The sequence below is a fragment of the Poecile atricapillus genome, chromosome 32 (genome assembly GCF_030490865.1).
Source record: "Poecile atricapillus isolate bPoeAtr1 chromosome 32, bPoeAtr1.hap1, whole genome shotgun sequence".
NCBI lineage: Eukaryota > Metazoa > Chordata > Aves > Passeriformes > Paridae > Poecile > Poecile atricapillus.
The window spans coordinates 2,650,927-2,722,022 of NC_081280.1; the positions used below are offsets into that span (position 1 = coordinate 2,650,927).

The 71,096-nt window shown below is 49.6% G+C and overlaps 1 protein-coding gene across 2 annotated transcripts; it reads right to left on the reverse strand.

Moving 5' to 3' along the window:
- Positions 1-21,890: 21,890 nt before the first annotated feature.
- Positions 21,891-26,107, reverse strand: LOC131590207 (olfactory receptor 14J1-like). 2 transcript variants are annotated; one of them, XM_058860153.1, is made up of 2 exons: positions 25,986-26,107; positions 21,891-22,848 (listed from the first exon to the last, which is right to left on the reverse strand). In XM_058860153.1, the coding sequence occupies exon 2, from the start codon at positions 22,823-22,825 to the stop codon at positions 21,893-21,895; it is 933 nt and encodes a 310-aa protein (XP_058716136.1). In that variant the 5' UTR covers positions 22,826-22,848; positions 25,986-26,107; the 3' UTR covers positions 21,891-21,892. The 2 variants fall into 2 exon arrangements, with proteins under 2 accessions (XP_058716136.1, XP_058716135.1); XM_058860152.1 differs by lacking the exon at positions 25,986-26,107 and adding an exon at positions 24,070-24,680.
- Positions 26,108-71,096: the final 44,989 nt, after the last annotated feature.

The following is a 71,096-nucleotide window of genomic DNA, read 5'->3' on the forward strand; positions in this document are numbered from 1 at the left end:
CCATTCACAAAGGTGAAGTTACTTTGCAGTGGTGCAGAATGCTGTCAGTTGTCAGAACTGGCCAGCTATTGGCTTGATCTCAAGCACAGAAGGTACTCCCCACAGCCTCTCTCAGAGGAATCACTTCTGTGGCTGTTTCCCACTTCTTTTCCTAAATGCTAAACTACCACACCCTTTGACCATAACATAATTCTCATAACTCACAGCTCTCAAGGCCTTATTTAAAACCAAGTAACTTCCTCCAATATCAACCAAAAATTCCACTTCTTTTCTTTTTCCCAGTTTCATTTTTATAACCAGGGGGTCTGTTGGGGTGGACTCCCTGGGTCCTCCTCAGTCTTCTTGTGGATGTGTGACTGCAACCACCCCTCCTTTCCCTTCTTTCTTTTGGCCATCTCACTTCCACTTTGGACACTCATTTTTCCAGTGGCCAAATTCTCCACAGTTCGCACATTGGTCTCTACCTATTCAAGACAGGCCTTGTTTGGGTGGTTCTTGTCCGTGCTTTCCTTTCCCTTTTCCTTTCTCCTGTACCACTGCTACTAGCTTCTTCATTTCTTGCTTATATCCCTCTTCTCAATTGCTGAAAACTCTCCATGCTTCTTCCAATAAGGCTTCTAAGTTTCACCCATCTGCACCCCAAAGCTTTTGGAGTTTACACCTCATGTCCCCCATGGATTGTTCCAGAAATAGATGAACTAGCTGCTGTATTCCTACTTCAGATCCCAGCTCCAGTGGTGTGTGTCTGCGCATCGCGTCCTTCCAAGGATCTGGGAATTCCGAGGGAGATCCCGAGGGACCTTGTTTGATTGCATATAAGGCTGCCCAGTTCATGGTTTTAGGTCCAGCCCTCTCCACTCCCTTCACTCTCCACTCCTGGGAGCTTTCTGACTTTCTCCTTCCACTCAACTGATTTGGATCCCATTGTGGGTCCTGTAAAGTATTCTTTTCCATCCATTTGTAATGTTTTATAATGGTCCTTTGCCAGGTCCCCTGCTGGTTTTGGAACCAATTGTTTCTCAGTTTTGGTTAATGCATCTAATAACAATTGTGTGTCACTTCAATCTGGGTTATGTTGTTTGACTATATATCGTAAACATTTGGCAGTGTTTACTGGGTCACTTTGATAATTCTTTGCGACCTTTTCTCACACCTCTGAGTTGAGAGGAGAAAAGGGTTCCTTAACTACCATTGTCCCTTCTGGTCCTATTGCTTCCCACAAGGGTGCCTGTAGTACCTGCTTTCTGCTCCGGGATGCAATCGGGCTACCTGGGGGTGTTGGGGCTGATGCCCCCTTAAAGCTGTTGGGAGGAGGTGGAGGGGAAATGGAGCTTCCAGGTGTGGAGGGGGCAGAGGGGCAAATGGAGCTTCCAAGTGCACCTCTTCCTCCTCCTGCCTCCTAAAGGGAGGGCTGATTAAATTAGTACAGTTCTGTTCTTGCTGGGCTGCTGCTGGATAGGCCTTACTCAGCCTGATGCACCTCTGGCCGAGGCTGCAGCTCCAACAGCACCGTTTGAGCTTCCCTTTGTTGGCCTGATTTTCTTTCTCAAGGGCCAACACCAAAGGACCAGAGGGAGCTTTGATCCCACAGTCCCTCTGCCATTCAGGGTTATTCCACAGGGAGAAAAACATACCACAGCCCGAAAGCTCATCCCACTTCCCCTGGTGTCTAAGGAAAAGCATGAACTGCAGCAGGGTGTTGTACTCTGCTGTGCTACTGGGGGCCACCTTGCACCGTCATCCAGGCGATCCAACGGCCACCAGTGAGAACAATATTTTATTGAATCCTTTTTGTTCTCAGCGCCCCCAGTGCTTGGAATTTCTTTCCAATGTGATAAGAAACATCCCAGTGGGCTGGCTCTCGGTACCTCTTTGCTGTGTCCTGCCCCCATTATCTTCTCCTTCTTGTCTTATCCCATTTCCACCTAAATTTTTCCTCCCAATTTCTCACAGTCTTTTCCCACTCTTCTTTGTGCACAGCCCAAGTCTGAGGCACAAAATGGGTCCTTCCACACACAGGCTTTAAGATCTCAGGCTCATGACCAACCTGTCCTCGCTCACACTGCGGGCACCCCCTCGGCTGTTGGGCAGAAGAGCAGTGCCAGCGTGGTGCACAAACCTTACACTGGAATAATACCCACACAAAATGTTGTCCCTGTTGTGAGTGAAACACCCCAATAGCACAAATACACACTATTCCTGGCATCCCTTCTGTCCCTTCTGGGATTTCCAGGTCTTTAGGAGAGGGCTGTTTCCAATCCAAAGCTGTGATCTTTCCAGCAGAAGTTTGATAAACTCCCTCTAATAACACTCACTCGTTCCCTCTATCTGTCCAGTGGTGCCCTGGGTTTACAAACTCCCAAGTGTCCAGGCCAAACCTCTGGAGCAGAGGTAGTCCTTTAATTTGCCTTGCCAGGCTTGTAGCGTTCTTTCAGCTCTTCCACTACTTGTTATAAGATTGAACAACCAACATATGCAATACAGAAAGTGAAGGAAAGTTACCACTGTGCTGGGATTATAAGTTTTGACACAAGAGAGCAGTGTTGCTGCAGAAATACACACTAATCACAAAAAACTCTGCAAAATGCATCATGACTTCTAAAGCTATTGCAACCAAGGAGAAAAAGCCAAAACTACACTCTTAACATCATGAACTACTCTTCTAGTATTCCTAACCATGTCTCAGCTACAGTCTCAGTCACTCACACACAACCAAAAGTCTGGACATAACACACTTTACCAAATAGCAGCATTAACACAGGGGTTTGTTCCAGCCACCCCCAGAATTGCCAGTGGCCAATCCCTTTGGTCAATGAACCCCCCTTTGCTGGCCCCAGCCGGTACCCTCGTGCCGGCCCCGCAATCAGCCCAAGCGGTCCCTGCACCGCTCACTGACCCATGGTCACTTGCAAGCCCACCTTACCCCAGCAGGGACGAGGCTACGCGCAGGGACGTCTCCCTGCGGCTCAGCAGCAGCCCTTTAGTCCAGACCCCCCGAGGCTGGATTATAATACAAACCGTTTGATCCACGGGCAGCAGGTTCCTCGTCTATCCCTGCGGTGAGCGCACGAGTTGAGGAGTACCCCGAGAAGATCCCGGGGCGCGCCTTGGGGAGTCCATCCCCCGTGTGCTCCCACAGGGGGATAGAGAGGACTCCTGCCTGGCTCCCCAAAACTGACACATGGAAAGACTCTAAAACTGCAGTAGTTTTAAAGTAGCTTTGATTATTTATTATTGACAGATGCCCGGGCACACGAGGGATTGATCCTCCAAAGACGTGTGCAAACGTCACAAGGTGAACATTCTCTATTTATCCTCCAAGATATTACATATGCATTGGATTGCACAATTTGCCTCATGCATATTCATTTCTTGGCTCCTCCCATCCCCATTCCATATGGTAATGAGCTCCACACCCCTCTAGGCATGCCCAGTTCACTCTGGTGGTCACTGAGGGGTCTTCAGGGATGAAGGCTCGGAACTGTCCAAACCCCTGGGTCAGCTCTGTCCAGCTCAGGAGCCTGAGGGCCTCTTTCATCTCAGTGTTTTTTCTTTCCTAGAGCACTATATTAAAATAGATGTTATAGCCACTATACAGTGGAGTAAACAATTCTGATTAAGACCTTTATGTCAAGTCATGATCCTAATCAATTTTATCTATATGTATATGAATACTTCTGCTTTGCTCTTCTTCATGTTGAGGGACAAAGTTGTACAAAGGCTCAATTCCACCTCTATAATACTTTACACTGAAATCCTTGACAAAATCTGGGGCTGGGATTAGATCCAGCCACTCCCAGGCTCCTCTCACAGAAGGAGTTTAGAAATCCTGGGGGGCCTAGCTTGGGGGATCTTGGGGTGTAACTGGGGTGTTGTGGGTCCTTTCTGCACCTGGTGACCCAACAAGAGCTTCTCTAATAACCTTTGCCTGAAGCTCCCACTGTGCCCATGACAGGAGCCCCTGGCAGTGTCTGTGACATCCCGGCTCTTTGGCAGCCTGGGCACTGCTGGGATGTCACCCTGGAGCCCCTGGCAGTGTCGGTGACCTCACTGTTCTTTAGCAGCACAGGGATGTCACCACTGGACTCCTGTCACTGCCTGTGACAAATTAGCTCCTTGGCAGCGTGGAGTCACCTCTGTTGTCACCCTGGAGCCCTGGGACTGTCACCTCACGACCCTTAGGAAGATGAAGGAGCCCTGGGATGCCACCAAGGAGCCCCTGGGACTGCACATGAGCTCACAGCTCTTCAGCAGCCTGGAAAGCCTGGGATCTGTTCATTCCTGCTCTGCTGAGGATGGATCCTCAGGAACTTGGAGGGAGGTTCCCTGATGAGTTTTACTTCTCCAGAGGCTTGTTCAGTCTTCAGCTCTTCAGCCCAGGAATTCAGTCCCAAAAACTCATTAACATTTCAAATTGCTCAAACAAGACAAGTCCCTGGGAATAATTTAATGTTAAGTCCTCAATTCTTCTATCGTTAATTATACAGATTTCAGAAGAGTTTTCAAAGAGAATATACTATCATTTTAAAATGTGAAAGGCTTTTTTTTTGTCCTACTTAGTTTTGTTCTCCTGTTTACTGATTGAAACCAGCAATCTCCAGTTGATACTGATCCTGAGCACCTCTTAAATCACTCTGAACAGATCTGCAAATCAAGTCCCTTGATGGCTGACAATCCATCAGACTTTGTCCCTAAAGCCCCCCCATCTCAGGGCTGGGGTCTCATCCAAGCCTTGGCCCCCAGAGCAGCTGAGGAATGGAGCCACATCCAGGGGTGTCCCCAGGGCTCAGGACTGGGGCCAGCTCAGTTCAATCTCTTTATTGCTGCTCTGGAGCAGGGCACCCAGGGCCCCCTCAGGCAGCTGCCAGGGGAGCCCAAGCTGGGTGGGAGTGTGGCTGTGCTGGAGGGCAGGAAGCTCTGCAGAGGGATCTGGGCAGGCTGGAGCCATGGGCCCAGGACAATTGGATGAGGTTCAGCAAGGCCAAGGGCCGCGTCCTGCCCTGGCCTCACAACCACCCCAAATCCCTGGCCGTGCCCTGGCCCTGATCCCCACAGCCTGTCCTGTTCCCTTCATCCCTGCACTGCCAGGGACTCTGTGGGACACGGGAGCTCTGCTGTGCCTATGGAGGGAGCTCCAAGTGCCACCACTGCACTGGGAACCACAACTCATCGGCTTTGTGTCCTTTGGGGCTCAGCAACTGGGGACACTCAGAGGCACAGCAAGTTTCTCTTCATGGCCAACAGAAAAAATGGAAACATGATCCAATTTGAAAAACATCAAAACTCTTCCCTCTCAATGTGAGACAACCCAGCAGCATCTGATGTGCCCACTATCCACCAGGGATATCCATACAGGAACAATTTTAGATAAAGACAAAGGTAATTGTAAGAGCCATAAACACAATTAAGATGTTTCATGATGAGTTATTTGAAGTTCTTAAAGACTGGGCAACTCCCTGAAGCTTCAAGTGTGAAGCCACTCAGTTGAGAGCCATTGGAATGCCCAGAGTGCAGCTAGAGGAGGAAGTCTGGGAGCAATGGGAAGGACACAGATGCAGCTGCTCTCGTTAAGAGATGTCCTTAGACACGGCCATTTAAACAGGAGAGGTGGAAACTCGTGAATGAAGAAGGACATAAAATAAGAGACAGAATATTGATGACACAAATAGAAGGGAAGATTAGTATTCCTTTTCCTGACATTGTACAATTCCAGGATATTCCTGCTTCCTCCTGGTGGGGAAAACATTGACATTATTTAAAAGTACTCAACTGACCCAGCTGATGAGATGTGCTCGTGCACCTCACAAGCTGCAGGTCCCCTACAGCCCTGGAGGGCTCCTGTCCCATCTGCTCTGCTCCAGTCTAAAACAGGGACCAGCATTGTCCCAGGATCATCAGAGAGCTGAATGGGAAAGGATCTCAGCAAGTCTGCAGCCCAAGGTGTCAGCAACAGGCCCAGAGCAGGTGGTTCAAGGCTTGATTTGGTCTGGATTGGCAAATGCCAAAGAACAGGGAGGGGGCAGCATGTCTGCAGCTGGCTGAGCCCATGGGAACAAAGGTTTCCTCCTGTGCTGGCTGATGTCCCCTCTTTCCCCTTGCCCCCATTGTCTTTTGCCTCCCCCCAGCCCCCGGTGAAGAGCCTGGCTCTGTGTTCTCCATCAGCTCCTCGGTGGCACTGCCAGGCTGGGATGAGGAGCCCCTGAGCCTTCCCTGCTCCGGGCTGGACAAGCCCAGCTCCCTCAGCCTCTCCTCAGAGCCCAAGGGCTGCAGCCCCAGCTTGGAGGCCCTTGCGTGACCCTGCTCCAGCTGCCAGACATCTTTCCTGCCCTGGGGAAGCCAAGGCAGGCCCCAGGGACCGGGATAATGCATGTCCTTGATGTCCTGCTCACACAGCCCCGGCCCCTTGTCCCCGTGCCAGGCTCTGGGCTGGATCCTGTGCAACATCCTTAGGCTGTGGCTCCAGGAGCAGCGGGGGGATAGCGGGGGACAGGGGACCCCACTGGGCATGAACAGTGTTGGACTTCTCTGGGGGGGTCAGTGTGACGGGGGGCTGGGGCAGAGTGACCAACGCAGTGACCTCACACAGCCCCCTCTGATGTCACAGCCTGCTCTGTGACGTCACACAACTGCTCTGTGATGTCACAAACCACTCTGTGATGTCACACAGCCACATTGTAATGTCACAGCCTCATCTGTGATGTCACACAACGGGTATCTGATGTCACAAACCACTCTATGATGTCACAGCCAACTCTGAGATGTCACAGCCATCTCTGTGATGTCACAGCCTGCTCTATGACGTCACACAACTGGTCTCTGATGTCACAAACCACTCTGTGATGTCACACAGCCACACTGTAATTTCACAGCCTGCTTTGTGATGTCTCAGTCTTTTCTGTGATGTCACAGCCTGTTCTGTGATGTCATAGAATGCTCTATGATGTCAGACCTGCACTCTGTGATGTCACAGCCTACTCTGTGATGTCACATAACTGATCTCTGATGTCATAAACCACTCTGTGATGTCACACAGCCACACTGTAATGTCACAGAAAATTCTGTGATGTCACAGCCTGATCTATGATGTCAGACCGCCACCCTTTGATGTCACAGCCAGCTCTGTGACGTCACACAACTGGTCTGTGATGTTACAAACCACTCTGTGATATCACACAGCCACACTGTAATGTCACAGCCTGCTCTGTGATGTCACAGCCTGCTCTATGATTTCACATCCAAATCTGTGATGTCACAGTCAGTTCTGTGATGTCATATGTCCAGCCTGTGATGTCACAGCCTGGCCTGTGACCTCACACAACTGGTCTCTGATGTCACAAACCACTCTGTGATGTCACAAAGCCACATTGTTATGTCACAGCGAATTCGCTGATGTCACAGTCAGCTCTGTGATTTCAAAGACAACTCTGTGATGTCACAGCCTGCTCTGTGATGTCACACAACTTGTCTCTCATGTCACAAACCATTCTGTGATGTCACACAGCCACATTGTAATGTCACACCCTGCTCTGTGATGTCACACAACTGGACTATGATGTCACAGAGCATTCTGTGATGTAACAGCCGGATATGTGATGTCAGAGCCTGCTCTGTGATGTCACAACCATCTCTGTGATGTCACAGCCTGCTCTGTGACATCACACAACTGGTCTCTGATGTCACAAACCACTCTGTGATGTCACACAGACACATTGTAATGTCACAGCTTTCTCTGTGATGTCACATCCTGCTCTGTGATTACACAGCCTGTTCTGTGATGTCATAGAATGCTTATTGATGTCACACCTGAACCCTGTGATGTCACACAACTGATCTTTGCTGTCACAAACCACTCTGTGATGTCACACAGCCCCATTGTAATGTCACAGTGCATTCTGTGATGTCACAACCTGCTCTGTGATGTCACAGCGCATTCTTTGATGTCACAGCCTGATCCGTGACATAAAAGCCTTCTCTGTGATGTCACTGCCTGCTCTATGATGTCAGACCCCCACCCTGTGATGTCACAGCCAGATCTGTGATGTCACAGAGACATCCCATGATGTCATAGCAGCTCAGTGACCTCACAGAACGCACTCTGTGATGTCACAGCCCACTCTGTCACCTCATGTCACCAGATGATAAATTGTCTACCCCAGGTGAGCACACACTGCTCCTTCTCCAAACCCACTGGCCCATGGACACCACACAATGCCCATTGTGGAAGGAGGGGAACTGGAAGTTCTCCAGCCTCAGTGTCCTGCCAGCTCAGCCAGGCCCACTGGAACATTGGGCTCCAGCACCAGCAGGGACCAGCAGAGAGACCCCAGCACAGAAGAATGCATGTGGAAAGGGGAGGGGAAATATGTTCATCATTTTGGGCTCATGATTACCATATGTCTGTTTAGTCTGGGACAATCAATTAATGGCTGTGTGCAAAATACAGAATAGAAACAGAAACTTCCCTGTGCTCAGCATGCCCGGCTTTGGGAGGAGCTGTCCCCCCGAGCATCCGGCCACATAAAGAATGCTGCTTCTCAATGCTGCATTGCTGCTGAGGAGTTTTTATTTTAGGGAATTTTGGGCACACTCCCAGTGCCAAGGAAAGCTGTGTCTGCTGCTGTTCACAAACAGAGAAGGGCTGCTGGGAGATGTGGTGGTCAGAGGCTGCCTGGGATACAGTGACCATGGAATAATCGAGTTTTCAATATTCTGGGACAGAAGGAGGGGCAGCAACAAAACTTCTACACTGGAATTATGGAGGGCAGACTTTGGCCAATTCAGGATGCAGATTTGGGGAGAACTGAATCAGGTACTGATTTTTGTAAGGGAAACAGCCCTTAAAAACAAAGGGGTCCAGGAAAGATGGACACACCTCAAGAAAGTAAACTTAAGGGGGAAGGAGCAGCCTGTCCCTGTGTGCCAAAAGATGAATCAGTGAGGAAAATGCCTGGCCTGGCTGGACATGGAGCTTTTTCCAGGAACTCAAGGAAAAATGAGGGTACATCACCTTTGGACAGGGGGGCAGGAATCTCAGGAAATATTCAGGGATGTCTTTAGGTCATGCAGAAAGGAAATGAGAGAGGTGAAAGCTCAGTTAGGACTTAACCTGGCTGCTTCTGTGAAGGAAAATAAAAATAATGTTATTAATACATTAACGGCAAAGGAGGTTAAGTAAGGACAGCCCCCATTCCTTATTGGGGGGGATAAGGTTCCCAAAGATGAGGAAAAGGACTATTGGGATCAGAGCACACAGGGCCAACTGAGTGATGTTAGAAAAGGTATTTAATTGCATAGTCCATCAGTCTCAGGGAAGGGTGAGACACTTAAGGTGTTACATTCAACACCATCACCTCAGAAGCCACCTAAATTTTAGTTTCAATGTCTTTTATAAACTTTTAACCAATCAATAAGTTAGACAAACCTCAGCACATTTTCATAAACCAATCATCAATTGCTTCATCTCACACGATGCTGCTGCAATGTGTCTTTTCTTATCCAACCATAGAACACTACAGAAACTTACATTGCTGTATCTGTAATTTCTTACTGACTTTAGAACAGGTTATTTGTGAAACTTCAAAATCTCTATTATCTTACTTAACATATTTATTCACTTACAGAAAGCATATTTCTACTTGCTGAAAGCATGTTTCAAACATATTTTAACTTAAACAACAAGCTTCTATTCTTACTTCACGTTTGTACAGCTTCATTGTTGTAAAGCCCTAAGCCTTCCCCAAGGTCTCAGGTCAAACTCTGTGTCCATCTCTGTCTCTGGGCCTGGATGCTCAAGGCCCTGAGAGCTCTCTGTGCCTGCATTTCCCACCCAGCCCAGCTTGGGCTCCCCTGGCAGCTGCCTGAGGGTGCCCTGGGTGCCCTGGGCCAGAGCAGCAATAAAGAGATTGAACTGAGCTGGCCCCAGTCCTGAGCCCTGGGGACACCCCTGGATGTGGCTCCATTCCCCAGCACTCCTCGGGCCTGCCCATCCAGCCAGATTTTGAGCCGGGGAACAGATGCTGCAGAGGCTGTTGGATCAAGTTCCTGGGAGAAATCCCACAAGTTTGGGATTAGTGCAGCTGTGGCTCTGCACAAGAGAGCTCTTCAGCCACTTTCTCTCTTTTCCTCCCTCTGGCCATGGAGGCAGCTCGTGACTTCAGCGTGTGCCTCGTGTGTGCAAAGAGCAAATCTGTGCAGAATCGGGGCACAGAGGCTTTGGGGCACCTTGGCACCTGTGCTGGGCACAGAAGGTGTTTTCCATTGCACTGAGACTGTCTGCTGGGGAAAGTGGATTGAATACCCAGCAGAGGAATGACTTTTGTTTGGATGGAGCTGTGCCTTCCCTTGCTTTGTTTGCTGACAAGGAATGAACATCCCTCTGTGTCTGGGGCAGCTCCTTCTGCAAGGAAAGCAGGTGGGAGTTGGAGCCAAGGAGCTGAAAGCTGCAGGCACAGCCTGGAGGGGAGGGAGCTCAGATTTGCACAAGGCTGCTCTGAGTGCCAGGGCTTGGATGAGGGAATTGGTGGGGTGGGGGTAGGGACAAAGTCTGATGGATTGTCAGCCATGAAGGGTCTTGATTTTCAGATCTATTCAGAGTGCAGGAGGAGGTGCTGGGGATCAATATCACCTGGGGATTGCTGATATCAGTGTATAAACAGGAAAAGAATAAATGGGAAAAAAAGTCTTCTTTCTTTGTATTTTTTGTAATGAAATATGTTGTTTTAAATGGAGTGAACACTTAACCAAGTCCTGCCTTATGCTCAGGTTTGTAGCAGTAGCTCTGTTTCAGGCCACCTGCACCCCAAATTGCTTTTGCTCCCAAGTTCTTTAGAATGGCCCAGTAGGTCGAATAGAAAATGAATTCTTTACTGAATGGACTCAAGATTAACAGACAAGAGACTTTAAACAGACTGCTTCCTCCACAGGATAACCCAAAGAAGTGCTAGTGGATACAAACACAGTGCACAATCAAGTTACCTGTATTACAGCTCGTGAAGAGCTGGCACAGATTAGGAGTCAATGGAACTCAGCACCCAATTGATGGTGGAGCACACATGGAGCCCTTTCTTTCCCTCAGCTTCCAGAAAGGAACCACCAAGATGCATCCAGGCTTGGGACAGAAGCCCTGCCCGTTTCCAGGGACTATGCAGAAGAGTTGTGCTTTGTGCAAGTTTTGTGTAGCTTTTCTAGTTTGTCAAGTGAAGTGTGTGTCAGTCCAGAATCCAAGGCTCATCTCCCTTCAGGCTGCTCTCAAGGCAAGATGTTTCTGGCCAGCTGGGAACTGCAGCTCCCTGGCAGCAGAGAGAAGTCAGGACAGGACAGATGTCCGGCCTGGGTTATCTGCCCAGTTCCTGTGAGGGGGAGATGCCCTGAGTTCTGGCCCCAGCTGCTGGACAGAGCAGAGGAGCCCTTCTGTGGCCCAGGGGAAGTCCTGCTCCAGGAACCTCCTGGAACCAAGGGGCCCTTGTGACATTGGGATGCCTGATGGAGCCAAGGGACCATGGTGACACCAATGAACCTCCTGGAACCAAGGGGCCCTTGTGACATTGGGATGCCTGATGGAGCCAAGGGACCATGGTGACACCAATGAACCTCCTGGAACCAAGGGGCCCTTGTGACACTTTGGAACTACAGAGACCATTGCTGAGTACGGAACCTCCTGGAACCAAAAGCCCATTGTGACAGATCAGGGCCTGCTGGAACCAAAAAGAGCATTGTGACCCCGTGGGGCTCCATGGAGCCAAATATCCACTGGGACAGTGCAGAACCTCATGGAACCCAGGGGCCTCTGTGACACTGCAGGGCCTCAGTCAAGGAGTGCAAAGGTCTGTCGTGGTTTTGAACCAGTAATTAACAAACAAGGGGGAAAAAAGAATTATTATTTTTCTGCTGTGAGATATGGATTAAAATAAGAGCAAACTAGGCATAAAACTTAAAAGGAATAAAGAGAAGTTTATTGACAAACTACAAGAATAAGAACACCAGAATAAACTTTTAGAAAAACTTTTTTATTTCTTACTGCTCACTATTCTTTTGTTCACATGACAACAGAGACAAAAACTTTATAATTTTGATGGTTTAAACAGTTTTAATTCTTTTTATAGTCTTTTCCTCAGTTTCTGTAGAGAAACAGAAGTTCCTTTCTGTTAATTTATGGAGTTTTTTACAAGAAAACTATTTTGTTGTAGTTTCTCGTTCTTCTGATATCAGCTGCTCAGAGCTGTTATTATCAGAGCTCACTCCTCCTATTCCACATCACTCTGAAATGTTATAGGTCATTAGTTTGGGGATAGTATTTTTAAGGATAAGTGAGTCAAAGGCAAAAAGGTATTCTTCATCTGCTCCTGTGAGCTTCACTAGAAAAACAGTTTTCTCATTGCCTCTCAAGGCTTCAAATCTCCCAGCACTTCACTATACCACAATTACTCCACTTTTTACTCAAATTTACACTTTGAACACTTTATTCCTCCCCATACTCTATTATGAATTAAAGGAGTTCTTTTCAGGACTTCATTGTCTATTTCTATAGTTTTAACAGAAAGATATTTCAGCTTAATTAAAGCATCTTCTTAATTCTCTACCTTTCTTGAAGTTTTCTTTTCTTTTTTACCACTAGTAGTTTATAAAGTCTCTTTTCATGTGGATCACTCTCTTTTTCTCTTTCTGGACGAAAAGATTAATCCGCAAGTCTCATCTGGATAAGAAAGAGTTAAAATCTTGCCCAGGCTTTTGTAGATGGTTCTGTGATCTCTGCCGGAGCAGCAGCTGAAGCTGTCTTTGATAGAAGATTCTTCATGGCTGCTCTGCAGTGTGGTTGCTGTCTCAGCCTGCCGCAGGTCCAGAGCTTTTCTTCTTTACTCGGCAGTTTCCTAGTAAATTCTATTACAGCAAAACCTGCAGCTAAGCCAGGAACCGGCCTGGCCCGGCTCAGCCCGGGGCAAGCCCCCGCTGGCCCCCATCTCCCGGCCGGGAGAACGGCAGGCTCAGCCCGGCTCCCCACCCAGGCCGCATGGCCTGGGCAGAGAACGGGAGGCCTGGAGCTCCGCCACCCTTCACAGCCAGGAAACAAAAAAGCTCTACAGACTTCTGGGTGTACACTTTAAGGTGAGGTTCACAAGTTGATTCTACTTTTCAATGGCTAAAACTGCTGTCAATTCTCAGCAATGACCGATAATTGGTCAAGAGAAAAGACTCTCAGGAGACCCCAGCAACTTTAACTTTCTTAAAGGTAAAGGAACTCTATGACAGGTCTCAAACATTCCTTGCAGGGTTCTGCCTTGGGGAAGGGGAACCTCTTTGGTGGCACCTTGGGCTGGCACACACTTGAGGAGTGCGTCTGTTTTCAACAATGGAACTTAGGAGTTTCAGATTGCTTCAAAATAAAAAGGGAAAAACCTCTCTTTCCTGAGTGCAGGCAGCTCTCCAAGCAAAGCAGGTCCCAGGTGAGGGAGGACACAGAGGATGGGGTTGGGGAATGTGGAGCAAGGTTGTCCACACTGGCTCACACCTCAAGGCACAGCTTCTCTGAGCAGGCCAGACCTCCTGAGGAGAGACCCTGGGTCAATATCAATCACAGAATGCTGCAATCACCTCTGCTGCAAAGAGAGCAGGAATAAAATACATCCTTTATAACAGGAATGTGCATTTCCTAGAAGCTGTTATAAATACATATTATAATATTGGCTTTTCACAAGGATGAAGATGAATGCTCTATGTATCACGTTCCAATGGCTTTGCTGTAACAGTCGATAGAGGATGTTTGAACTGTCTGCTCAGTTGGGATAACTCCAGTGAACAGATGATGGGGACCCTGCTGCTATCAACACTCAGCGGCTGTGGAAAGAAGGAGCCAAGGCCCAAATTCAAAGGTGGGAAGAAGAGGATTAAAACCACAAGCCAAGACACAGGCATGCTGTAAAAAGGCAGACCCAAGGAGTGGCCATGCTAAACAGTTCCTGGGAAATGTAAAGTAGTTAATGGAAAAGTCTGAATATGCATAAAGTCTATGAATGTGCATCAGGTGATGCAATAGAAATGGGATATAAAGGGTGTTTCCAAAACACCAGGGGTGCTCTTGGCAGAGGGCCAAGCCCCCAGCCCTTTTAACCCTTTGCTTTATTGTCTTTGTCTCCTTCTGACTTTCTTATTAAACCTTTCAGAATTGAAAAGGAAAGTGAATGTCATTTTTCACAGGTGCCCAGATGGGAAATTGGGACTGAAAAAGCGGAATTTGTCTGGAAAAGGAACATTTTGGCCCAAAACTGGGGGTTTGCGCAACAAAAGGAGCAGTTTCAATGCAAAATGAGATTTCAGATTAAAACGAATGGGAGTCTGATGCTAAAAGGTCAACCCAGGCGAGCCAATGTCAGCCAGAGGGGAAATTTGCAGTAAGAAAGGGAGATCTGGGATGAAAAAGCGGAGTTTGGGCCAGAATAAAGGGAGCTTGGGCCCAAAAATGGAGAATTTGGGGCCAAAAAAGAGGAATTTGTGTGCCCAGATGTTTTGGCTGTGTCTGGAGGTCTCTCCGTCCCCCAGCTCTGCCACAACAAATCCCAGAGAGACGTCCCGGGAAGGAGCCGCCGCCCGGGGTTTCCAGGCAGTTGCCAGGCAGGGGGAACCCTCAGGAGCACGGGCAGAGGCTTCAGGTGATCTTTCAGCTCTTTGAGAAGCCATTTCTGCTCTGTGATCAGCTCTGTTCAGCCCAGCCAGCTCCCTTCAGGGGTTCCCCTGCCGACGCAGAGCAGAGACGCGAGACCATGTGGCGTTCCACAGAGTGTCTTTAATGCAGGCTCCAGCCAAGGGGGCCGTGATGGGCCGAGCTGAGCTGGGCAAAAGCCGGGGTTTTGATAGGGAAGGGGGGAATCGGGAAGGGCACCAAGGGTCTGGGAGCGGGATGAGATGGCCAGGAGTTAACAGGGAGATAACATGGGCTCCTGAGGCAGGAGGGGCTCCACAGCTCAGTCACCGTCACTCGGCGCTTTTGTCTCATCTTAGGGGACAGATCTCCAGGGCGGGAGCCTGGCAGAGGACTGGGCTTCCTCCACTGCCAGGTGGGAACTTTGGACCACAAAGAGGGAGTTTTGGTGCTGAAAGGGAGAATTTGGGCTTAAAAAGGGGGAATTTGGGCACTCAGGAGGGAAATGTGGACCCAAAAACTAGGCATTTGAGGCTAAAAAATAGGAATTTGGGTGACCAGATGGGAAATGTGGACCCAAAAAGGGGAGTTTGGATTCAGGAAGAGAGGCTTTGGGTGAGAAAAAAAGAAATTTGGGCCCCAAAAAAAGGTAATTTAGGCCTAAAAAAAGGAGAATTTAGGCACCCAGATGTGAAATTTGGAGCCAGAAGGGGAAATTTGGTGTTAAAAGGGAGAATTTTGGCCTAAAAAAAAGGAATTTGGGCGCCCAGATGGGAAATTTGGGCCCAGAAAGGGACTTTGCAACCAAAAAAGGGGAATTTGGACACAAAAAGCAGAATATGGGTCACTTTATTCACCAAAACCAGAAATTTTGGGTGAAAAAAGGAGAATTGGGGTGTCCAAAAAAAATGGAAGTTTGGATCCCAGAAGGCGGAGTTTTTGCGCTGAAAGACAGAATTTGGGCACAGAAAACCAGAATTTAGGTGCTCAGGTGGGAAATTTGGAAGCCAAAAGGGGAATTTGAGTCCAAAATAATGGAAATCAGAACCAAAAAAAGGGAAATTTGGGTGCCCAGATGGGAAATGTGGACCCTGAAGGGGGAATTTGGCTCCCAAAAGGAACATTTTGGCCCAAAACTGGGGGTTTGAGTCACAAAAAGGGGCAGTTTAGATGTAAAAATGGGAGTTTAGATTAAAATAAATGGGAGTCTGATGCTAAAAGGTCAACCCAGGTGAACCAATGGCAGCCAGGGGGGAATTTTGGGGCAAGAAAGGGAGATTTGGGATGAAAAAGAGAAGTTTGGGCCAGAAAAAGGGGTAGATTGTGTCCAAAACAAGGACAGTTTGGTCCCAAAAGTAGGAATTTGGGTCCTCAGGTGGGAAGTTTATACCTGAAATGGGGACTTCTGGCCCAGGAAGGGAGAATTTTGGCCTAAAAAAAGGGGAATTTGCTTGCTCAGATGAGAAATTCGAACCCCAAATGGGAGTTTTGGGGCTGAAAGGCAGAATTTCGGCCTAAAAGGGGGAAATTTGGGATGAAAAAGGGGAGTTTAGGCCAGGAAAAAGGAGTTTGGGTGCAAAAAAGAGAATTTTGGCCTAAAAAAAGGAAAATTTGGGCGCCCCAAATGGGAAGTTTGGACCAAACCAGGAAAATTTGGGATCTAGTGGGAAACTTGGACACAAAAAGCAGAATATGGGTCCAAAAACCAGAAAGTTGGGCTGAAAGGAGGAGAATTGGGGTGCCCATAAAAAGGGAAGTTTGGACCAAGAAGGGGGAGTATTGGCACTGAAAGGCAGAATTTGGGCCTAAAAAAGCAGAATTGGAGTGCTCAGGTGGGAAATTTGGACCCCAAAATGGGGACTCTGGGTCCAAAAACGGAAATCTGGGCTCAAAAAAAGGGGAATTTTGGTGCCCAGATGGGAAATGTGGAGCCAGAAAGGGGAATTTGGCTCCCAAAAGGAACAGTTTGGCCCAAAACTGGGAGTTTGAGCAACAAAAAGGGGCAGTTTAGATGTAAAAATGAGAGTATGGATTAAAACAATGGGAGTCTGACACTAAAAGGTCAACCCAGGTGAGCCAATGGCAGTAATTTGTGGCAAAAGGGGGAGATTTGGGATGAAAAAGAGAAATTTGGGCCAGGAAAAAGAGTGTTTTTGTCCAAAAAGTAGAATTTAGGCCAAAAAAGGGCAAAATTGGGCACTCAGGTGAGAAATTTGGGCCCAGAAAGAGGAGTTTGTGTCCAGGAAAGGAGAATTTGGACCCAAAAAAGGGGAATTTGGGCAGCAAAATGCGACAATTGGACCTGAAAAAGGGGGATTTTGGCTCCAAAAGGAACAGTTTGGCCCAAAATGTGGCGTCTGAGCAGCAAAAAGGGGCAGTTTAGATGTAAAAATGAGAGTTTAGATTAAAAGAAATGGGAGTCTAATTCTAAATGGTCAACCTAGGTGAGCCAACAGCAGCCAGGGGGGAAATTTGGGGCAAGAAAGGGAGATTTGGAATGAAAAAGGGGATTTGGGGCCAGAATAAAAGGGAGTTTCTGTCCAAAAAGAGAGAATTTGGGGCTAAAAAGGGAGAATTTGGGTGCCCAGATAGGAAATTTGGACCAAAAAGGGGTAATTTGGAACAAAAAGGGGTAATTTGGAACAAAAAGGTGGAATTTGGGCACTCAGGTGAGAAAATTGGACCGAAAAAGTGGAATTAAAATGAGAAAAAATAGGTATTTGAGTGCCCAGATGGGAAATTTGGACCCAGAAGGGGGAATGTGGTTCCAAAATGGACAGGTCGGCCCAAAACTGGGGGTTTGAGCATCAAAAAGTGTTAGTTTAGACCCAAAAATGAGAGTCTGGATTAAAAAAACAATGGGAGTCTGACATTAAAAGATCAACCCAGGTGAGCCAATGGCAGCCAGGGGGGAAATCTGTGGCAAAAAGGGGAGATTTGGGATGAAAAAGGGGAGTTTGGGGCAGGAAAAAGGAGTTTGGGTCCAAAAAGGGGAATTTTGGCCTAAAAAAGGAAAATTTGTGTGCCCAAATGGGAAGTTTGGACCAAACCAGGGAAATTTGGGATCTAGTGGGAAACTTGGACAAAAAAAGCAGAATATGGGTCCAAAACCCAGAAAGTTGGGCTGAAAATAGGACAATTGGCGTGCCCATAAAAAGGGAAGTTTGGACCCTAAAGGGAGAGTATTGGCACTGAAAGGCAGAATTTGGGCCTAAAAAAGCAGAATTGGAGTGCTCAGGTGAGAAATTTGGACCCAAAAAGGGCAATCTGGGTCCAAAAAATGGAAATTTGGGCTCAAAGAAGGTGAATTTGCGTGCCCAGATGGGAAATGTGGACCCAGAAGGGGAAATTTGGCTCCCAAAAGGAACAGTTTGGCCCAAAACTGGGGGTTTGAGCAACAAAAAGGGGCAGTTTAGATGTTAAAAATGAGAGTTTGGATTAAAACAATGGGAGTCTGATGCTAAAAGATCAACTCAGGTGAGCCAACGGCAGCCAGGGGGGAAATCTGTGGCAAGAAATGGAGATTTGGGATGAAAAAGGGGATTTGGGGACAGAATAAAAGGGAGTTTTTGTCTAAAAAGGGAGAATTTGGGCCTAAAAAGGCCCAAAAAATTTGGGTGCCCAGATGGGAAATTTAGACCAAAAAGGGGTAATTTAGAACAAAAAGGTGGAATTTGGGCACTCTGGTGAGAAATTTGGACCCAAAAAGTGGAATTAAAATGAGAAAAAATAGGTATTTGAGTGCCCAGATGGGAAATTTGGACCGAGAAGGGGAAATTTGCTGTTAAAAGGGAGAGTTTTAGCCTAAAAAAGAGGAATTTGGGTGCCCAAATGGGAAGTTTGGATCAAAACAGGGCAATTTGGGATCTAGTGGGAAACATGGACACAAAAAGCGGAATATGGGTTCAGTACTCAGAAATATGGACCAAAAAAGGAGAATTGGGGTGCCCAAGAAAGGGAAGTTTAGACCCAGAAGAGGGAGTTTCGGCACTGAAAGGCAGAATTTGGGCCAAGAAAAGGTTGACTTGAAGCTCCCGGAGTGGCCTGGCTGGCTCAGTGATGAGGTTTCTCTTCACTCTGGTTTCCAGCCAGCACATGTTTGTGGGGTTCACTGATTTTCTTCAGGAATTCGAGCCTTAGCAAGCGAGTAAATAAATCAGGGGGGGACTCTCTCCCTGGTTTGCATTCCACAGTTTATTTCTGTGAAGGGGAATCCAAAGGGCGAAAGACAAAGGATTTGGGGTCTGGGGGTCTCTTTTAACAGGGTTTCTCGGAGGGAGGGAACATCAGAGAGAGAAACTATTCTTTTTCTCAGCTGGTACATCTTACAAACATTCTACAAATCAAGGTTACACACACCAAGATAAGAAATAACAGACAGCAACTTCTTCAAATGGCCACAAAGTTGTAGGAGTATTCTCCAGAGAGGGGCAGAGGGGGAGAGAGGGGGGCTTGGTTTCCTGGCAGCACAGGGGGGAAAGAAAGGGAAGGTAAGAATGCCCTCTCAGCTTCCACAGCTCAGAGGCATTCTGGGACAGGAAAAACAGAGTTACAAACTCCCGGGTTGGAAAGAAGGGTCTTTCTGCTGTCACCCCCGCGCTTTCCCGGCCTAGCGAAACTTCCAGCAGCTGGAAATGCCAGCAGGGTCTTCTCTTTACTCTATCCGGCCTCTCGCCCTGGAGCTGAGGAGAAAAACTTCAGTGACCATGGGAACCTGACTTCAGGTAAGCAATAGGAGAAAGAGAAGTGTGGGGGGGAATCACAACAAAAATAGGGGAAAAGATCCATTTCAAGCTATCAACTACTAACAGAAACTAACTTAACAACATTCTAACAACTTTACCACAACAAAAGGTGAATTTGGGTGCCCAGATGGGAAATGTGGACCCAAAAGGGAAAATTTGGCTCCTAAAAGGAACAGTTTGGCCCAAAACTGGGGGTTTGAGTGGCAAAAAGGAGCAGTTTAGATGTAAAAATGAGAGTTTGGATTAAAACAATGGGAGTCTGATGCTAAAAGGTCAACCCAGGTGAGCCAACGGCAGCCAGGGGGAAATTTGGGGCAAAAAGGGGAGATTTAGGATGAAAAAGGGGATTTGGGGCCAGAATAAAAGGGAGTTTGTGTCCAAAAGTGTGAATTTTGAGCCCCAAAAATAGGAATTTGGGTCCTCAGGTGGAAAGTTTGTACCTGAACTGAGGACTTTTGGGACAGGAAGAGAGAATTTGGGCCTAAAATTGGGGAATTTGGGCACTCAGGTAGGGTATTTGGACTGAAAAAGAAGAATTTGGGGCCAAAAATGGGGACTTGGGTCCAAATAAAGGGGAATTTGTGTGCCCAGATGGGAAATTTGGAGCCAGAAGGGGGAATTTGCCTCCCAAAATGGACAGTTTAGCCCAAAACTGGGGGTTTGAGCCACAAAAAGTGTTCGTTTAGACCCAAAAAGGAGATTTTGTTTTAAAAATATATTACAGTCTGATTCTAAAAGGTCAACTCCGGTGAGCCAATGGCAGCCAGGGGGAAAATTTGTGGCAAAAAGCGGAGGTTTGGGATGAAAATGGGATTTTGGGCCCAGAAAAAAGGGGGAAATCAGGTCCAAAAGTGAGAATTTGGGCTCAAAAGTGGGAATTTGGGGCCAAAAAAGAATATTTTCGGCACTCAAGTGGGACATTTGGACCCAAAAAGGAGAATTTGAGCACTCAGGTGGAAAATTTGGATGCCAAAAGGGGACTGGGTACAAAACCCAGAAATTTGGACCAAAAAAAAGGGAATTTGGGTGCCCCGATGGGAAATGTGGACTCAGAAGGGGGAATTTGGCTCCCAAATGGAACAGTTTGGCCCAAAACTGGGGGTTTGAACAACAAAAAGTGGCAATTTGGACCTTAAAGTGAGAGTTTGGATTAAAACAAAGGGGAGTCTCCTGCCTAAAAGGGGAGTTAGGCAAAAAATAAAAGAACAGTTTGGTCCCAAAAGAGGGATTTGGAGCCAAAAAGGTTCATTTTGTGTCGAAGAAAAAGGGAATTTGGGGCCAAAATGGGGAGTAATGAAACCAGGAGCTTGTCATTAACTCATGCTGATGAAAGTGAGGACATGATTCTAACTTGAATCAGCCCCAGGCTGGATTTGGGGCTGAGCCCAGGAGCCTCAGGCACTGAGAGAAGGGTGAAGAAGCTGCTCCAGGAGTCCAAAGGCAAAGTCCAAGTCCCTTGGAGCATCAGTGGCCCCAGTGAGGGCAGGGAGTGGCAAAGGCTCCCCAGGGAGTGGGGAGAGCAGATCCTGGAGGCCAGGACTGCAGGGAGCCAAAGGCTGTGAGCAGGAACTGCAATGCTGAGCAAGCCCTGGCTGGCTGGAGGCAGCAGAAAGGCCAAGCCCTGAGCCCAGGCCTGGCACAGCAGGGCCTGTCCCTCACGGGGGGCTCGGGGCTGTTTGTGGGGCAGGGGGATGTGAGGGGCAGCAAGGACAAATGCCATCAACCTGTGGGACCCTGCAGATCCTCATGGAACCAAGGGCCAGCGGGAGCCAGCAGGGCCTGACGGAAACAAGAGGCCACTGGGAGCCTGCGGGGCTGCAACAGCCACAACACTCCAATGATGGCGGCAACCAAAGGCTCCTTGACTTGCCTTTGGTGCACGGGACAAACCCCCAGCAGATATTCTCAAGGGACACAGAGGCAAAGAATATTCTTAGTTGCAAGGGACCCCCAAGGACCAGCAATTCCAGCTGTCAAGTGAATGGCCCACACAGGCATTGAAGCCACAGCCTCGCTGATATCAGCACCATGCTCTGACCAACGGAGCTCAGAGGTGAAAACCACACAGAATTTTACTGGCAAAGTACAGAGAACCAAGGAACTTGGGAAAAGCATTTAATACAACATCCAGTTGAACATAAAACACTTCCCACAGCAGTGACTGCATTAAGTTAGCCCATTTAACCTGGAAACCTTTAACCCTTGAGGTGTTAAGGTACCCAAAATCATTCACTGCAGAGCCAGAGAAGCACTGAGGAATGATCCTGGACACACAGGTCAGGGCAGGCACTTGTTTTTATTTAAATGCACAGGGAACAGACCTCTTGCAGGTCTTTGTGTTTCAAAAAAAAGGTAGATATTCATGTAGAAATACAAAAAGTAATACTACAGTATCTGTAAATCACACAACAACAGTAGAAAAAGTTACCAATGAATAAATGCACAAATAGGGAAAACTAAGGCTGAGATTCAAAAGAGTTACATTCAAAAGTCTCTGCAACAGAAATGAGAGAGTTTAATACTTCTGAAAATACAGAGTCATCAATTTTCTCAGGGCAGCCTTGAGCTCCTGGTTCCTCAGGCTGTAGATGAGGGGGTTCAGGGCTGGAGACACCACCGAGTACAGAACTGACACTGCCAGATCCAGGGATGGGGAGGAGATGGAGGGAGGCTTCAGGTAGGCAAAGACTGCAGTGCTGAGGAACAGGGAGAGCACGGCCAGGTGAGGGAGGCAGGTGGAAAAGGCTTTGTGCCGTCCCTGCTCAGAGGGGATCCTCAGCACAGCCCTGAAGATCTGCACATAGGAGAAAACTATGAACACAAAACAACCAAAATGTAGAAAAGCACTTAGCATAATGAGCCCAAGTTCCCTGAGGTAGGATTTGGAGCAGGAGAGCTTGAGGATGTGTGGGATTTCACAGAAGAACTGGCCCAGGGCATTGCCCTGGCACAGGGGCAGGGAAAATGTATTGGCTGTGTGCATGAGAGCATAGAGAAAGCCACTGACCCAGGCAGCTGCTGCCATGTGGGCACAAGCTCTGCTGCCCAGGAGGGTCCCGTAGTGCAGGGGTTTGCAGATGGACACGTAGCGGTCATAGCACATGATGGTCAGGAGACAATACTCTGATGACATGAAAAAGACAAACAGAAACACCTGTGCAGCACATCCTGAGTAGGAGATTTCTCTGGTGTCCCAGAGGGAATTGTGCATGGCTTTGGGCACAGTGGTGCAGATGCAGCCCAGGTCAGTGAGGGCCAGGTTGAGCAGGAAGAAGAACATGGGGCTGTGCAGGTGGTGGCTGCAGGCTATGGCACTGATGATGAGGGTGTTGCCCAGGAGGGCAGCCAGGGAGATGCCCAGGAAGAGGCAGAAGTGCAGGAGCTGCAGCTGCCGCGTGTCTGCCAGTGCCAGCAGGAGGAAGTGGCTGAAGGAGCTGCTGTTGGGCATTTCTTCACTCTGGACATGGTGGACTGTTGAAAGAAGACATTGAAAAGCTTGGAGAGATTTTCTTGAGTGAATTCTATGCTATTTTCTTACAAATTTACTCAAAATTACTTCTCTTTCTTTGGGGAAATTTCATTCACTTTTTTTTTTTTTCATTTTTGAGCTTGAGTTTTTCTGCTAAGTTACTGTTCCTTTCTGTGAATGGGCAGAAATCCTCTTTCAGCATTGCTCTCAGCCTGAGCACTGGGGAGCCCAGAGGGAAATCAGGGCTCCCTGTGCCCCAGGGCACTCAGACCTGCTGGTCCCACACAGGAGCCCTTTGATCATTACACCTCCCTCTGTTTCAGGTTGGCTAAACATAAAACATGCTTGAAAAATAAAGCAGCCCCTTTTAAGGCTCCGATTTGAAAATAATTTTCCCTAGACATCTTTTTGTCTCTGTGCAGCTGGACAGGGAGGGATACCCAGGGCTGGGCTGGCTCTCTGCCTGGAGTTGTGCCTATTGGGAGCTGTTTCTCTCTATCCAAGCCTTGTCCCTGCCAGTGCTCCCGAGCCCAGCCCAGCCCTGGGGGCTCAGCTCTGCCCTGCACACCCCTCCCAGCACAGGCACTGCCCAGGGCCATCTCCCTGCCAGCAGGGCCTTAAGGGCAGCTCAGACAAACAGAGATGCTGCAAGCCAAGGTGCTGCTGCTGCTGGCTGTGGCCAGAGGAGGCTGAGGAGGCACTTTGGGAGGGAGAGCTGAGGCAGCTCTGCTGATGCCCAGGGTGACAGTGCAGGAGTCTCAGTGACACAGACAAAGCTGACAGCCCCTTGCCCTTTCCTTTAGGAGAAAGCCGAGAGCAGCCCTGGCCATGCAGCACCATCTCCACGGCAGGAGGAATCTGCCCTGATGGGGGTCGCTCCTTCCCCCTCCAACTTCTCCCCACCGCCCACGGGGAGCTCCCAGGCAGGCTGAGAGCTGCCCCTGGCAGGTGGCAGATGCCCTGGCCTGGCAAAGAGCCCTCAGGGCTGCAGGAGCTGCTCTGAAGGACAGCCCTGGGCAGCCCTGGCTGCAGCCCCAGCTTTAGCCCCTGCAGCCGTCCCTGGCAGCAGGAGCCGTCCTGCCCTGTCCCTCTGAGGGTGCCCAGGGCAGCCCCGCTCTGCAGCACATCCTCCCCAAACCACAAACGGCAGCAGAGCCATCCCTACAGTCATGTCAGTGCTGTCATGGGGCAGCTTTAGGAGATCCCCGCAGCCAGAGACTTACTGTGCCAGCAGTTGGGAGCATTTCTCCATGAAGAAGCTCAGACTTGTCCTTCCAGTTGCTTTAAGGCACCCAGGTAGCTGCAGGCAGTGCCCTCAGCCCTGCTGGGCTGGGAGAAAAGCTGCTCATCAGGAGAAATGTCTTTTTGAAGCTCTTCTTGGTTGCCAGGAGCTGCCTCTGTGCCAGGAGCTTGGCCCAGCTCAGCAACAGCACCAGGATTTTAATGACCCTCTCAGGGCTTTGGTGTTGTTTCCACCAGACTCAGTCCCTGAGAGAGTGTTCAAAAAACTTCTCAAGAAGTTTAACTCAAAGTTAAATTGGCACTCCAATTTAAAGTTTCAATTCAAAGTTTCTTGAAGTTTTAATGGGTCCCACTGAGGAACATGACTGGGAAAGTGTCCCCAGGTTCCAGGGAGAGCAGAACACTGCAGGCACTGATGACAGGTGGGGACAAGCAAGGGAAAGGTGTCTCTGGTGCTGAGCAAAGCTGGATGTGTTTCAGGAGTGCCAAGGGCCAAGGGCTGAGCCCCAGCCCCTGGCAAGGCAGATGCTGTCCCTCCCTCATTGCTCAGGGCTCTTCCTGGGCCACTGGCATGTGGGGATGTGCAATGCCAAGGGCAGCACCATGGGGCAGCCCCTGCCAGGCTGCTGAGCAGGGACAAGGAGGCAATGAGGCCCCAGGGCTGCCAGGGTCACTTGTCTCCTCCTCATGGCTCAGGCCCAGGGCCAGCAGCCATGGCCAAAGGGCTGCACAAGTTGCCTCTGGCAGGGCCTTGCAGCTGCTGCCCATCCCTGTGCCCTCTCCAGCCCAGGCTGCCCTATGGTGTCCATGCCCTGCGCCTCTGGCCCTGCAGGCTGTCGTCATCCCCCGGCTGCCCCAGCTCGCTGGCCCCTTCCTTTGCTGACAGCTCTGCGTCCTGCCTGCCTCTGCCTGGCCACACAAAGCCTTGGCCTTGATACCAAAAGGGTTAACTCAATTTTTACCGTGCCTGTCAACTTCTAGCACAGGAACAAGGCATGCAGGGCCTGCCTTCCCAGCAAGGATGGTTGGGAGACGAGAAGAAGACATCTGGCTCAAGGGTGCAGTGATGGGAAAAACAAGGACTGAATCTGGGAACTCGGGGTTTGGTTTTATGGAAGTGGGTAAATTGTAATATGCATTTAGCCACTGTATAAAAGCAACACACTGGGAGAATCACATGTCCATGTCAGGTTAGGAGTTATCCCATGTTGGACCTCAGGCCTGAATAAATGATGCCCTCTTAAACACAAAATTAGTGTTAAGGAGACTTACTCTGATGTTTCAGAGCCTTGCTGATGGCGGGGCCTCACAGAACCAAGGAGTCAGCTGTGACACTGGGCAAACTCATGGAACAAAGGGTCCATTTTGACACAGCAGAACCCCACGGAACCAAAATCCATTTTGGCACATTGGGGCCACATTGAACCAATGGTCCATGGTGACACTGAGGAACCTCTTGGAACCAAGGGGCCCTTCTGACACAGCAAGGCCTTGTGGAACCCTGGTCCATGGTGACACCATGGAACCGCACGGAACCAAGGTGACCATGTTCTACTACAGAACCTCATGGAACAAAGGGCCCATGGTGACACTGCAGAACCAAGGAGACCATGGTGACACTATGGGGCATCATGGAACCAAGGGTCCATTGTGACTCTGCTACCAAAAATGGGAAAAAATAAAAGAAACTGCTTCACAGCAAGGGAGCAGTGAGAAGCAGCATTCTTTATTCAGCCAGATGCACAAGGGGGAATAGCTCTTCCCAAAGGTGTGCGTGCTGGGTACAGGAAAGTTCCTGCTCACGGACTGTATTTTACATCCATATCCACTGACTGTCACAGAATAAACATACATATGATAATCATTTCTCTGAAATCATTAACATATTTTCTCTTACCTTCACAGCTGTGTACTTCTGTCCTGGGGGTCTCTTTGGTGGTCCCTGGTGCTTGGTGATGCCAGAGTCAGACCTGACTACACGGTGAACTGGTAAAAGTTGGCACAACTGGAGCTGGTCGCTTTCCAATTCTCCTTCTTACACAATGGGCATGGTGCAGTTCCATGGGCCAGTGGGTTTTGAAGAACAAGAACTGTGTGTGCTCACCAGCATGAGATGGTTTTTCATCTGGTAACATCCCCCCTTGGAGGCTTGTGAAGCTTCTCTTCTCTTCAAGCCTTGCTAAGCCTCCCATCTGTGGTGTCTGCTGGAATTCAATGCCCTCCCCATCCCACAACAGCCCTGCCTTTCCCTCCTGCAGCCTTGGTCTCCAGCACAGCCGTGGAGGCTCTTTGGGCTCTGGACTTTTCCTGCAGCCACCAAGGGCAGCTGAGCTCTGCCCTTGCCACAGCCAGCCCTGGCCAGCACAGGCCATGCTCAGCAATTCCTTGTCTGTGCCTGGCCTTGCTGCCAGCCCCGGCAGCGGCTCCGTGGCCCCTTTGTGCCCCGCTGGCCCAGCCATGGTGCCCCAGCCCCTGGGCAGGCCCAGCCCAGGGCAGGAGCATTGCGGGTGGGCACGGCCCCTGTGCCGTGGTGCCCACAGCAGCCCTGGGGCTCTGTGCCCCATGGCCTCCCTGCTGGGCAGCCTCTCCCAGCTCCTGCAGAGCCCGTGGCACCTGTGGGCCTGCACACACAGCCCTGCCCCGGGCTCTGCCGGGCTCTGGGCCAGCACAGAGGCCGGGCAGGGCTGGCCATGGCCAGCAACAGGCCCTGAGCCCTGCAGGAGGATGGAGCTGGGCCACAGCCAAACTCAGCCCAGGCCAAACCTGGGTTCAGCAGCCAGGGCTGGCAGCACCTGGGGACAGAGCCTGGTGGTGACAAATGTCCTGGGCCCCCTCCCTGCCCTGCTCATGCCACCAAGGGCACAGAGCAGCCTCCTCTCTCGGCCACTTGCCTGTTTTCAATCCCTTGCCCTGTAGGCGCTGGCCCTGCCCCACAAGGCCTGGGCTGAGTCCTGTCCCTGCACGCTCACCCAGGCTGAGATGGACACTGCTGGTTTCTCTGGCAGGCTCTCTGAGCCCAGCCCAGCTCCCTCCAAGCTGTCCCAGCTGCCCTGAGCTCTCGGCAGCAGCCAGGGCCTCTCCCCAGCACAGCCCAGCCGGCTCTGGCCCCACAGCTCTGCTCAGGGCAGGCTGCTCTGGGCACTGCCCCACGGCCTCAGCCCCTCTGCAGGGCACAGCAGCAGCTGCAGCTCAGAGAGGCCTCAGCCCCAGCCATGGGGGAAAGTGCCTGGCCAAAGGAAAAGGAGGCTCCCTGGGTGCCCTGCTCCCCTCTCCAGGAGATCCTGGCAGCTCTGCAGCCCCTCCTGCCATCCCATCTGCCCAGGCCAGCACCACAGCCCCGGCCTTGGGGCCCTCAAGAGCTGCTCCTGCTCCAGGCCCAGGGCCCATCCCAAAGCTGGGGCAGCCACAAAGCTGTGCCCATTGCTGGTCATTCCTGCTCTCATGAGGATGGATCCTCAGCCACTTGGAGGTTGCTGATGAATTTTACTTTTCCACAGGCCTCTTCTTTCTTGAACTCTTCAGATGGGGAATTCAGTGACAAAGGCTCATTAACATTTGTTCAAATCACCCAAACAAGATAAGCCCATGGGAAAAATTCAAGTCGTCAGTTCTTCCGTGGTTAATTAGACAAATTTCAGAAGCGTATTCAAAGTGAATCTACTGTATTGAAAACAATTGAGATATAATTGTTTGGTCCTGTTTAGTTTTCTTTTTCTGTTTCTAATCCCCAGTTGATATTAATCCCCAGCACCCCCTCAGGCAGCCTGAATAGATCTGAAAATAAACACCCCTTCTGGCTGATGATCAATCAGACTTTGTCCCTACCCCCACCCCACCATTTCCCCCATCCAGCCCCTGGGACTCAGAGCAGCCTTGTGCAAATCTGACAAACCATGGCTGTGCCTTCATTTCCCTCTGCTCCTGTGCAGCTCATTTAAGTTTTCCCACTAAAGTTATGGAGAAATGTTAAAAAGAGCTTCTAAGAAATGCACATTCCTGTTATAAAGGATGTATTTTATTCCTGCTCTCTTTGGAGCAGAGGTGATTGCAGCATTCTGTGATTGATATTGACCCAGGGTCTCTCTCAGGAGGTCTGGCCTGCTCAGAGAAGCTGTGCCTTGAGGTGTGAGCCAGTGTGGACAACCTTGCTCCACATTCCCCAACCCCATCCTCTGTGTCCTCCCTCACCTGGGACCTGCTTTGCTTGGAGAGCTGCCTGCACTCAGGAAAGAGGGGATTTTCCTTTCTCTTTTCTTTTTTTTCTTTTTTTTTTTTTTTATGCAATCTAAAACTCCCAAGTTTCATTGTTGAAAACAGACCCACTCCTCAAGTGTGTGCCAGCCCAAGGTGCCACCAAAAGCACTCCAGACCTGCCCTGGGCCAGCTGTGAGGGTGGATCATCATCCCAACCTGCACTGGGCTGTAAGAAACAATTTCGAGAACCCGGATGCAAGTGTTAAACCTTGGTTAGTGCTTTGTTGTAAACCAGTTCAATTGTTTCGTTGTTTATCCCAAGTTCAGGTTATTAACTCTTCTCTTGTTATGTATTAGCTGTACTTACCCTTTGCTCTCATGTCCCTGTCCCGTCGGGAGATCACCGCCACTGCTCCCCAAAATGGCGTCCCCGGCCCTGAGGAGGAGGATGACATAAGGGCCTGTACGTAAATGAGAGAGACCAGAGACACACAGGACACACACAGAGCGATAAGAACCCGGAAACAGCGAGCTGCACTGAAAAGAAGAAATCAAGACAGCACCACCAAACGAGGAAGACTCAGAGGAGGCCCCTGACTTCCTCCCAAAAGCTGACATCACCAAGGGGGAACTCGACCAGGGTGACATCCTAGACTCTGAGCCAAAGAAGACGAGCATTCCTGCGGACTCCTGTGAGTACGGAAGCTCCGACTCTGCCGTGTGGCAAAGTCAACTTCCTCCTTCACTGCGTGGAATCTGGGAGCAGTGGCGGTGTGTGCGACCCCTTGGGCCCCCACCCAAGCTGATTCTTGTATTAAAAGCATTAAAAGAGGAACTCTAGTCCTGCCCAATTTATTTCAGTACCTAGGCAGGTGTTGAGAACAGACCAGTGTTTTGGCTACTGCCTGGCAGTGCTGTCCCTCTGACATTTGTTCCCCCATCAAAGGGCATGGGAGTGGGCAAGATCCTGGGAGAGGACACAACCAAGCCAACTGAGCCAAGTTAGCCAAAGGGATATTCCATACCTCATGACAACAGCTCAGAGAGCTAAGCTCAAGGAGAGAGGAGGAAAGGTGGGGGCATTTGTGAGTTTTCAGTGTTTGCCTTCTGGAAGAACCATTATGTGTGCTGAAGCCTTTCTTTTCAGAAAATGTCCAAACATCAGATGGGAAGTAGAGAGTGACTTTTTTTCTCTTCAGCCCAGGCAGGCCCAGATCTCTGTTTAGTTCTTTATTTTACTGTAATAGAACTGCCTTATCTCACCCTGCTGGCTGTTCTCTGTCTTATCCTCTTTCCCATCCCAGTGGGAAAGACAGTGACAGAGTGACAGAGTGGGCACCTGGCACTCAACCAGGGTCGACCCACTACAGTTGTTAAGGCACCCAAATGTGGGGGGATATAAAGTTGGTGAAATGGCCTATACCAGGAACCTTGAGGGACCGGGCTGGAACAGCAGAGGAGTGCAGGCCCGGGATGGCAAACAGTTTAGCAATGAGCTCGAAGCTGTGGCAGGAGCAGCATGGGGCTGGGCAGACCCAGGGATGCTGAGCTAAAAGTGTACTAAAAATCCAGAGCAGCGGCAGAAACAGCAGGGTCTGGGCAGCCCTGGAAGGAGAAAAAAGGTGGAGGGGGGGGATTGGCTTGGGTGTTCCCTGGCCGTCACCTGTGTAATGCCCTGGCAACAACAGCAGCTGCTGGGCTCCCAAAAGCAGCCATGAAACGCTCCCTTTGGGTTCTGGTTTTCCCCTGAGGCACCCAAGCAGATGGTGAGGATCCCTCCCAAGGTGATTGGGTATTGAAAGGACCCACTTACATGGCCACACTTGTGAGCAGAGGCTCACCCACATTAAAGAGACACAGTGATGGAAAAGTTCTGCAGTAGCAGTGGATCCTCTGGGCAGCAGCAGTCCAACAACACCAAAACCTCAGCCATCTGCCCTTTGAGCCGTGTCCCCCAGCTCAGAGACAGCCATAACCCCACTGCCTGTCCCTCCTCCCCCAGGCATGACTCCCAAATGCACCTTTCCCTTGGCTGACTCATTAGTGTGGGATGTAAGAGGTCTCGGCCACGTCTTTTGTTTCTTCATGACCTGTATTTGTGCCCCAGACAACCGCTGCCTTCACAGAGTCTTCCTTTCAGATGGGAAACAATTCCCTAAAGAATCCAAACCAAAAGAAGGGCCTCTACTTTGCTGTATTGAGACAAAATTAAATGCTACAAAACAGCTAAAATAGAGAATCCAAAAAAAATTTCTTAGCTTATCGTGGCACAGCTCCTTATCAAATGAAGGGATCCCTAAATTTCTAGCTAAATACAATCTAACTCATTTTCAACATGTAAACAAGACAGCCAGTCCTGTCCTGCTGGGTCCCAGCAGCGCCTTGCAGCAGTCCAGCATCCACGTCAGGATGCTGGCCAACACAGGGCTGTCCTGGAAACTAAGGCGGCTGACTTGAAGTTTGTGCAGGTACCCAAAGGTCAAGCCCAGTGGTGTTCCCTCAGGATATAGCAGTCCTGAGTGATCTCCCCTGATGTCACCCACTCCTTGTGGCACCAGTTGCTTTCCTGTGGAACGTTCTACCTGCCCCAAGAGTAAAGAGGGAGCTGGAGAAAGAGCTTGCCAGGCTGCTCTCCATCCTTTCCCAATAATCCTGCTTAAGGGGAGAAGTCCAAGCTGAGCTCAAATGTGTAAATGTAAGAGCCGTGCACAGGAAGGGTCAGTGGGAAGGATGATCCAGGAACCATTGGCCTGGCAGCCTGAGCTTGCTACCGTGGAAGGCCTCAGAGCAGATCCTGCTGAGTGCCATCCCATGGCATGTGCAGGGAACCAGGGGGTCTGCTGGAGGGTGGGAAAGCTCTGTGGAGGGAAGGGAACAGCTGGGGGTCCTGGTGGGGTGTTGAGGAGTTCTGTGAGCGCGTTTCGGGGGCGTTGGTGTTGGTGTGTTGGGGAAGGAGTTGTCTGGAAGTGAGAGGTCTAGGATGGAATTTGAGTCAGTTTGACGGCAGCATCCATGGTTTGGCTCAGCTTTGGTTGTGGAGGACATAAGGAATATCTGTGACTTTTCCTGTTAGTGGTCCTGGTTCTCATGCAAAAAAAGAAGAGGGGAGAGCTGTAATTTATTGGCCACCTAGATATCTGTACCAGGGGCAGGATTAGCCTTTTTGCAATCTACTCAGTCGTTTGTACTACTTTTGTGATACTGAGTAGACTTTCATTCCTTGAGAGCTTTAATCCTTCAGAGAATTAGGATATTATCATCCCTCCTGTCGTGGTTTTAAACCAGTAACTAAAAAAAGATTACTTATTTCTTGCTGTGAGATATGGATTAGAACAAGAGCAAAACAGGCATAAAACTTAAAGGGAATAAAGAAAGTTTATTGACAAACTACAATAATAAGAACACCAGAATAAACTTCCAGAAAAACCTTTTCATCTCTTATCTACCCACTATTCCCTTGTTCACATGACAACAGAGACAAAAACTTTGGAACTTTGGTGGTTAAAACAGTCCCAATTCCTGCTACAGTCTTTTCACCAGTCTTTGTAGAGAAACAGAAGTTTCTTCCTGTTAATTTATGGAGCTTTTCACAAGAAAACTATTTTTGTTATAGTTTTCCATTGCTCTGATGTTAGTTTCCCAGAACTGCTGTTATCAGAGCTCACTCCTCCCATTTTCACCTCACTCTGAGGTGTGTATGGGCCATGAGTCTAGGGATGGCATTTTAAGGATGAGTTATTCAAAAGCAAAAGTCTTCTTCATCTGTTTCTGTGAGCTTCACTAGAAAACAGTTTTCTCATTGCCTCTCAAGGCTTTAAATCTTCCAGCACTTCACTGTATCACAATTATTCTACTTTTTACTCAAATTTTACACCTTGAACACTCTATTCCTCCCCATACTCTGTCATGAATTAAAAGAGTTCTTTTCAGGACTTCATTGTCCATCTCCATAGTTTTAACAGAAGGATATTTCATCTTAATTAAAGCATCTCCTTATTCTGTACCTTTTCTGAAGCTTCTTTTCTTTCCTGTCACTGGTAGTTTATAAAGTCTCTTTTCATGTTGATCACTCTCTTTTTCTCTCTCTGGATAAAAAGATTAATCCGCAAGTCTCATCTGGATAAGAAAGAGTTAAAATCTTTCCCAGGTTTTTGTAGATAGTTCGGTGATCTCTGCTGAACAGGAGCTGGAGCTGTCTGCGATGGAAGGTTCTTCATAGCTGCTCTGGAGAGTGTGGTCGGTGTCTCTGCTTGCTGCAGGTCCAGAGCCTCTCTCCTTCACTCGGCAGTTTCTAGTAAATGTAGTTACAGCAAAACCTGCAGCCGAGCCAGAGATCGGCCCGGCCCGGCCCAGCCAGAGCCCGGGGCAAACCCCGCAGGCCCCATCTCCCGGCCGGGAGACGCGGCAGGCCCAGCCCAGCCCCCGCCCGGCCGCATGGCCTGGGCAGGGAACAGGAGGCCTGGAGCTCCGCCACCCTTCACAGCCAGGAAACAAAGAGAACCTAAGTGCCCTGACTTTACAGCTTAAGGTAGGGTTCACAAGTTGATCTCCCTTTTCAATGGTTAAAATTGCTGTCAATCCCCAGTAATGACCAATAATTGGTCAGGAGAAGATACTCCTTTCAGACCCCAGCAACTTTAACTTCCTTAAAGGTAAAGTAACCCCATGACACTCCAGAGAAAAGCAAAGGTTTGCAAACCAAAGAATGGCCTTTTTTTAGCCTCTGTGTAGTGTTATACTTTGTAAAGTGACTCTCAATGGATGATGTTAAGGCAAAAGACTTGCTGCTTAGAGATGGGAAGCAAACTTGCAAATCTTTCACATTCTCCGGTCATTCCAATTAATTGGTGAAGTCTGCAACTTTTCGGAACTTCTTGAGTTGAGCAACGGGGAAGTAAGGCTCTTGTGAACTAAGGGTTCTTAAATGCCAGATCCTTCTGTGCCTTCCCAACAAAGATGTTTTTGAGCTACAGGAAATGACTTCAATGGGAAAATAATTCCAACATGTAATAATCTGACCAAGGCTAAGCGTTGCCAGCAGTTGTTCCAGATGCTCCTGCCAAGACCCCTGCAGGAAGGAGCCCAGCCCCCAATGCACGTGGGCTTTGGCTGCCCTCTGGCACAGAAACCCCCCAGGGGCACAGGTCTCTGGGGCAGGAGAAGGGCACCAGCACTGCCAGGGCTCGGCTGGGGTGGCAGGTCTGCCTTGGCGGGGACTCTTCCACACTTGCTGATTTCAGTGCTGCCAGGACCCTGTGCAGATTCTGTGCCAGGCCCCGTTCCCTTCCTGCTGCGGCTGTGTCAGCAGCCCTGGGGGCTCCTTCTGCTGCTGTGAGCCTGCAGAGCAGGGCAGCGTTTGCTGATGGTTTGAGGCGTTCCTAAAGATCCTGTCAGGCTGTCTTAGACACTTTGGGCAAGGGATTCCTTCCAACCTGGGCCACTTAGGGGGGGATGGGGGCGGAACCAGGGCAGGTGGCAGTGAGTGCAAGGGCCCTTTGTGACACGGTGCAGCATGGTAACCGTGGAATGGAAAGGGACAGGGTGTCCAAGGGCCCTTTGTGACACATGGTGACATAGGGGCTGGCGGTGACAGGGCAATGCCACAGTGCTCAGTGCACGCGACGGGACAGGACGCACCAGAGCGGTGCTGTGAGGAGCCCCCGCACAGCGCACTCGATTGTGTCTGACCCGGAGCTTTTCCAAGGCTTTAATCCTACAGGTGACCTCGTGGCAAGACTGCAGGCCTTGATGGCCCGTGGCTTTCCCGAGGCTTTTCTTTTGCAGGTGCCTGCGGGGAAAGACTGCGGGACTTGGTGGCCTGTGGCCTTCCCAAGACTTTTCTTTTGCAGGTGCCTTCAAGGCCAGACTCCGGTACTTGGTGACCTGGAGCTTATCTGAGGCATCTCCCATCCTTCTGGCCTCTGTCCTCAAGGTGAGACTGTGGGACCTGGTGACCACAGTCATTTACGAGGAGTCTCCAGTCATTGTGGCAGGAGCCCTCGAGACCCGACTGCAGGACTTGCTGTCCTGTAGGCTTCCTGAGGCTTCTCTCTCGCAGGTGCCTTCAAGGCACAACCACATGACTTGTTGACTCAGAGATTTCCCAAGGCATCTCTCTTTAAGGTGCCCCCAAGGCCAGATTGTGTCATGGCGGGCAGATTCCTCAACCTGTTCAAAGCGTTCAGAGGGAACAGAAAGACAGACCCTGGAGCTGCCCCAGCACAACAGCCTGAAGAGCCAGAGCACCAGCCACTGCAGGATGGTGAGTGGCAGAGCTGGGCCACAGGGCTGATGGCTGCAGGCAGCTAGGCCCCATCCATCCCATCCCATCCCATCCCATCCCATCCCATCCCATCCCATCCCATCCCATCCCATCCCATCCCATCCCATCCCATCCCATCCCATCCCATCCCATCCCATCCCATCCCATCCCATCCCATCCCATCCCATCCCATCGCATCCCGTCCCGTCCCGTCCCGTCCCGTCCCATCCCGTCCCGTCGTGTCCCGTCCCGTCGTGTCCCAGCCCATGTGGACATGCCTAAGGACAGGACGGAATATGGGCTGTGGCTGACCCCTGCCAGTGGCCGTGCTCCATCCCCTGAGCCACCCCAGGGCTGTCCCTGCCTGGGGAGTGCAGGGCTGGGCTGTGTTCTCCGGCCTCTCCCGCAGCCCCTCAGCTCTGGCTGCTCTTTGACAGATGCAGCCATGGACGGGACACAAGAGCAGGAGCCTGCCCGTGGCCGCTTCCACAAAACGCTGAAGGTACCTGCAGCCATCCCCACCTAGGCTGGGCCTGCTGTCACTGCTCAGCCCAGCTCTGCACTTGCAGCACTCCATGGAACATGCCTCTCTTCCCTGTCCTTTGTTCATTCTGCACAGAGGTTCCGCAAGTTCCTGCGCATTGGGCATAGAAAGAACACCACCGCAACAGCAACTGAGGGCACAGCTGAGCCTGACTCCGGGCTGACCGAGCTCCAGGCAGAGCCTGATGTCAGCCCAGATTCAGCTGAGCGCTCACAAGACTGTGACGCTGCAGTGAAGGATGACAGGGCAGAGGCTGACATGGCAGGGACTGAGGGCGTGGCCATTCCAAATGATGACACCGGAGAGACTCAGGGCATCGCGAATGCCGACAGGATACCCACTCCCACTATAAGCCAAGAGCTTGTATGGGATTATTTCAAGGACCCTCGTGTCTCTTCTGACATTGTTGACAAGAGAGCTGCTCCTTCTGACCAGCAGGTAGACAGCCAGGGGCCAGAACTGGAGGTCTCCCAGGATCCTGTGCCCCCTCAAGCCACATCCACAGGGCCCCATCAGCCTTTGAGGCCAGAAGAGCATAACGGGAAGGGAAGCACTTCTTGGGGGAAGCTGGGGAAGTTGCTGCCTTGGACAGCACTCCATGTCTTCCCTGTGCCTCCTCCAGGTGCCATCTACTGTTAGGAACATTCACCAGAGTCTGGTGTCCCATGTCACTGTGGATGTCAGGCAGCAAATTGACATTATAAGGCTGGCTGAACAACACCCGGTCGATGTGGTGCTGACCCTCCTACGCTGTGCCCCATCGTGTGACAGGTATGGGGCCCATTGTGTCTTGAGAGCTCAGGGCTCACCAGCCTTTAGGGCCCATCGCCCTGCACAGCCTGTCCAATGGGGTCTGCCCAACAGGCAGAGAGGTCCAGGAGCTTCAGGCCCTTCTGCTTCCTGAGGCTGCTGCCAGTGCTCCCTCCCTGCCCCTCAGGGGACAGGGGTTCTGTCCCCTGAGACCCCACAGCTACACAGGGCATGGCAATGTCACTGAGACACCCCTGACACAGAGCTCTGATCCCACAGAGCTGCTGCCATGATGTGGCAAACCATAGCCTCATCGGGACCAACAGTGGAGAAAGTGCTGCCAACACTGCTCTGTGTGATGGAGAACTGGCCCCTTTGCAGCACCTGCACCTCTGATGGGGACAACAAGGACGTTTTTCCCTTGAGTGTGAGTTTCTGGAGATGGCCTTTGATCACCTGGAGCTTGCTTCCCCAGGAGCTCTCCATCTTCTTCCTGCCAAAGGCGCTGGGCTGAAACCTGGGCCAGGGGCAGGCTCAGGGGACACCGGGCCCGCTGCTCCCCGTGCGTCTCCCCTCGGGCTTTGCTCCATGGACACCTCGGCACTGAGCGCTGTCTTTGGGTGCTTCTTTTGCAGGCAACTCTGGTGCTCTGGGTGATTATCCAAGTGCCTGAATGCCACGAGGCAATGATCCTTTATTCCGCCCGCCTGTTTGTGGCTCTGCTGTTCCATGTTGTCATCACCACACAGCAGATGCCACCAGTGGAAGCTGACAGCCTCTGGAAAGCATGCCGGGAGCAACACCGCCTTCCCAGCAACCCCAACAGGTGCCAGTCCTCCTGTCCTTCCCATGCCCTCGTGGCTGACACCAGTGCACCCAGTGTGACCTGGGCTTTGCTCTGCACACAGGTTTGCAGTGCAGGCCATGAAGGCTCTGCTCTGCCGACTGCAGTGTGACAATGTGGTCATGGAAATGGGACGCAAGCGTGGCTGGGACACGCTCCTCTGTGCTGACACCCAGCACTATGCCGTGGGTCTGCTGGCCAGGTGAGCCTCACTTCTCCCAGCTGCCTCTGAAACTTGTGCCCTCTGCCTGGGGTGTCTCACACAGTCCCTGTGGTCCTGGCCAGAGGGTCTCGTCACTGAGGGATGGCTGAGCAGACTGGAAAAGGCTGAGAAAGGAGGATGCCCAAAAGGAGCCACTTCCCAAAGCACCCACGGTCCCTCCAGGGATGCTGGGGAAAGGCCAGATCTCTGTGAGTCATTCCTGGGAAAGGTCTGTCCCCCCCCCATCAGGGTCTTGGTGCCATTTTCCCCCTGACAGGGAGATGCGCCGTGGCTTGATCCCCTTCTGTTCCCGCATTGCACTCCACCTGCTCAAGTCACTCAGAAGGGAGGAGCCATGCTGTGATCTGTCCTTCCTGGCATTCCTTGTGGAGGTGAGCCCGATGGCCAGCACTACCTCGCTGAGTTGCCTGCCAGCCCTGTCCCCTTGCATAGCCGCAGCTGCCTGGGATGGTGCCCGCGCCCTGTGTTGCTGCCTGGGCCCAGCCCTGTGCAGTTCCAGGCTCCTGCCGGCCGGCTCCCCTGTCACTGCCCGGTGCCTTTCAGGTCCTCGAGTGCTTAGATTTGACTAAATACGGTGACGGCGTCCTTGAGATCGTGTCAAGGCACCTGCAGAGCGAGTGCAGGCAGAGGCGTCGCCTGGCGCTCAGAGGCCTCGTGGTGCTCAGCAAGGATCCCTCGATGGTGAGAACGGGACAGCGGCTGAAGCTGTGCTGGGCAAAGCAGCCCCTTGGGCTGGCTGGGCTTCAGGAGCTGAGGCAGCTGCTCCCAGCTCTCCTGGCTCACCTGCCTGAGTGCTTCAGGACAGGCCTTTGACCTGTGGGCCCAGCAGCAGCAGGGTGGGGTTGCAGTGCCAGGGCGGTCTTGGCGCTGCAGCTGTTCAGGGCTTCCCAGCACAGCCTTGTGTTCCAAACAGGCCATAAGAATGTGCAGCCTGTCTCGAAGCCTTCAGGACCTGCTGGCTGATGCAGATGGAGATGTGGTTGGCATGACCCTCCAGGTGTTCATCAATATTCTCAACAATAAAGACATCGGGATATGCAGCACCACTGCTCCGAAGCTGGCTCAGGCACTCCTGCTGCTCTTTGATCATGTAAGGCTCTGTGCCCCCAGCCACAGGCATTGGCTGCTGCCCAGAAACTTTGTGTCTTACAGATTTCTGGGCCTTTGCCCAGGTGAGCCTGGAGGAATTGGTATTAAGGTCTTTTTCTCTTCTTTTCCTCCAGGACCACAGCCATGTGCAGTTGCTCTCCCTTGACCTCTTCTTCAAGGCAATGGACTTGGTAGTGGATGAGGGAAAGAAGCCCCTGGAGAAGATTTTGGACCAGAGTCTGATTCCACTCTTCATCCACTGTCATGATGAGAACCAGCGTGTGGCGAAGGTCAGGTTTTGTGTGATGCCGGTGCATCCCTGGGAGGGGCATCGGCTTCCTCCTGTCCTGGAACCTCCCAGGCTGCGGCTTCCTCTGGGCCCTGTCACCCAGACAAGAGTCCTGTGCCCTGGGCTGCAGTGCCATCTCTGCATCTCTGCTGCTCTCCAGGCCTCTCGGGAAACGCTGCTTCATGTAGCCGAGTTCCTCAAGAGGAGGAATCTGAAGCGGCTTGTGAGGACGGAGCAGCTGTCAAAGTTTGCTGAGTGTCTGGTAAGAACGGCCTGGAGAAACCAAATTTGAGAAGCTCCCTGCCCCCAGTGCTCAGTGTGTGGGGGTGGCATCTGTGGCCCCTGCCCAGTGCTGCACCCAGGGGCGCCAGCCTGTGCCCCACATGCCGCCCCCTTCCTGGGCCACACGGCTTCGTCTCCAGGCTCCTGTGGCCCCGAGCCGGGTGCCGATGGAGCCCCAGCCCAGTGGGGCTGCGGGCCAGGGACACAGCGCGGCTCCTCGGGCAGCACCCGGCTCTCTGCCCCCTCCTGAGCCCGGCGCCAGCGGCTGCTGGCCGGGCCTCAGGGCTGGGCGGGCACGGGAGGCCGGGGCTGGCCACAGGCAGCGCCCGGCCGAGGGGCAGAGCCCGCGCCAACCCTTCCCTCCTGCCGCTCTCTCCAGCTGGCACAGGACGAGAGCCGAGCGGCCGAGCACCTGTGCCGGGCCCTGCCGTACCTGGACAGCCCACAGGAGCCCCTGCGACAGGCGGCCGTCAGGTTCCTCGGTGAGCCACGAGCCCGGGCTCCCTCCCCGCCCCGCCGCAGCTCGGCCCCGGCCCCGGCTGCTGCCCCGGCAGCGGCACCCGGGCCCGGCGCCCTGGAGCCCCGGCTGCCCTCGGGGCTGCTGCCGGCCTCTGGCAGCCGTGCCCTTGGGCTGAGTCAGGATGCGGCAAGGGCTGGGGCTGAGCCCTGCCGGGGCGGGAGGCCGTGTGGCCACAGGGCTGGCAGCGCCGCTGGCAGGGAGCTGTGCCGCCGGGGCCCTGACAGGCTCTGTGTTCCCAGGGATGGCCAGGGAGCCCCTGAGGGGGCAGCAGGAGGAGCTGCAGGCCCTCATCGAGGGTGAGTGAGGGCAGCGGGCAGTGAGGGGCTGGCACTGGGGGTCTGCAATGCCCGGGGAGGGAGCTGTAATCCGTGCCCCGGCTTCAGAGGGCTTCTCTCCCTGTGTGGACACCTTGGTGGTGTGGGAATATCACAGAGAGATTTCAGCGACATGGGGCGGGGATTTGGGTGGGGTGTGGATTGGTGATCAGGACCTTGCAGCTGATCTTGTTGGCCTCTTCACTCTTGTGGCCACGGCAAGAGCAGGCTGGGATGGCTCTGGCAGGATTTTCTCCTTGGATTCCCACAGATCTGGGCTCTGATCATGGCTCTGTTCCCCTCTCTTGCAGCAATTCAAGCTCTAAGAAGAGATGACAACTCTTCTGAGAGAAACACAGTTCTTCAGCAGACATTTATTGAAAGAACTGCAGAATTCCGCTCGTCTGCTGGCTTAAGAAATCGGTCTTCGTGTATGATGCTATGGAAGATGAGGCTACGCTGCGATCAGAAGAGACCAGCTGGAGCTCCAGGCACTGCTGGCAACTGGCACAGCTGAGCCTGTGGGAAGCTCGCATGGCTTCAGCCCTCTCCCTACCTCTAGATATCTCTGTCCCTGCAGCCCTAAGACACTGCCCATCCCTTCTCTTTTCCTCCACTCTCCATCCATTTTGATAGCTCCCTCCCTGCAGCCCTCAGACACTGCCCATCCCTTCTTTTTCCCTCCACTTTCCCTCCCTTTTGATAGCTCCCTCCCTGTGGCCCTCAGACACTGCCCATCCCTTCTTTTTCCCTCCACTCTCCATCCATTTTGATAGCTCCCTCCCTGTGGCCCTCAGACACTGCCCATCCCTTCTTTTTCCCTCCACTTTCCCTCCCTTTTGACAGCTCCCTTCTTCTGGCCCTCAGACCTTGCCCATCCCCTTTTTTCACCCTCAGTTCATCCCTTTGCTTTGCATCCCATCAATAAACAGTTTGGCTTTTTCACTTAACCTGCATCTCTGTGGAGTTGAAGGGTCACAAATCCAGAGCACTGTGACACACAGGCCCCTCCTGCCATTCTCTCCTGCACTGTGTTTTGTGCAGAGATGCAGAGGAACGAGCACAGATCAGTCTGGAAAGGTCCCTGTGCTGAATGTCTGCTTCCACAGCATTGTGGAGTTAAAGGTTTAACTGAGCACCCTGAAGGCCTTGGATTTTGGAAGAGCCAAGCTGAGTATGCCCTGAAGCCGGCTGTGAGGGATTCTGTGGCAAGCATGCACAGAGGGCAAAGGAGCTTGGAATGCCTGAGTCTTTCTAGAACAGCTTCCTGAAAGCACAGCAATGCTCCATCCCTGGACAGGATCAGGGAGAGGGCAGAACTGTTAGAGCCAGCAGGGAGATGGGGACTTCAGATGGCTCTTTAGAATGCTGTTTATTCTATCAACTAGATTACAGCAGGGGGTCAGCCTACAGCTGCTGGCTACAGGCAAGCCCTGTCTCCTGAAGCCCACTTAGTTCTGGTTACAGTGCATTATATCTCTTTCTTTTGCTGTGTGTATCATTACATAACAACCAATCAGCATCATACACAATACCTTTACATGTACATATATTCTATCAAAACGGCTAAAATTACCTTACTATGTTAGTGACTAGCTAATCATTTGAGTTAGTAATTACATGGTAAACTTTGAAAGTTGTTTTGCAGTGGAAAATTCTTTTTGCTTTGGTAAAAAACTTCTTTCTGTCTGCCTATGCTTTTTTACTTGGTAGTTAGTAGAAAACATGCTTTTTTACTTGGTAGTTAGTAGAAAACATGCTTTGTTTGAAGACCACTTAAATCTTTTGGACTTTAGCCATAAAACCTCCTTCTAACTGACTAAACCTTTGTTCTAAACCTTCCAACTCGACTAAACCTTTGTTCTCTCAGTGGTTTCAGCAATAAGTGGCCCTAAAAACATCTTTTTATATATCCATGCTTGCTTTCATTTCTAGAGAACCTTCCGGTAAGCATTCATATCAGTGAAACTTTTTGTTAAATTTTCTTCCTGCCTAACATCTCCCCTGGTCTGATGAACAACACAGATGCTAGAAATTGTCTTATTCATCATTTGTGCACACATTGAAGTATACATGTGTCACAATCTGCTCACACAGGTGGGCGTCGTGAGAGGTTCGTTTGATCTCAGAGTGCAAAAAGGACACCAAGGGATTTCAGTTTAAATCACAACAGCAATGCATCTTTATTTTAGTGCCAGCATCATGGGTTATGCAATAGATGAGAAGGAGAGAAAGAGAAAGAGAGACAGGAATAAAGAGGCAAAGTAAAGAGAGAAAACGGGGGCGGGGGCGGGGGTAATAGCTACCAATGGACAAGATGGGGTCAACCGTGTCTTCTTCTGTGGGGAACTCTCTCTCCAAAAGCAACTTAGAAAAGTCACCTTTAGAGTCTCAAGTTTCAAGGCAAGGGGCAGTTGGCCAAAAGGTGGGGAGATGTATAGGCTATTGTGGTGTGACCCGTTGCTCTGGGAAGCAGGTGTGAGGCACTGAACAGGCCCCGCTCCTTACAAGTCCCTGCTCAGCAGCAGGAACGAAGGCAGTGTACCGTGGCAGCACAGCAAACACCTGCAAACAATCACTCTTGTGCTGTAGGTCAAGCACACTTTCAAACAATGGCTTAGCAAGCATCCACCTCAACCAGGCCAGAACCCCTGCACAAAGTCCCCTGGGCTCTTCAGGGTCTTGGCCTCTGTTCTTGCCATGCTCGTGAGGCAAATGAGGGAAATTTCAGACCGTTCCTTACACCACCCCGTGACTCCTGATCATCGTTAAGAGGGCTCCTTTGTAGCGTTGTTACGAAGTCTTCAGGTCTCGTCAAAGGTTGGTAGCATACCCTGGAAAACAGAGACAGAAAATCAGACAGAAAAAGAAAAGCAGGAAAAAGATAAGGGCAAGAAAAAAGGAAAAACAAAAGCAAAGAATCAATTTTCAATTAAAATATACATTCAACTTCTTATTTCAAAGCATAAGCAATTTCAATTAATCCAATACAACCCAAATAAAAAATTTCAGGCAATTTCTTTATCACGAGGGCCGATTTCCTATTTTTACTTTTCAAAAATTTGAATTAAATCCTGCTGAAGCAACAATTGCTCTACCAGAGTGAGATTCATCCCAATAGAGGTAGGCAATAAATGGTGGATCAGTGTGTAAATGGACTGTAAAAGGTGATAAGAAATAACTGTGCCTACATAAGAAAAATCACCTCCTGCAATCTTAGTAAAATTGCAAACACAAAAATTTGAATGATTTTTTTGTATTCACTACTAAGATTTCTATAAGTACACTATCACAAGCAGTTCTCAAACATGCACATCCACATCCTATATGCACAAGTAGTTTAAGAAGTCTCGGTAGGATGTATTTCAGAGTTGCAGTTATTTTGTTCTGTGTCCAAACAAATATCTTGAACTCTGGTTGCATTACTTTCACAGATAAACCCTTGTTGTTCCTGGAAAATACAGTTTCCAAATCAACAGTTGTCATGGGGTGACTACCTTTAAGATAGCTTTGGGAGCTGGGAGAAAGTTGAAGCTGCGAGATGCTGATGGGAGTCTTTTCTTGTGACCAATTATTGGTCATTTCTAAGAACTGACAGCAATTTTGACCATTGAAAACTGAGATCAACTTGTGAACACCATCTTAAGATGTAAAGCCAGGGCTCTCTTGCTCTCTTTGGTTTCTGGCTTCTGACGAGGTAACAGGCTCTGTCTCGGCCTCCTCCCCCCGTCCAGGCCAGACAAGGCCACAGAGGGCGGGGGGGGAGAAACGGAGCCGGCCGGCCTGGCTTGGTTTGCAGTTTCTGCTGTTGGGCAGAAACCTGACACCATGAACAGCTGCAGCTTTCCAGGACTTAATTCTTTTACTACCTGGATAAAACATACAGATTACTCCTTTTACCCAGAGAGAGAGAGAGAGAGACAATCGACATGAAGAAGACAGTGAAGAAAAGAGTTAAGTTTTAGATGGGGAAGAGAGAATAAGGAGATGCTTTCGAAGCTGAAATATTTTTCTGTTAAAGCTATGGAGACAGACAATACTGTTTTGAAAAGACTCCTTTAATTCATGACAGAGTATATTGGGAGGAATGGAGTGTTCAAAGAGTGGATTTTGAGCAAAAGGTAGAGTAATTGTGAGACAGTGAGGTGATGGAACAGAGTGAAGCGAAGATTTGAGGCCTTGAGGGCAATGAGAAAATTGTTTTCCAGAAAAGCTCACAGAGACAGATGAAGAGAACTTTTGCCTTTGAATAACTCATCCTTAAAATGACATCCCTAGACTCATTGACCCATACACACCTCAGAGTGATGTGAAATGGGAGGAGTGAACTGATGACAGATTTCCAGGCAGCTGGCATCAGAGAAATAGAAAACCATAGCAGAAATAGTTTTCTCGTGAAAAACTCCATAGATTAGCAGAAAGAAACTTCTGTTTCTCTACAAAGGCTGATGAAAAGACTCTAGCAGAAATTGGGACTGTTTTAAACACCAAAGTTCCGAAGTTTTTTGTCTCTATGTTGTCATATGAACAAGGAAATGGTGGGTAGTGGGGGATAAAAGGGTTTTCTGGAAGTTTATTCTGGTGTTCTTATTCTTGTAGTTTTGTTAATAAACTTGCTTTATTCCTTTTAAGCCTGTTTTGCCCTTGTTCTAATCCATATCTCACAGCAAGAAAAAAGTAAGTTTTCTAGTGATTTTTTAGTTACTGCCTTAAAACCAGGACAGGACTGACTGACATCCCGCTTCTAGGCTTTATCCGAATCCTCAGCAGTGCTATTGGTAAAGCTTGTGGCCACTGCAATTTAGCTTCTTGGCATATTTTCCTGATTTGCCTCTTCAAGGTCTGATTCATCCTCTCTACCTGTCCTCTGGATTGGGGTCTCCATGGTGTATGGAGATCCCAAGCTATTCCCAGCAAACCTACTCACCTCTCCCACTACTGTGGCTATGAAATGTGGGCCCTTATCTGATGATATTCCTAGAGGCACCCCAAATCTTGGAATGATTTCTTGCAGTAACCACTTGACTGTCTCCTTTGCTTGATTTGTGTGACAGGGAAGAGCTTCTGGCCATCCTGAAAACGTGTCAACCCTTACCAATAGATATTTATATCTTCGAGTTCTTGGTAATTCTACAAAATCTTCTTGCCAATAATCTCCTGGTTCTACTCTTACCCCAATTTTCCTCAATTGTGCCTGTTGTCTAGCCACTGGATTGTTCTTCAAGCAAATTTCACATTTTGACATTGCCGATTTTGCCATTGTTAACATCTGTACCGAAATTAAATTTAGTTTGAACAATTTCACCAATACCTCTGCACCCCAATGACATTTGTTATGTTCAATTTGTAGAACTTCTCTCATTATCAAGGGGGGTACCACACTTGTCCCTGTGTAGTCACCTACCACCCTTCTGAATTCTTCTGTGCATTCAGTGAGCGTCTCAATTTCTCATCCTCTATTGAATATTTTGGTTCTGGAGGTAAATTGAATTGAGATACATTAGTTTTTAAAGGTGAGCTTTGCAGTGCATGATTGCTACTTGCTCAGGCTTTTGTACTGCTTTTATTAATTGCAGGACTGCATCTTGATGTTTAATGTGTGTGCCTTGAGAAGACAGCAGTCCTCTTTCTTTCCACAGTGCCCCATGTACATGCACCACTCCAAAAGCATATTTTGAATCAGTCCAGATATTTACTTTCTTCCCTTCACTCAGCTCTAATGCCCTGGTTAAAGCAGCCAGTTCTGCTCATTGGGCAGATGTGTTTGCTGGCAAGGCTTTGCCTCCACCACTGCACCTGTTGTTGTTACTGCATATCCAGGGTATCTGGTCCCGTTCTCCACAAAACTGCTTCCATCTGTAAACAGCTCCCAGTCTGCCTGTTCCAGTGGGACATCTTTCAGCTCTAGCTGAACAGGTGTGTTCTATCACTTCCACACAATCGTGTTCCAATGGGCCTTCTTCAGTTGTGGTACCTAGGAACAAAGCTGGATTCAAGAGGTCAGTTGTCTTTAGTGTGACATCATCCTGCTCAATCAGGATTACCTGGAATTTCATCATCTTGCTTGGAGATAGCCAATGGCTCCCCTTTTGTTCTAAAACAGTGGTCACCATGTGTGGCACATAGACATCTATGTGTCTACCCATCGTGAGTTTCCTAGTTTCTTGTGTCAGCATCACGGTGGCTGCAACTGCCCACAGGCATGAAGGCCATCCAGCACTCACGTGGTCCAGTTGTTTGGAGAAGTAGCTTACCAGCCTTTTCCAGCTTCCCAAGCCTTGGGTCAGCACTCCCTGTGCTAGGTGTGATCTTTCATGCACAAACAGCTGAAAATCTTTGGATAGGTCAGGCAGTCCTAATGCTGGAGCTGTTGTCAATGCCTCCTTCAGTTTGAGGAAGGTCTCCTTCTGTGGTTTGCCCCAGGTAAATGGCTGTGTCTTGTGGGCTTCATTCAGGGGTTTTGCAATTAGTCCATAGTCCATGATCCACAGGTGGCACCATCCGGCCATCCCGAGGAAGACTCACAGCTCATGCAGGTTCTGGGGTTCTGGAATAGCACAAATAGCTTGAATATGATCAGTACCCAGCTTACATTGCCCTTGTGAGATTTCACATCTCAGGTAAATCACAGTCTGCTGGGCAATTTGTGCCTTCTCTTCAGACACCTTATATCCTCTCATTCCCAGCTGATTTAAAATTTCAATTGTTACCTTTATGCAGGTTGTCTTTTCCTCTGTAGCTATCAGTATATCATCAACATACTGTAACAGCAGGTATTGCTCCCTCGCAACTTGCCCATTCTCAGTCCAAATCTCCAGCTCTTTAACCAGCTGGCTTCCAAATAGGGTTGGACTGTTCTTGTATCCTTGTGGGAGTTGTGTTCAGGTGAGCTGGGTTTTCCTTCCATTGTCTGGATTTTCCCATTCAAAGGCAAACAGTTTCCTACTTTCTTTGTCAAGGGGTATGCAGAAAAAGGCATCTTTTAAATCAATTACAGTAAACCATTTCTATTTCTCTTTCATGTATGTTAACAATGTGTAAGGATTAGCTACCACTGGGTAAATATCTTTAGTTATTCCACTTATCGCTCTCAAATCCTGTACTGGTCTGTACTCACCATTTGGTTTCTTTACTAGAAATACTATTTCCAGTGTATTAAATTCTGATTCACATTCTTCTAGAATTTGGTACTTCAAAAATTTGTCAATAATCTTCACTATTCTTTGCCGTGCTTCTGTCTTTATTGAATACTCTTTATCCTGCACAACTTTTGCTCCTTCTTTTAATTCCACATGTACTGGTTGTGCCAATTTAGATTTTCCTGGTATGTCTGTTTCCCATACAGAGGGAATTACTGCGTCCTCTACTTCCCAAGGGATAGCAGGGACTCGTTTTTCTTTTATCATTAAAATTTGTCCGGTCTTTGATTCAGGTATTTTCATTAAAAGTTCCCTGTTCTCAAAAGTTATGACTGCATCAAGTTTTGCAAATAAATCTCATCTTAAAAGTGGAATTGGACACTCAGGCATATATAAAAATTCATGTATTAAAGCTTTGTTTCCAAAACACAAATCCAGGGGTTGAAGGAATGTCCAATTCTCCTCCTTCCCTGTGGCTCTAACTATTGTTACTGTTTTGTCTTCAATTTGCCCTTTTAGATCATTTAGCACAGAATATGTAGCCCCTGTATCCACCAGAAATTTTACTTCTTTATCTCCCAATTGTATAGTTACTAAAGGTTCCTATATTGGTTTTTGTTCTGATTCTAGTCAGCTGCTGTACTCCCCCGGCACCATTAATTTCAAAGTATCTTGATTCTGGTTGAACTGATTGCCCTGGTTAAACCAATTCGGGCATTCATTTTTCCAGTGCCCCTCTTGTCTACAATAAGCACATTGATTTAACCCTAATCTTGGCAAAACCCATCTCCCTTGTCCTCTGCCACGTCCACCCCTCCCCAGTCCACGACCACCTCTGCCACGTCCTCTGAAACCTGGATCCTCTCTTCCTTGGATCACTGCCAAAAGATTTTGCTGCTGTTTTTTCTAGCTTCTTTTTCCCTCTTATTGTATACCTTCCAAGCCACTTCAAGTAATTTATTCAAATTCCTTAAGTCCTCCCCTTCTAACTTCTGCAATTTTCTCCTAATATCATTTTGCGACTGCCTAAGAAAAATGAACGCAAGCTCAACTTTCGCCTGTTCTGTTTCTAGTTGAAGATCTGTATACTTTCTTGCTGCCTCCTTAAGCCTTTCCAAAAATGCAGCAGGGGATTCTTTCTTTTCCTCTCTTACCTCATACAATTTAGACCAATTCATAGCCTTAGGTATAGCATTCCCAACCCCTATCTGGAGCCACTCTTGATATCTCTTCAGCCTCTGCATGTCCCCCAAAGGCATTGGGATCCCACCTGGGATCCTCGGTCAGAAAGTTCTCATCTAAAGTCCCTGTCACCACCCCAATTCTGAGATCTTCTCTCACCTTCTCCTTGGCTGCTCTAAGCACCATCTCTTTCTCAGTAGAGTCCATTAAATTATCCAATATTACTTGTATATCTTCTCAATCTGCATTCTGAGTTTTCATAATCATTTTTGCCACCCCTGCTACTTGATCAGGATTTTCTCTATAAGTTCCAGCTTACTGTTTCCAAATTATCAAGTCTGCAGGGGAGAAAGGCACTTTTACAAACACCAGCCCCTCTACTCCTACTCCTTGTCTCAAGGGGGCAATCACAGTCCGCCTTTGTCTGCCCAAATCTTTTCCCGTTCTACCCAGAACCGGAGCAAGCTTTGACCGAGTCCGATGGGACACCGGTGTCACTGATTTATTATCATCACCCTCGCTACTGCTATCCTCCTTCCCAGCATTTTTCACATTTCCTTGTATCACAGTTAGATCTTGATCATCTCCCGGAGAAGAAGGATCAGGTGAAGGCGGTAGAGGAGGATAAAGAGGGAAAGGTGAAGTGGGGTTAGGCGAGATAGGGTTGGGTGAAATAGGATTAGATGAAGTGGGGGCAGACAAAACAGAATCAGGTTCTTTTGGTTCTGCTGAAACCACTTGTAAATCAACATCCATCTCTTTCCCCTGACGCAAACTTTCTTTTAATGCCAAGTGCTCTAAACAACTTTTCCTTTTACACAAACCTCACATTTATCACTCACACATGCTTTAACTGCCATCAATCCACACTCAGCCTGCCATTCTGGCTTGTCTCTCAAATAGAAAAACAAATCAACGTACAGAACTTCATCCCATTTTCCCTCTCACGTACAGAACAACATCAACTGTAAAATGGTGTTATACTGCAAAGATCCATTTCTTGGCCACTTTTCCTTACTGTCCAGGTCATATCCTGGCCACCATGTATTACAATAATCAATCAACTTTACGTAAATCTTGCCCAAGGTTACCCTGTTTCCAATGTGCCAATAAGCACCCCAAAGGAGAAGTACGTGCTATAGGGGCATTGCCACCTCAAATCCCTTTAAGCTTCTCCATGTTACAGTTACAATACACCACACACCACTGATGCTGAACCTGCAACGCTTTCGCTTCTGTTGTCTGACAGACGGCGCCTGGGCAATACCAGGAATTCCTCCAGCCCAACCGTGCGGAGATTTCGCTGTGTCTTATTGGCAGGCACCAGACCAGACCGAAAAGCACCTTACCTCTCTCAGAGGGACGTTGTGAGCAGAGGAGACGGTCACGGCCGGATGGGCTCCCCGAGAATCCCTCGGTGCCGGCTGGAGCGTGATCGGGTCATGAACTCGCTCAGCAGCACTCACAGGGTCCCATCTGGGTCACCAAAATGTCAGCGTTCAGGAACACACATAATCACAGATTGATTATATACAGGTGCTTTATTGAAGCACGTGGGAACTAGGGGTATCAGCAACCCAAATCTAGCTCCATCTTCTTTGTCCAAAGTGCACATATATCTACAATTTCATATTCACCTGTAGCAGTAATCACTATAACAACCTTATCAATATTGCTTCATTAATATTGCTTCATTAACTTTATCGATATTGCTTCATGAGGGTTAGCTCATCCTTGTACGAACATGTACAAATCTTATCTCTGGGTGGGTATCTTGGAGACCCCAAGCACCAGTTCCTCTTACCATAAACATTTCAGCTTGCTAGACCATCCCTAATACCAAACATTCTTGTGGCCTAATTCTACATGATTTTCAGAAACATTATTCAGAGACATTTAACCCCACAGTAACAGAAGGACCAAGGATCCACTGTGACACTGTGGGGCCCAAAGCACCAAGGATCCATTGTGACTCCACAGAGTGTCATGGAACCGTGGAGACCATTGTGACACTCCAGGGCCTCATGGAACCATTCTGACACCAAGCTGGGTGGGAGTGTGGATGTGCTGGAGGGCAGGAGGGCTCTGCACAGGGACCTGGACAGGCTGGATCCAGGGCCCAAAGCCAACAAGGTGAGGTTTAACAAGACCAAGTGCCGGCTCCTGCACTTTGGCCACAACAAGGCCTGCAGTGCTCCAGGCTGGGGACAGAGTGGCTGGACAGCGGCCAGGCAGAAAGGGAGCTGGGGCACTGATGGACAGCAGGCTGGACATGAGCCAGCAGTGTGGCCAGGTGGCCAAGAAGGCCAATGGCCCCTGGCCTGGATCAGGAATGGTGTGGCCAGCAGCAGCAGGGCAGGGATTCTTCCCCTGTGCTGGGCACTGCTGAGGCCACACCTCGAGTGCTGTGTCCAGTCCTGGGCCCCCAATTGAGGAAGGCCATGGAGGGGCTGGAGCGTGTCCAGAGAAGGGCAACAAGGCTGGTGAGGGGTCTGGAGCACAAGTCCTGTGAGGAGTGGCTGAGGGTGGTGGGTTTTAGCTCTAGCTAAAATCAGCAGAGTACTTCCTTCTGTCTTACTGTGAGATAGGGATTAGGAGAAGGGCAAAACAGGCTTAAAACTTAAAAGGAATAAAGAAACTTTATGATCAGGTCTACAAGAATAAGAAACAAGAATAAAACCTCCAGAAACCTTTCCTCCCCACATACCCAACATTTCCTTTCCCAAGTGACACGGCAGAGACAAAACCTGGGATGTTAACGCAGTGCCAGCTATACAATAGTCTTTTCATCAGTCTGAGCAGGGAGAGGAGTTTTCTCTTCTCATGCCATGAAGAGTTCTCCACAAGAAACAGTTTTCTTGTTGGTTTTCATTTCTACAAATGGCAGTCACCCAGACACAAACTCTGCCATCTCCTCCCACTTTCACACCACTCAGAGGTGTGTTCATGGGCCATGAGCTCAAAGGCTATTACTGTAGGGATGAGTTATGCAAAGGCAAAAGTTCTCTTCATCTCTGAGAATAGAGGTTTTCTTGAGCTCTCCCTGGGGCCAAAGGGTCTTCATCAGCTCTCATCTCCCTCTCTCTCTGTTCAAGCTCTCATGGGATCACAGCTATTCCACGATCTGCTTGGCTTCATCAATGGATACCTTTGCCCAGATCAACAACTTGAATACTTCAATTCCCCAATACTCTTTCATGAATTAAAGGAGTTATTTTTCAGAGCATTATTATTCATCTCCATGGGCCTACCAAAAGAATATTTCAGCTTATTAGAGCATCTCCTCATACTCCTTCCATCTGAGCCTTGATTCCTTCTTCTACTGACTTTGATGTTTCACATTGTCTTTTCACGTGTCACTTGGTTCTTTTCTTTTCCTGGAGAGAGGATTAAAGTCTGCAGGTCTCCTCTGTGTAGTGGAAGGGTTAAATCTGTCCTAAGCCATGGCAGGCAGTGGTGGTGTGGGATTTCAGGTGTGGCTGGTGCCAGCTCTCAGGAGCTGTCTGTGCGGGCCGGGGGGCAGGGGGGGTGTTGGCGAGTGTCATCAGCCGTGGCCTGGCCCAGCCTGGGGGCCGGGGGCTCCCCTGGGAAGGGCTTTGGCCACCCCGCTGGAACGGGACCCGGAGGGCTTCCCGGGAAAGCCAGCACCACAGCAGAGCCTGGCCTGGCCTGGGGGGGATCCCGCAGTCTCCATCTCCCCCCGGGAGCAGCTGGGGTCCGGCCCAGCCCCCCCCAGGCCGCACAGGCCACGGGGGAGCGGGGCCAGCCACACCAGAGCTCTGCTGCCTTTCAAGGCTGCAAAGAAAGAGACCAGTTCCTGGCCTTGGGTTTTTAAAAGGTGCCATTCACAAAGGTGAAGTTACTTTGCAGTGGTGCAGAATGCTGTCAGTTGTCAGAACCGGCCAGCTATTGGCTTGATCTCAAGCACAGAAGGAACTCCCCACAGCCTCTCTCAGAGGAATCACTTTTGTGGCTGTTTCCCACTTCTTTCCCTAAATGCAAAACTACCACACCCTTTGACCATAACATAATTCTCATAACTCACAGCTATCAAGGCCTTATTTAAAACCAAGTAACTTCCTCCAATATCAACCAAAAATTCCACTTCTTTTCTTTTTCCCAGTTTCATTTTTATAACCAGGGGCTCTGTTGGGGTGGACTCCCTGGGTCCTCCTCAGTCTTCTTGTGGATGTGTGACTGCAACCACCCCTCCTTTCCCTTCTTTCTTTTGGCCATCTCGCTTCCACTTTGGACACTCATTTTTCCAGTGATCAAATTCTCCACAGTTCGCACATTGGTCTCTACCCAGTCGAGACGGGCCTCGTTTGGGTGATCCTTGCCTGTGCTTTCCTTTCCCTTTTCCTTTCTCCTGTACCACTGCTACTAGCTTCTTCATTTCCTGCTTATATCTCTCTTCTCAATTGTTGAAAACTCTCCATGCCTCTTCCAATAAGACTTCTAGGTTTCACCCATCTGCCCCCCAAAGCTTTTGGAGTTTACACCTTATGTTCCCCGTGGATTGTTCCAGAAATAGATTAACTAGCTGCTGTATTCCTACTTCAGAGCCCGGCTCCAGTGGTGTGTGTCTGTGCATTGTGTCCTTCCAAGGATCTGGGAATTCCGAGGGAGATTCCAAGGGACCTTGTTTGATTGCATATAAGGCTGCCCAGTTCATGGTTTTATTTCCAGCCCTCTCCACTCCCTTCACTCTCCACTCCTGGGAGCTTTCTGACTTTCTCCTTCCACTCGACTGATTTGGATCCCATTGTGGGTCCTGAAGAGGAAAGTATTCTTTTCCATCCATTTGTACTGTTTTATAATGGTCCTTTGCCAGGTCCCCTGCTGGTTTTTAGAACCAATTGTTTCTCAGTTTTGGTTAATGCATCTAATAACAATTGCATGTCCCTTCAATCTGGGTTATGTTGTTTGACTATATATCGTAAACATTTGGCAGTGTTTACTGGGTCACTTCTATGATTTTTGCAACCTTTCCTCAGGCCTCTGGGTCCAGAGGAGAAAAGGGTTCCTTAACTACCATTGTCCCTTCTGGTCCTATTGCTTCCCACAAGGGTGCCTGTAGTACCTGCTCTCTGCTCCGGGATGCAATCGGGCTACCTGGGGGTGTTGGGGCTGATGCCCCCTTAAAGCTGTCGGGAGGAGGTGAAGGGGAAATGGAGCTTCCAGGTGTGGAGGGGTCAGAGGGGCAAATGGAGCTTCCAAGTGCACCTCTTCCTCCTCCTGCCTCCTAAAGGGAGGGCTGATTAAATTAGTACAGTTCTGTTCTTGCTGGGCTGCTGCTGGATAGGCCTTACTCAGCCTGATGCACCTCTGGCCAAGGCTGCAGCTCCAACAGCACCGTTTGAGCTTCCCTTTGTTGGCCTGATTTTCTTTCTCAAGGGCCAACACAAAAGGATCAGAGGGGGCTTTGATCCCACAGTCCCTCTGCCATTCAGGGTTATTCCACAGGGAGAAAAACATATCACAACCCAAAAGCTCATCCCACTTCCCCTGGTGTCTAAAGAAAAGCATGAACTGCAGCAGGGTGTTGTACTCTGCTGTGCTACTGGGGGCCACCTTGCACCGTCATCCAGGTGATCCAACGGCCACCAGTGAGAACAATATTTTATTGAACTCTTTTTGTTCTCAGTGCCCGCAGTGCTTGTGATTTCTTTCCCATGTGCTAAGACACATCCCAGTGGGCTGGCTCTCGGTACCTCTTTGCTCTGTCCTGCCCCCATTATCTTCTCCTTCTTGTCTTATCCCATTTCCATCTAAATTTTTCCTCCCAATTTCTCACAGTCTTTACCCACTCTTCTTTGTGCACAACCCGAGTCTGAGGCACAAAATGGGTCCTTCCACACACAAGCTTTAAGATCTCAGGCTCACGACCAACCTGTCCTCGCTCACACTGCGGGCACCCCCTCGGCTGTTGGGCAGAAGAGCAGTGCCAGCGTGGTGCACAAACCTTACACTGGAATAATACCCACGCAAAATGTTGTCCCTGTTGTGAGTGAAACACCCCAATAGCACAAATACACACTATTCCTGGCATCCCTTCTGTCCCTTCTGGGATTTCCAGGTCTTTAGGAGAGGGCTGTTTCCAATCCAAAGCTGTGATCTTTCTGGCAGAAGTTTGATAAACTCCCTCTGATAACACCCGCTCGTTCCCTCTATCTGTCCAGTGGTGCCCTGGGTTTACAAACTCCCAAGGGTCCAGGCCAAACCCCAGGAGCAGAGGTAGTCCTTTAATTTGCCTTGCCAGGCTTGTAGCGTTCTTTCAGCCCTTCCACTACTTGTTATGACTAATAAGATTGAACAAGCAGTGTATCCAACACAGAAAGTGAAGGAAAGTTACCAGTATGCTGGGATTATAACTTTTGACACATGAGAGCAGTATTGCTACAGAAATACACACAAATCACTAAAAGCTCTGCAAAAATACAATATGACTGCTAGAAATTCTACAATGAAGGAGAAAAAACCAAAAACAACAGTCTTTGAGTCACGCACTACATTTGTAATTGTCCTAACCACGTCTCAGCCACTGTCTCAGTCACTCACACACAACCAAAAGTCTGGACATAACACACTTCACCAAACAGCAGCATTAACACAGGGGTTCATTCCAGCCACCCCCAGAATTGCCAGTGGCCAATCCCTTTGGTCAATGAACCCCCCTTTGCCGGCCCCAGCCGGTACCCTCCTGCCGGCCCCGCAATCAGCCCAAGCGGCCCCTGCACCGCTCACTGACCCATGGTCACTTGCAAGCCCACCTTACCCCAGCAGGGACGAGGCTACGCGCAGGGACGTCTCCCTGTGGCTCAGCAGCAGCCCTTTAGTCCAGACCCCCCGAGGCTGGATTATAATACAAACCGTTTGATCCACGGGCAGCAGGTTCCTCGTCTATCCCTGCGGTGAGCGCACGAGTTGAGGAGTACCCCGAGAAGATCCCGGGGCGCGCCTTGGGGAGTCCATCCCCCTGTGTGCTCCCACAGGGGGATAGAGAGGACTCCTGCCTGGCTCCCCAAAACTGACACATGGAAAGACTCTAAAACTGCAGTAGTTTTAAAGTAGCTTTGATTATTTATTATTGACAGGCACCCGGGCACACAGGGTCCTCCAAAAGACGTGTGCAAACGTCACAAGGTGTACATTCTCTATTTATCCCCCAAGGAATTCCATATGGATAGGATTGCACAATTCGTCTCATGCATATTCATTTCTTGGCTCCTCCCATCCCCATTCCATATGGTAATGAGCTCCACACCCCTCTGGGCATGCCCAGTTCACTCTGGTGGTCACTGAGGGGTCTTCAGGGATGAAGGCTCGGAACTGTCCAAACCCCTGGGTCAGCTCTGTCCAGCTCAGGAGCCTGAGGGCCTCTTTCATCTCAGTGTTTTTTCTTTCCTAGAGCACTATATTAAAATAGATGTTATAGCCACTATACAGTGGAGTAAATAATTCTGATTAAGACCTTTTTGTCGAGTCATGATCCTAATCAATCTTATCTATATGTATATGAGTACTTCTGCTTTGCTGTTCTTCATGTTGAGGGACAAAGTTGTACAAAGGTTCAATTCCACCTCTATAATCCTTTACACAGAAATCACTGACAAAGTCTGAGGCTGGGATTGGATCCAGGCACTCCCAGAACTCCTCTCACAGAAGGAGATTAGAAAGTCTGAGGGTCTTGGCTTGGGGGATCTTGGGGTGTAATTGGGGTGTTGGGGGTCCTTTCTGCACCTGGTGACCCAACAGGAGCTTCTCTAATAACCTTTGCCTGAAGCTCCCACTGTGCCCATGACAGGAGCCCCTGGCAGTGTCGGTGACATCCCGGCTCTTTGGCAGCCTGGGGACTGCTGGGATGTCACCCTGGAGCCCCTGGCAGTGTCGGTGACATCCCGGCTCTTTGGCAGCCTGGGGACTGCTGGGATGCCACCCTGGAGCCCCTGGCAGTGTCGGTGACATCCCGGCTCTTTGGCAGCCTGGGCACTGCTGGGATGTCACCCTGGAGCCCCTGGCAGTGTCTGTGACATCCCGGCTCTTTGGCAGCGCAGGGATGTCACCACTGGATTCCTGTCACTGCCTGTGACAAATTGGCTCCTTGGCAGCGTGGAGACACCTCTGTTGTCACCCTGGAGCCCTGGGACTGTCACCTCACGAGCCTTAGGAAGATGAAGGAGCCCTGGGATGTCACCAAGGAGCCCCTGGGACTGCACGTGAGCTCACAGCTCTTCAGCAGCCTGGAAAGCCTGGGATCTGTTCATTCCTGCTCTGCTGAGGATGGATCCTCAGCAACTTGGAGGGAGGTTCCCTGATGAGTTTTACTTCTCCAGAGGCTTGTTCAGTCTTCAGCTCTTCAGTCCAGGAATTCAGCCTCAAAAACTCATTAAGATTTCAAATTGCTCTAACAAGACAAGCCCATGGGAATAATTTAATTTCAAGTCTTCCATTCTTCTATGGTAAATTTTACAGATTTCAGAAGTGTATTCAAAGAGAATATACTATAGTTTTAAATAGTGCAAGGGTTTTTTTCTCCTATATATATTTTTTTCCTGTTTATAGATTGATATCAGCAATCTCCAGTTGATATTGATCCTGAGCACCTCCTAAATCACTCAGAACAGATCTGAAAATCAATTCCCTTGATGGCTGACAATCCATCAGACTTTTTCCCTAAAGCCCCCCATCTCAGGGCTGGGGTCTCATCCAAGCCCTGGCCCCCAGAGCAGCTGAGGAATGGAGCCACATCCAGGGGTGTCCCCAGGGCTCAGGACTGGGGCCAGCTCAGTTCAATCTCTTTATTGCTGCTCTGGCCCAGGGCACCCAGGGCCCCCTCAGGCAGCTGCCAGGGGAGCCCAAGCTGGGTGGGAGTGTGGCTGTGCTGGAGGGCAGGAAGCTCTGCAGAGGGATCTGGGCAGGCTGGAGCCATGGGCCCAGGACAATTGGATGAGGTTCAGCAAGGCCAAGGGCCGCGTCCTGCCCTGGCCTCACAACCACCCCAAATCCCTGGCCGTGCCCTGGCCCTGATCCCCACAGCCTGTCCTGTTCCCTTCATCCCTGCATTGCCAGGGACTCTGTGGGACACGGGAGCTCTGCTGTGCCTATGGAGGGAGCTCCAAGTGCCACCACTGCACTGGGAACCACAACTCATCGGCTTTGTGTCCTTTGGGGCTCAGCATCTGGGGAGACTCAGAGGCACAGCAAGTTTCTCTTCATGGCCAACAGAAAAAATGGAAACATGATCCAATTTGAAAAACATCAAAACTCTTCCCTCAGCAATGTGAGACAACCCAGCAGCATCTGACTATGCCCACTATCCACCAGGGATATCCATACAGGAACATTTTTAGATAAAGACAAAGGTAATTTTAAGAGTCATAAACACAATTAAGATGTTTCATGATGAGTTATTTGAAGTTCTGAAAGACTGGGCAACTCCCTGAAGCTCCAAGTGTGAAGCCACTCAGTTGAGAGCCATTGGAATGCCCAGAGTGCAGCTAGAGGAGGAAGTCTGGGAGGAATGGGAAGGACATAGATGCAGCTGCTCTCATTAAGAGATGTCCTCAGACACGGCCATTTAAACAGGAGAGCTGGAAACTCCTGAATGAGGAAGGACATGAAATAAGAGACAGAATATTGGTGACACAAACTGACGGAAGATCAATATTTCTTTTCCTGACATCTCAAAATGTAAAAGATCCATCAGAGTTTGTCCTTAAAGCCCCCCCATCTCAGGAGTGGGGTTATATCCAAGCCCCGGCCCCTTGTCCCCGTGCCAGGCTCTGGGCTGGATCCTGTGCAACATCCTTAGGCTGTGGCTCCAGGAGCAGCGGGGGGATAGCGGGGGACAGGGGACCCCACTGGGCATGAACAGTGTTGGACTTCTCTGGGGGGGTCAGTGTGAGGGGGGGCTGGGGCAGAGTGACCAACGCAGTGACCTCACACAGCCCCCTCTGATGCCACAGCCTGCTCTGTGACGTCACACAACTGGTCTGTGATGTCACAAACCACTCTGTGATGTCACATCCAAATATGTGATGTCACTGCCAAGTTAGTGATGTCACAGCCTTCTCTGTGATGTCACAGCCTGCTCGATGATATCAGACCTCCACCCTGTGATGTCACAGCCTGCTCTGTGATGTCATAGTCTGATCTGTGATGTCACAAACCACTCTGTAATGTCACAGCCAACTCTGTGATGTCACAGCCTGCTCTGTGATGTCATAACCCTATCTGTGATGTCACAGCCTGCTCTGTGACATCACACAACTGGTTTCTGACATCAAAACCACTCTGTTATGTCACACAGCCACATTGTAATGTCACAGCCAGCTCTGTGATGTCAGAGGCATATCTGTGATGTCACCGACAACTCATTTATGTCACAGCCTTCTCTGTGACGTCTCACACAACTGGTCTCTGATGTCACAAATCACTCTGTTATGTCACACTGCCACAATGTAATGTCACAGCCTGCTCTGTGATGTCAGAGCTCCACCTGTGATGTCAAAGCCCGGCCTGTTTCATCACGTAACTGGTCTCTGATGTCACAAACCACTCTGTAATGTCACAAAGCCACATTGTTATGTCACAGCGAATTCTCTGATGTCACAGTCAGCTCTGTGATGTCATACCCTGCTCTGTGATGTCACACCTCCACCCAGTGATGTCACAGCCAGATCTGTGATGTCACAGCCTGCTCTGTAACATCACAGAACTGGTCTGTGATGTCACAAACCACTATGTGATGTCACACAGCCATATTGCAATGTCACAGCCACCTCTGTGATGTCGCATCCTGCTCTGTGATGACACAGTCAGCTCAGTGATGTCACACAACTCATCTCTGATGTCACAAATCACTCTGTGATGTCACAAAGCACCATTGTCATGTCACAGCGAATTCTGTGATGTCACAGTCAGCTCTGTGATGTCACAGCCAACTCTGTGATGACACAGCCTACTCTATGATGTCAGACCTCCACCCCGTGATGTCACACCCATATCTGCGATGTTACCGACAATTCATTTATGTCACAGCCTTCTCTGTGATGTCACACAACTGGTCTGTGATATCACAAATCACTCTGTGATATCACACAGCCACACTGTAATGTCACACCCTGCTCTGTGATGTCATAGCCTGCTCTATGATGCCACATCCAAATCTGTGATGTCACAGCCACCTCTGTGATGTCAGATCTCCACCCTGTGATGTCACAGCCTGCCCTGTGATGTCACACAACGGGTCTGTGATGTCACAAACCACTCTGTGATGTCACACAGCCACACTGTAATGTCACAGCAAATTCAGTGATGTCACATCCTGCTCTGTGATGTCACAGCCAGCTCTGTGATGTCACAGAGACAGCCCATGATGTCATAGCTGCTCAGTGACCTCACAGAACCCACTCTGTGATGTCACAGCCCACTCTGTCACCTCATGTCACCAGATGATAAATTGTCTACCCCAGGTGAGCACACACTGCTCCTTCTCCAAACCCACTGGCCCATGGACACCACACAATGCCCATTGTGGAAGGAGGGGAACTGGAAGTTCTCCAGCCTCAGTGTCCTGCCAGCTCAGCCAGGCCCACTGGAACATTGGGCTCCAGCACCAGCAGGGACCAGCAGAGAGACCCCAGCACAGAAGAATGCATGTGGAAAGGGGAGGGGAAATATGTTCATCATTTTGGGCTCATGATTACCATATGTCTGTTTAGTCTGGGACAATCAATGAATGGCTGTGTGCAAAATACAGAATAGAAACAGAAACTTCCCTGTGCTCAGCATGCCCGGCTTTGGGAGGAGCTGTCCCCCCGCGCATCCGGCCACATAAAGAATGCTGCTTCTCAATGCTGCATTGCTGCTGAGGAGTTTTTATTTTAGGGAATTTTGGGCACACTCCCAGTGCCAAGGAAAGCTGTGTCTGCTGCTGTTCACAAACAGAGAAGGGCTGCTGGGAGATGTGGTGGTCAGAGGCTGCCTGGGGTACAGTGACCATGGAATAATCGAGTTTTCAATATTCTGTGACAGAAGGAGGGGCAGCAACAAAACTTCTACACTGGAATTATGGAGGGCAGACTTTGGCCAATTCAGGATGCAGATTTGGGGAGAACTGAATCAGGTACTGATTTTTGTAAGGGAAACAGCCCTTAAAAACAAAGGGCTCCAGGAAGGATGGACACACCTCAAGAAAGTTAACTTAATGGGGAAGGAGCAGCCTGTCCCTGTGTGCCAAAAGATGAATCAGGGAGGAAAATGCCTGTCCTGGCTGGGCATGGAGCTTTTTCCAGGAACTCAGGGCAAATCATGGACACATCAGCCTTGGACAGAAGGGGAGAAAACTCCGGAATTCAGGGATATCTTTAGATCATGCAGAAAGAACCTGGCAGCTTCTATGAAGGGAAATAAACATAAGGTTATCAATACATTAATGGCAAAGGACGTTAAGTAAGGACAATCCCCATTCCTTATTGGGGGGGATAAGGTTCCCAAAGATGAGGAAAAGGACTATTGGGATCAGAGCACACAGGGCCAACTGAGTGATGTTAGAAAAGGTATTTTATTGCATAGTCCATCAGTCTCAGGGAAGGGTGAGACACTTAAGATGTTAAATTTGACGCCATCACCTCAGAAGCCACCTAAATTCTAGTGACAATGTCTTTTATAAACATTTAACCAATCAACAAGTTAGACAAAAGCTCAGCAGCATTTTCATAAACCAATCATCAATTGCTTCGTCTCACACGATGCTGCTGCAATGTGTCTTTTCTTATCCAACCATAGAACACTACAGAAACTTCCATTGCTGTATCTGTAATTTCTTACTGACTTTAGAACAAGGTTATATGTGAAACTTCAAAATCTCTATTATCTTACTTAACATATTTATTCACTTCTAGAAAGCATATTTCTACTTACTGAAAGCATGTTTCAAATGTGTTTTGACGGAAATTCCAAGCCGCTATTCTTACTTCATGTTTGTACAGCTTCATTGTTGTAAAGCCCCAAGCCTTCCCCAAGGTCTCAGGTCAAACTCTGTGTCCATCTCTGTCTCTGGGCCTGGATGCTCAAGGCCCTGAGAGCTCTCTGTGCCTGCATTTCCCACCCAGCCCAGCTTGGGCTCCCCTGGCAGCTGCCTGAGGGTGCCCTGGGTGCCCTGGGCCAGAGCAGCAATAAAGAGATTGAACTGAGCTGGCCCCAGTCCTGAGCCCTGGGGACACCCCTGGATGTGGCTCCATTCCTCAGCACTCCTCGGGCCTGCCCATCCAGCCAGATTTTGAGCCGGGGAACAGATGCTGCAGAGGCTGTTGGATCAAGTTCCTGGGAGAAATCCCACAAGTTTGGGATTAGTGCAGCTGTGGCTCTGCACAAGAGAGCTCTTCAGCCACTTTCTCTCTTTTCCTCCCTCTGGCCATGGAGGCAGCTGGTGACTTCAGCGTGTGCCTCGTGTGTGCAAAGAGCAAATCTGTGCAGAATCGGGGCACGGAGGCTTTGGGGCATCTTGGCACCTGTGCTGGGCACAGAAGGTGTTTTCCATTGCACTGAGACTGTCTGCTGTGGAAAGTGGATGGAATATCCAGCAGAGGAATGACTTTTGTTTGGATGGAGCTGTGCCTTCCCTTGCTTTGTTTGCTGACAAGGAATGAACATCCCTCTGTGTCTGGGGCAGCTCCTTCTGCAAGGAAAGCAGGTGGGAGTTGGAGCCAAGGAGCTGAAAGCTGCAGGCACAGCCTGGAGGGGAGGGAGCTCAGATTTGCACAAGGCTGCTCTGAGTGCCAGGGCTTGGATGAGGGAATTGGTGGGGTGGGGGTAGGGACAAAGTCTGATGGATTGTCAGCCATGAAGGGTCTTGATTTTCAAATCTATTCAGAGTGTAGGAGGAGGTGCTGGGGATCAATATCAACTGGGGATTGCTGATATCAGTGTACAAACAGGAAAAGAATATATGGGCAAAAAGATCTTCTCTCTCTGTATTTTTTTTTTTTAATGAAATATGTTGTTACAAATGGAGTGAACACTTATCCAAGTCCTGCCTATGCTCAGGTTTCTGTCAGTAGCTCTGTTTCAGGCCACCTGCACCCCAAATTGCTCTTGCTCCCAAGTTCTTTAGAATGGCCCATTAGGTCTATTAGAAAATGAATTATTTACTGAATGGACTCAAGATTAACAGACAAGAGACTTTAAACAGACTGCTTCCTCCACAGGATAACCCAAAGAAGTGCTAGTGGATACAAACACAGTGCACAATCAAGTTACCTGTATTACAGCTCGTGAAGAGCTGGCACAGATTAGGAGTCAATGGAACTCAGCACCCAATTGATGGTGGAGCACACACGGAGCCCTTTCTTTCCCTCAGCTTCCAGAAAGGAAGCACCAAGATGCCTCCAGGCTTGGGACAGAAGCCCTGCCCGTTTCCAGGGACTATGCAGAAGAGTTGTGCTTTGTGCAAGTTTTGTGTAGCTTTTCTAGTTTGTAAAGTGAAGTGTGTGTCACTCCAGAATCCAAGGCTCATCTCCCTTCAGGCTGCTCTCAAGGCAAGATGTTTCTGGCCAGCTGGGAACTGCAGCTCCCTGGCAGCAGAGAGAAGTCAGGACAGGACAGATGTCTGGCCTGGGTTATCTGCCCAGTTCCTGTGAGGGGGAGATGCCCTGAGTTCTGGCCCCAGCTGCTGGACAGAGCAGAGGAGCCCTTCTGTGGCCCAGGGGAAGTCCTGCTCCAGGAACCTCCTGGAACCAAGAGTCCCTTGTGACATTGGGATGCCTGATGGAGCCAAGGGACCATGGTGACACCAATGAACCTCCTGGAACCAAGGGTCCCTTGTGACATTGGGATGCCTGATGGAGCCAAGGGACCATGGTGACACCAATGAACCTCCTGGAACCAAGGGGCCCTTGTGACACTTTGGAACTACAGAGACCATTGCTGAGTACGGAACCTCCTGGAACCAAAAGCCCATTGTGACAGATCAGGGCCTGGTGGAACCAAAAAGAGCATTGTGACCCCGTGGGGCTCCATGGAGCCAAATATCCACTGGGACAGTGCAGAACCTCATGGAACCCAGGGGCCTCTGTGACACTGCAGGGCCTCAGTCAAGGAGTGCAAAGGTCTCAAACATTCCTTGCAGGGTTCTGCCTTGGGGAAGGGGAACCTCCTTGGTGGCACCTTGGGCTGGCACACACGTGAGGAGTGCGTCTGTTTTCAACAATGGAACTTAGGAGTTTCAGATTGCTTAAACAAAAAAATGGGGAAAACCTCTCTTTCCTGAGTGCAGGCAGCTCTCCAAGCAAAGCAGGGCCCAGGTGAGGGAGGACACAGAGGATGGGGTTGGGGAATGTGGAGCAAGGTTGTCCACACTGGCTCACACCTTTTCCTGGGGTGACTTTATGATACTGGTATCCCCAATCGCCTGGTTTATGTTATATATTAAGTTCTGCACCTTTAAGACAGGCTCTGAGAGAGAAGGGGGGGGGAAGAACAAGCACGCAGTTTTTGTTTAAAAAAAAAACCACTTCCCCACACATCTCGCTCCTGGACTGTGGTGTCTGCAGAACAGACAGACAGCGGGACAGAGCTTCTCTCTAGTTTTTAGTTAGTTTCAGCTAGTTGAGGCAGAGGAGTTCTCTGGACCTTTTTTTCCTTTTTATCCTGGATCTGTGCAAACCTGCTCTGGACTGAACCCCCAGCCAAACCCCGGGAGCTCACGCCTGTGGCCCACCGGGGCCTGGGCCTCGGCACTTTCCAGCGCCGGAGGGACTGATAAGAACATGAGCGAGCCGAGCTACACCACATGAAAAGGACTTTTCTTCCTGGATTTGCCATCCCATTGAACAGCAAGAGGTTTTATTATTTAATATTATTCAATTTCTGTTAAATAAACAGCTTTTTCCACTTCTCTCCAAGGAATTTTTTTTTCCTTTCCCGGACCAGTTGGTGGAGAAGGGTCATTTTCCTGGGGAAACCCCCATGTGAAGTTTTCCTCCCTAATTTGCCCTAAACTAGGACAAATAGAGTTTTTGGCACCCATTGTGGGAAGAGAAAGTGGAAAAACCTGTACTGATTGTTGGTTGCATTTTGGTTTTACTTGCTCTGTATTGGGATAAAGCAGTCAGTGGCCATGTTGTTTGGATGCATAATATCTCTTGGGGTGGAGGCCTTCATGTGGATCTGGTCCATAGAATTTTTTGAGGTTTTAATACCTATCATTTCCCTCTTTTACAGTAGAGGGGCATGGATTAGAATGGTTATTGTGCTGGGCTCGGTGATAATTATTTATAGGAAGTTGATAGAACTACTGAAGTTTCTGTCAGGTATGTTTGGCTTATGGTTTCTTCACCCGACCCTGCCTCCCAGTCCCAGTAGCAGATTTTGGGAGTTTATTAGTAATTGTACCCAGTTTGTTAGAGGAAGAGCAGGGGATGAGGCTTTTCAGCCTTTTCTTTCCTTCTTCTCCTTTGAATCTGTTATGTCCCTCTTTGAGAATACCCAGTTTCCCCTGAGTGTTAAGGATACCACTTTCCTGGTCACTTTCCTGGTAGTTCAGCTGTTAAGCTTCCTCTATATGGTCTGCAACTTCTCTAGAGTGAGGGCTGAGATATCCAGAGGAGCCAACGAGACCCCTGCCCCAGAAGTAGACTCAGGTGTAGGAAATCCTGAGTGGTGTAGAGAATGGGAGAGAATGGGCCGGACTCTGAAGAAATTTTCTGATCCCCCAGCCTGGGAATTTTCATGTGAACAAATTCAGAACCCAGATGAAGTAGGGAAATATCTGGAAGAGAATTGCTATGATGATTCTAAGGAAAAAAATCTCATTGCAATAAGCTGGGCCCTAGCGTATGCTTATCGCACGGTGCTAGATACTGTAGGGCAGGGAGATAAATCAGCAGCTACCCCAGTGACTCAGGCTAAAACAGACAGTGAGCCCAAGCCAGCAGCCAAACCAGACAGTGAGCCTAAGCCAGTGTCTGTTGCTCCTACCACGAGAGGCATGAAATTCAAAACCAAAACCCATCAGCCAGTAGATGATGATAATGGTGATGCGGGGGAAGGACCCTCAAGACCAGCAACTGACCAAAAATCAGAAGGCACTGGTGAACCCTTCTCCCTGAAGGACCTTTGTGGCCTGAGAAAGGATTACACTCAGTGACCTGATGAATCTATAATTAGTTGGTTAGTCCATCTGTGGGATGCTGCAGGTGAGGCTACAGTTCTGGATGGCACTGGAGCGAGGCATCTGGGGTCCCTGTCACACGATCCTGTTATCGACCAAGGAGTGATGAGGGGGGCTGACCCTTATAGTCTCTGGAATGGGTCCTGAGAAGTGTGGCACAAAGATATCTGTGTGCAGATGATCTCTATATACAGCAAACTCGTTGGAAGACCATAGAACAAGGGATTCAGCGCTTGAGAGAAATGGCAATAGTAGAGATTGTCTTTGTGGGTGACTTAGGTACTAGAAATCCAGACTTGGTGCCATGTACATCTGTGATGTGGCGAATACTTGTTCGACTTGGGCTACAAGAATACGCTTCTGCTTTAGCAATGATGAAGCCGGATGACAGGGAGGAGACCGTGCTGGATATGGTGAAGAAGCTCTGATCATATGCAGAGACCTTGCATGGCCCCATACAGGCAACAATTGCAGCTGTGAGAACACGTATGCAAAACTACCAAGACAAAATAGAGGAGAATTTCAAGAAACTCAGGGAGGACCTTCTTCCAGTCTCGGCAGTACAGACCAGGAGCGCTGGTACTCAAAGCAGAAGTTCTCCAGATAGGGAGAAAAAGCTACGAGCTGAGCTGTGGTTCTTCCTGCGTGACTGTGGAGAAAACATGAAAGGATGGGATGGAAAATCTACTGCAACACTGGCAAAACAGATGTTTGAAATGGAAGAGAGCAAGACTCAGAGGGGATATTCCACCAAAAAGAAAGCCGCTCCAGTAGCCTGTAGTCAAACTGACAAGTATGATGATGATGATATGTCTGATTCCCTTGAAGGAACCTCCAAGACATATACCCAAGGAAAGAAGGATAACCAGGCTTAGAGGGGCCCTGTTAGGGAAAACCGTGTCTTTTGGACGGTGTGGATTTGTTGGCCTGGCACATCAGAACCACAAAGATATGAGGCCTTGGTTGACACTGGTGCACAGTGCACGCTGATCCCATCAAGACATGTGGGGGCAGAATCTGTTTCTATTGCTGGTGTGACAGGGGGATCACAGGACTTTACTTTAGTGGAAGCTGATGTGAGCCTGACTGGAAATGAGTGGAAGAAACACCCCATTGTGACAGGCCCGGAGGCCCCATGCATTTTGGGCATAGACTACCTCTGAAGTGGGTATTTTAAGGACCCAAAGGGACTTAGGTGGGCATTTGGGATAGCAGCTGTAGAGACAGAGGGTGTCCAGCAATTGAACACCTTGCCTGGACTATCAGAGAACCCATCTGCAGTAGGACTCCTGAAGGTGGAAGAACAGCAAGTACCAATTGCCACCTCGACAGTGCACCACCGACAGTATAGAACAACTAGAGATGCTGTGATCCCCATCCACAAGATGATCCGAGAGCTGGAGAGCCAAGGGGTGGTCAGCAAAACCCACTCACCCTTCAACAGCCCCATCTGGCCTGTGCACAGGTCTGACAGAGAATGGAGATTGACTGTGGACTATCGTGCATTGAATGAAGTGACTCCACCGCTGAGCGCTGCCGTGCCGGACATGCTGGAGCTCCAGTACGAGCTGGAGTCCAAGGCAGTGAAGTGGTATGCCACTACTGACATTGCCAATGCATTTTTCTCCATTCCCCTGGCAGCAGAATGCAGGCCTCAGTTTGCCTTCACGTGGAGGGGAGTGCAGTACACCTGGAACCGACTGCCCCAGGGGTGGAAGCACAGCCCCACCATCTGCCATGGACTGATCCAGGCTGCCCTGGAAAAGGGTGAGGCTCCAGAACATCTACAGTACATAGATGACATCATTGTGTGGGGGAACACGGCAGCAGAAGTGTTTGAGAAAGGAGAGAAAATCATCCAGATCCTCTGGAAGCTGGTTTTGCCATCAAGAAGAACAAAGTTAAGGTACCAGCTCGAGAGATTCAGTTCCTGGGGGTAAAGTGGCAAGATGGACGGCATCAGATTCCTACTGATGTCATCAACAAGATCACTGCAATGTCTCCACCAAGTAATAAGAAGGAAACACAAGCTTTCTTAGGTGCCATAGGGTACTGGAGAATGCATATTCCTGAATACATTTAGATTGTGAGCCCTCTTTACCTGGTCACTTGGAAGAAGAATAATTTCCATTGGGGCCCTGAGCCGCAACAAGCCTTTGCTCAGATCAAGCAGGAGATTGCTCATGCAGTAGCCCTTGGCCCAGCCAGGACAGGACCAGATGTGAAGAACGTGCTCTACTCTGCAGCCGGGAGCCATGGTCTGTCCTGGAGCCTTTGGCAGAAAGTGCCTGGAGAGACTCGAGGCCGACCATTAGGATTTTGGAGTTGAAGCTACAGAGGGTCTGAAGCCCATTACACCCCAACAGAAAAAGAAATTTTAGCAGCCTATGAAGGAGTCCAAGCTGCCTCAGAGGTGATTGGCACTGAAGCACAACTCCTCCTGGCACCCCGACTGCCAGTGCTGGGGTGGATGTTCAAAGGAAAGGTTCCTTCCACCCATCATGCAACCAGTGCCACATGGAGCAAGTGGATTGCTCTTATCACACAGCGCACCCGTATTGGTAAACTGAATTGCCCTGGAATTTTGGAGATAATTACAAACTGGCCTGAAGGTGAAAATTTTGGTCTCACAGATGAGGAACAAGAGGAAGTGACAAGGGCTGAAGAAGCTCCACCGTATAACCAGCTGCCAGCAGAAGAAACACCCTACGCTCTTTTCACTGATGGTTCCTGTCGCATGGTAGGGATGAACTGGAAGTGAAAAGCAGCCGTATGGAGCCCCCCACGACAGGTCACAGAGGCCACTGAAGGAGAAGGTAGATCAAGTCAACTTGAGGAACTCAAAGCTGTTCAACTGGCCCTGGACATTGCTGAAAGAGAGAGGTGGCCAAAGCTCTACCTCTACACGGATTCATGGATGGTGGCCAATGCTCTGTGGGGATGGTTGGAGAGGTGGAAAGAGGCCAATTGGCAGCATAGAGGAAAACCAATTTGGGCTGCTAAAGAGTGGAAAGATATCCCTACCTGGATAGGGAGACTACCAGTGAAAGTCCACCACATAAATGCCCATGTCCCCAGGAGTAGAGCTAATGAAGAACACCAAAATAATAAGAAGGTAGATCAGGCTGCAAAGATACAAGTGTCAAAAATAGATTTGGATTGGGAACATAAGGGAGAGTTGTTGCTAGCCTGATTGCCTCATGATGCCTCAGGTCATCAGGGTAGAGATGCCACCTACAAGTGGGCATGAGACCGAGGGGTGGATTTAACCATGGACAGCATTTCTCAGGTTATTCATGACTGTGAGACGTGTGCCACGATCAAACAGGCCAAGCGGTTGAAGCCCCTCTGGTACGGTGGGCGGTGGTCCAGATACAAGTATGGGGAGGCCTGGCAGATTGACTACATCACACTGCCCCAAACCCGCCAAGGCAAGCGCTACGTGCTCACAATGGTAGAAGCCACCACTGGATGGTTGGAAACCTACCCTGTGCCTCATGCCACTGCCCGGAACACCATCCTGGGACTTGAAAAGCAGGTCCTTTGGAGGCATGGCACCCCTGAGAGGATTGAGTCAGACAATGGGACTCATTTCAAGAACAGCCTTCTAAACAGCTGGGCTAGGGAACACGGCATTGAGTGGGTGTACCATATCCCTTATCATGCACCAGCAGCTGGGAAAGTGGAGAGGTACAATGGACTGTTAAAAACCACCTTAAAGGCACTGGGTGGAGGATCTTTTAAAAACTGGGATCAACATCTAGCAAAGGCCACCTGGTCAGTCAACACCAGAGGTTCCACCAACCAAGCAGGTCCTGCCCAGTCTGAGTCTTTGCATGTAGTAGATAAAGTCCCAGTGGTACATGTCAGAGGTCTGCTAGGGAAGACATTTTGGGTCAAATCTACCTCGAGTACAGACAAACCCATTCGTGGGGTTGTCTTTACTCAAGGACCAGGTTGTACATGGTGGATAATGCAGAGAGATGGAACAACATGATGTGTACCACAGGGAGACCTGATCATTGGGTAAAAGATTACTGCCATTGTCTGTACATTAAACCACGCAGACATGAAATAGAAGGAAATGTGTAAGTGTTGAAGGTATGAGCAAGTGAAAGATGGTGTTTTGAGTGAGTAAAATGAGAGAGTGGGGAATCCTGCAGCTCTCCAGCATGGGGGTCTGGATTCCGGAGCTTGGTGTGGGGTGTGACAGGGGCATGATGGATATATTGCTTGTATTTTTTGGGTGGAACGGAGGGGAAGTTTTTATGTATGTAAATGTGTGCAGAGTTGGAATGTTAGTTTTGGCAGTAAGTCGACGATATGGGGATAAGGGGTGGAATGTCCTGGGTAGATTATGATGTTAAATTGTCTCCCCATTCATCCACCTAACCCAGACACAGGTTTTGTATTCTTAAAATTTCATCTAAGAGTAAAAGTGAGTGGAAAAGAAGCACTGAGTCTGTTATCAGAGACTGTACTTGCTCGTGCCACATCGAGAGTTTTGACTACAGCACAGACAGACAACAAAAGACAGATCACCTTGGCTTTCCAGATCCTTGGAAGGACGTGATGCACAGACACACACCACTGGAGCCAGGATCTGAAGTAGGAATACAACAGCTAGTTAATCTAATTCTGGAACAATCCACGGGGAACATAAGGTGTAAACTCCAAAAGCTTTGGGGGCAGATGGGTGAAACTTAGAAGCCTCATTGGAAGAGGCATGGAGAGCTTTCAGCAATTGAGAAGAGAGATATAAGCAGGAAATGAAGAAGCTAGTAGCAGTGGTACAGGAGGAAGGAAAAGGGAAAGGAAAGCACGGACAAGGACCACCCAAACAAGGCCCATCTCGACTGGGTAGAGACCAATGTGCGAACTGCGGAGAATTTGGCCACTGGAAAAATGAGTGTCCAAAGTTGAAGCGAGATGGCCAAAAGAAAGAAGGGAAAGGAGGGGTGGTTGCAGTCGCACATCCAAAAGAAGACTGAGGAGGACCCAGGGAGTCCACCCCAGCAGACCCCCTGGTTATTAAAATGGAACTGGAAAAAAGAAAATAAATAGAATTTTTGGTTGATAGTGGAGGAACTTACTTGGTTTTAAATAAGGCCTTGAAATCTTTGAGTTTTGAGAATTATGTTATGGTCAAAGGATGTGGTAGTTTAGCATTTAGGGAAAGAAGTGGGAAACAGCCACAGAAGTGTTTCCTCTGAGAGAGGCTGTGGGGAGTTCCTTCTGTGCTTGAGATCAAGCCAATAGCTGGCCAGTTCTGACAACTGACAGCATTCTGCAGCACTGCAAAGTAACTTCACCTTTGTGAATGGCACCTTTTAAAAACCCAAGGCCAGGAACTGGTCTCTTTCTTTGCAGCCTTGAAAGGCAGCAGAGCTCTGGTGTGGCTGGCCCCGCTCCCCCGTGGCCTGTGCGGCCTGGGGGGGGCTGGGCCGGAGCCCAGCTGCTCCCGGGGGGAGATGGAGACTGCGGGATCCCCCCCAGGCCAGGCCAGGCTCTGCTGCGGTGCTGGCTTTCCCGGGAAGCCCTCCGGGTCCCGTTCCAGCGGGGTGGCCAAAGCCCTTCCCAGGGGAGCCCCCGGCCCCCAGGCTGGGCCAGGCCACGGCTGATGACACTCGCCAACACCCCCCCTGCCCCCCGGCCCGCACAGACAGCTCCTGAGAGCTGGCACCAGCCACACCTGAAATCCCACACCACCACTGCCTGCCATGGCTTGGCACAGATTTAACCCTTCCACTACACAGAGGAGACCTGCAGACTTTAATCCTCTCTCCAGGAAAAGAAAAGAACCAAGTGACACGTGAAAAGACAATGTGAAACATCAAGGTCAGTAAAAGAAGGAATCAAGCCTCAGATGGAAGGAGAATGAAGAGATGCTCTAATAAGCTGAAATAGTCTTTTGGTAGGGCCATGGAGATGAATAATAATGTTCTGAAAAATAACTCCTTTAATTCATGAAAGAGTATTGGGGAATTGAAGTATTCAAGCTGTAGATCTGGGCAAAGGTATCCATTGATGGAGCCAAGCAGATGGTGGAGTAGCTGTGATCCCATGAGAGCTTGAACAGAGGGAGAGGGAGATGAGAGCTGATGAAGACCCTTTGCCCCCAGGGAGAGAAGAAGAAAACCTCTATTCTCAGAGGTTAAGAGAACCTTTGGCTTTGCATAACCCATCCTTAAAATATACCC

Excerpts from the sequence above, each read along its gene's own strand:
- LOC131590207 (XM_058860153.1), bottom strand. The coding sequence starts at position 22,825 with ATGCCCAACAGCAGCTCCTTCAGCCACTTCCTCCTGCTGGCACTGGCA.